The following is a 72,089-nucleotide window of genomic DNA, read 5'->3' as shown; positions in this document are numbered from 1 at the left end:
AGTGGTGAAATGGAGAAGGAATAACAGTGGTCGTCGTCTGGTCGTCGCGCTCAACTGCTCAGATCGAAGGTCGGTGCTCACTGCTGGTGCTTGTTCTTCTTTTTCTTTTATGCTCTGTTCAGGAGTGAGAACGAAGGGTTTAGGATTCTGCTACTGTTAGTGCTATTGTTGAATGATTAACTCTGCTGCTGCTGTGCTGTACTCTGTTTTGTTGTTTTTTTGTGCTGTGTTGAAAAAAATAATGCTGAAACTATGACAATTCTTGTTAATCTTTGAAAAAATTTGTTAATTTTTGTTAAAATTTTGTTGAAATTTTGTTAAAATTGTGATCAATCTGCTGTCTGCTGAAAATATTGCTAATCTTTGTTAAAATTAGGTTAAGGTGTGAGCTTTTATTTGTTCAATATAATCAGTCTAGTCTTTGTTAAAATGATGCTAAAACATGAGCTTTTATCCGAATGATTGAGTCTTCTCTGTTGCATTGAACTGGATTTATTTATTGAATTTTTTAGTTAGATTTTGCTAAGTTGTATCTTGTTTTGAACCGATTAAAATGAATGATGGAATTTTTATTGTTGTTGAATTTTTGTGGTTGAATCTTGTTTCCATTGAAAAAAAGAAATAAGAAACTAAAAGGAGAAGAAGCTTCCACAAACTATAGAATATTAAGTATTAATTCCCACAAAAAAAAACATAAGCTAATGTCATGAGTTATGCAAAATATATAGACTGTTAATAACCAGTAGCATAAACAAATTACATGAATTCCAAGTATTGAAGTTTATTAATGATCATGTTTCACAGCAATAGCATAAGCAAATGTCTATGCTTCCACAAATTATAAATGGTTAATATCTAGTTTTGTACAAATGTTTCCCTGTTTTAGATGTTGAGTATTGCTAATTCCCCAAATGTCAGTGCTCAACCCCTGCATATTTGGTCTATGTTCACTTATCTTTCCAATCATTTGGTTGCCAAAGAATCAAGGAGTTTTATTTGTTTTTTTAATGAGCTTCCAGTCAATAAAATTATTGAATGTGACCTCTATGATGTATTGCACATAAGATGCTTTTCCATTAAAATTTAGCCATATATAAAGGTTATATATATTTGGTAACAATTGTAATTGGAAACTTTCAACAGGTACCTTTTCATGTTTTAAGAGTTTTGCATATTCTAATAAGTTTACTTGCATAAAGCACCTTATAATTTATTTTTTATTTTATTCTAAAACTGTTTTTCTGGTTGAACCACAGTTAGACCAGTTGAACCAGTAAACTAATAAACCAGTAATTAGAGCAGTTTGATGACCGATTCGATTCTCAGAACCTTGTATATAAGGCTTTAGCCAAGTGTGATTTAAAGGAGTAACTTTCTAATAACAATTTAGGGTTTGTTTCCAAGAGTCATCATATTATTCCTCTGCACAATACTCATCTCTTCTATTTTTCTGCTGCATAACTTTCTTCTTTAGTGTTGCTGTCATTATCCTTTCAGGGATTACTAGTGCTATTGTGCTACTCAGATTGAAATTTGCCTCATGAAATGATTAACTATGCTCATGTGCTGTATTGTTAGGCTTTGGATTGAATCATTGATTTGAATGATTAATTGATTTTAGTTCACTTGGTTAATATTGGTTAAAATTGTGCTGAAATTTTTGTTAATTTTTATTAAAATTATGCTGAAAATTTGTTAAAAGTTTATTAGGGAAGAAGTAAATTATGCTAAAAATTTATTAAAATTATGATCAACCTTGACCAGCCTTAGTTCAATGAAGAAATATATGAATTGAATTAGCTCAATTCAATTAATGTCTTTTAATTTAATGAGTTTCTATTTAAATTGATGAGCTCAAAGATTTTTAATACATTTTATGATTTAAAACAATCAACTCGGTTATAATAATGCATATGTGGATAATAATTTGATTTACGCTTTTACATGTAATGTTTTAAATTTGGAAGATATTTTAAAGTTTATATTAGATTATAACTATGCTGTACGGTGTGTTTATTTATATTTTTTATTATTTTATTATAAAACAGTTTTTCCGGTTGAACCTCGGTTGAATCGGTTAGACCAATGAACCAGTGACTAGAACGGTTCAGTTTTCAGAACCTTGAGCACATCCCATCCTCTATCATTTACCGACCAAATGTCCAACAATACCCACTGCGCCAAAGTACCCATTCTGTCACTGTCACTCCTGCTTCTTTCTCCATCTCTTCACTGCGGCTGTTGCTCTGTGTTCTCTCTCCACCTTCGCTGTTACTGTGCTCTCTACTCACCCAGTCGCGGTAGCTGCCTCTCTCGAGAACTTTATTTCTGATTAATTGATTATTGATGACTTGATCTATTAAAAATATCGATTTCAATTCTTTAAATTTCTTTGTTCATCGATCTATTTCATTTGATTATTTCTGGTTTTGCCTATTTTTGAGATAAAAATACAGTGTGTGATTAACGAATTGAATTCAGCAGTAGCTCTTTTATCTTTGTGCTCTGTTCTTAGCAAATAGAACCTTAATTTGCTTATGTGTGATTAAACCTTGTTACTTCATGAAAGAATGAACTGATTAACATTCTGGAGCCTTAACTTGTTTCTGTTGTGCCTGTCATTTGAGTTTAATTAAAGACAAATGGAAGGACGCCTTAGTTTGCTTCTGTTTTGCTTGCCATTTAGGTTCATTAACCCATCTTCATTAAACACAATGTAATAAGTGCCTTGATTATGATTGCTTGCAGTTCTTGGTTTATCGTTTGATCTTTTTTGGATCTTGGACATACCACATTTCAAATGCCTAGCAACTTGGAATATGTTCTGTGTAAAAGGAATATGGATGGATCAGTTTGGTACTTGATTTGCTATTGTTATGTGAGAATGTTTTGGTGAATTCAATTGTTTATTTGTTATGTTTGCTTCTGAACCTTGATTTGCAATTGTTGCATCTTATTAGTACAAAATTTCTTACTTGATTTTCTAGCAATGAAACATAAGAAAAACTGTTTGGATTTCTCAGTTACTCTTCGAACAAAGGTTCCACAATATGCACTCTTAGGGGAAAAAAATCTCCTTTTTCAGCTTCAAGTACTCTCCTGTTATAGGAAAAAAAAAATTGCATATTTGAAAGAATGTTATATCCTTGTTACTCTTAGATGTGGTAAAGGCAAAAGCCTCTTGGAATATGCACTTGCTTAAGTAGCAACAATTGTATCTGCTTAACTTTCTTGGTTGAAAGTTTGTTCCAGTTCACAATTTGTGAAATGTAGAAAGTTGATGTGTGGCATAGCATTATAGCAACCTACATGTTCACAACTTTACGTATATTTTCCACCTCTTGTGTAAGACTTTTTATTATGATATATTATCTATTAAATGAATAATGGAGTTTCTGAAGTTTTATAGCAACTTAAAGTTAACATTTTGTGAATTAATAAATGAATATAAGAATACTCACAATGTCTAGAATATTTATTTTACAAACCTCAGCTTCCTATGGATGAGCTTGAGGTTTTCATGTGTTTCTCATTGCTGAAATATACGTTGGAGCTTATATCTTGATGAACCTGATGACTTTACATCTGTTTTGTGCAGAAAAACTAAAGATTGATACCTGCATGGGAAAATACTGGCCAAATGAAATAGTAAGGCATGTTCAAAGTTGATTCTGCGGACAGATTTTAAGGTAAATTATATAATTTCTGATAATGTGTTTGTGTGCACTGAATTTCTGTTGTTGGAATGATTGCTTCATATGGAGCTCCCTTCTCTGTCTTAGACACGTCAGTTCCCTAAGCTAATCCTTATCATTGCTTTAAGCCTTTAGATAGTAATTGTGTTGGCTTTCAATATTGTTATTACATTTTTCATGAGTCATCCTTGCTAAAGTTTCTAACATAATCTTTGAAGGTAGTTGGTTCCTTTCCATTCATGGTTTCTGAAAAATAAACATATAAATAAAGGAAAAAGGGAAAATGCTATGTTGTTGTTTTGGACTATTGTTATGGACTTGTTCTATTTTAGTTGTGCTTCCCCGACCCTAGTAAAAGAAAATATATCAAAGAGCCCGTGTGCTCTTGTTATCAATTTAAGTCACACATACATCATTAATGACCGGAGGAGAGAGAATTTGAGAATGAAAACGAACAAAGGGGCTTACACACAGAGAGGGAAAGGGAGAGGGAGAGAGAGGATGGTGGTGGCTACATGAAAACTTGCCAGATTTCTCCTATTCTCTTCTTCCACTGTTTTGTCAGATTTCTTCTTCCTACTTTTTCTTTCTCTTATGATGATGTGATATTGTGCAAGTCACACAGAATATGTTTTCAATTGTTTGATATTGTCTTTATTTTCTGTAATGTTTGTCAATTCAAGCTTGTACCAGAGACAACTTTTTTACGTATAACCAATATATGTTGTGACTGTGAATGACAATGAAGTGTTTGCTGTGCGATGATGGTGATGTTAGGTTAAATGAAAAATATTTGACGTAGAAAAAATAGGTAATAGGAAAGAAAGGATGAATTGGATTATTTTTCTCAAAAATTTTGCCCTTTTGTTGAGTGATCACTATTTTTAATGGGTAAAGTTTACATCAATGAAGCATATGTAGGGAGAAGATTTTCAACAATCGATTGTCCAAAGTCCAAACGCACTTTGATTCTTCGAATTTATATTTATTCCCTTTGAACTAACAGGTGCTTTAATTAACTTCTGAACTTTCCATCTGTTATCAGCAAGCGGTAGGACTTCGGGGACTTCCAGCTTTCACCACATTTGACTTTGGGGACTTCCAGCTTTTCACCACATTTGGTAACTTTTCAACGCCAATATTTAAAGCACATGCTAACGAATGAGGCCGATTCCTGTAGCTACAGGAGAGCAAACAAAAGCATTAGGAAGAAGGATATAGTGACACACAACAAAAAGAGAAACTCCCATACGGATTGTATAAGGATAGAAATAGAAATGGATTGTTGATCTTCTCCTCAGAATAGTCAATCAGTGTAATACCATAAATCTAGGTTTATTTTGTGTCATATACATTTTCGTCTTACTTCAATACAGAGATAAACAATTAAAATATAATGTTTTATTAATAACAGATAAAATTGTCAATATAAGGCATTCAATTCATTTTCAAAGTTGAAATACCATAGTTACTCAAAAAATACGAATGGAAGAATAAAAATCCAAAATTATCCATGAAAAATCATGTTGCAATGACGTTTGTTTGGTAGATTTGTCAAACAAATAAATTCTTTTGGGTGTAGCAGTTGAATTTTTTTATTTTTTCGTTGGTAATTTTGTTTGCTACATTCTTTTGAGTAATTTTCTAAGTGACATAATCATTCGTGAGTTATTTGTGTGCTGATGTTTAATCACAATTTATTGCAGGCAAATATTTTATAAAGACAACAGGAGCAGCGACATACAACCGCCAGGTTGGGCCAGGTTAGTTGGATTCCTGTATGGATGTTGGTGGTTCAATTCGGTCAGAGAAACTTTCCCCCGGCTCATCATTATCCTTACAAGTCAATAACAACAACGTCCTCTAAGTATTACAACAACAACACCGCCATTTTCTTCAATCCAAACACCCCGATTTCTCTCTTGATCCATGCCATGCTTTGCCAATGTCAAAGTACTCAAAACTTCTCTACGAACATACCTAAAGCTGGGTTTCCCTTCAATGCAGACACTTCCTTCTTGCTCTTACTCTTCCACATGGAAACCCCACCTTCCCGGTGCCACACATGAACCCCAACCACCCCCTTCACCTTCTCCTCCAGTTTCAGTTGATATCTTCACATCAGGTACTAATAGGGGTTCTCGTAAATGGGGTTCTTACAGTCCGGGTGATTTGACTTTCTATTCCCTTATTGAGAATTATGCCTCTTCCTTTGATTTTGTGTCCTTGGAGAAGGTCTTAGACCAAATGAAGCGTGAAAAGAGAGTTTTTATTGAAAAGAATTTCATTGTTATGTTCAAAGCTTATGGGAAAGCCCATTTGCCTGAGAAAGCTGTGGACTTGTTTCGTAGAATGGAGGTTGAGTTTCAGTGTAAGAAAACTGTGAAGTCTTTGAATTCAGTTCTCAATGTGATTATTCAGGACGGTTTATTCAATCGTGCATTGGAGTTTTATTCTGATGTTGACGCATCCACGAGTTTGAATATTCAACCTAATGTACTCACTTTTAACTTGATTATTAAGGCATTGTGTAAGCTTGGTTTGGTTGATAAAGCAATTGAAGCGTTCAGGGAAATGCCACCAAGGGGTTGTGCTCCTGATACTTATACATATTCTACATTGATGGATGGGTTGTGCAAGGAGGGTAGGATTGATGAGGCCATTTTGTTGTTAGATGAGATGCAGATTGAAGGTACCTTCCCTACCCCTGCAGTGTTTAATGTGTTAATCAATGCATTGTGTAAGAAAGGTGACTTGGAGCGCACCTCCAAGCTAGTCGATAATATGTTTCTTAAAGGTTGCGTCCCGAATGAGATGACATATAATGCCCTTGTTCATGGCCTCTGTCTCAAAGGTAAGTTGAATAAGGCAGTTGATCTATTGAATCAAATGGTGTCTAATAAATGTGTGCCTAATGATGTCACGTATGGAACACTCATTAATGGTTTTGTTAAGAATGGTAGAACTATTGATGGGGTTTGTGTGTTGTTATCTTTGGAAGAGAGAGGCCATCGTGGGAATGAGCATATTTACTCTTCCCTCATTAGCGGCTTGTTCAAGGAGGGAAAATCAGAAGAGGCAATGCGATTGTGGAAGGAAATGGTTGAGAAAGGATGTCAACCGAATACTATTGTCTATAGTGCTCTTATAGATGGTCTTTGTCGAGTAGGGAAGCCAGATGAAGCAAGGAAACTCCTAGTTGAAATGAAGAATAAAGGTTACCTGCCTAATTCTTTTACTTATAGCTCCTTAATGAAGGGTTTTTTTAACATAGGCGATAGCCATAACGCTATTCTTGTTTGGAAAGAGATGACTGCTAGTAATTCTAATCATAATGAGGTTTCTTACAGTATACTTATTAATGGCTTATGCAAGGATGGGAAGCTTATGGAGGCCTTAATGGCGTGGAAGCAAATGCTGAGTAGAGGAATCAAACTAGATGTTATAGCTTACAGTTCAATGATTCATGGATTTTGTAACGCTCAGTTAGTAGAACAGGGTCTAAAGCTTTTTCACCAGATGCTTTGTCAGCCTGAAACACAACCTGATGTGGTTACCTACAACATACTTTTCCATGCTTTGTGCATGCAGAATAGCATCTCTCGCGCCATTGATGTTCTAAATATCATGCTAGATCAAGGTTGTGACCCTGATTATATTACTTGCGATATTTTCTTGCGAGCTTTAAGAGAAAGAGTGAACCCGCCTCAAGATGGGGCAGAGTTTTTGGATGAACTTGTAGTCCGCCTAATTAAGAGACAGAAAGTAGTAGGTGCTTCCAAAACAATAGAGGTGATGCTACAGAAGTTTTTACTTCCAAAAGGTTCTACTTGGGCCACAGTTGTAAAACATCTTTGCAAACCTAAAAAAGTTCGAGAAACCATTCGGGAATGTTGGAGCAAGCTGTGTCACTGATTTCTTGCATATGTTATTGAACTACAGTTTACTTGAAACTTTTGGGATTTGGATAGCATCTGCAGTGTGATTTTGTTTGTTATCATTGTAGGGTTGTCCAAGCTAACATAATATTTGACAATTTTTCTACCTTATGGGGCTAAAGGGAGCTATATTAAGTTGCTGCAGTTGTTTTTGTTGTATATAGGTGGTTTGAAAACATTGCAAACATAGCTGGTGTAACAAAAGATCCATCAGGTGACATATTCACAGGCATGGTTTTGTAATTGTGAATGAGATCACATGATGTTTATACCATTGTATAAGGGGAATTCCCTTTATAACCATTTTTGGTCTCTTCTAGTTGTAATATAGAATTGGATCCTCAATTTTTTTCTCATTTGAGATTGAGAGTATAAAGTGTGATCTCTCATCATAGGATCAAGAGAAAACATGAGAGAAAATATTGAAGGATTAGATATTATATTTTACATTTTCAATTGAGAAAATATTTGAGAGGATTTATTTTCTTGTAATATAATGAGCAGCATTTACAAGTTTGAACACAACATATCTATACTAACATGTATGCTACTATATTATATAAAGGAGATCTGTCTTGTCTCTTCTGTCTTTTGTTAACAAGACTGAATTTGCTTATTTTATCCTCTTTATCCGTTTATTGTTCTTTTCAATTTGCCTTATCCATTAATCACCTTTGATACAAGGAAATGTAGAGTATAATAACCAAAAGAAAGATTATAGTGTATAAAAAATACAAAAAAGATAGTATAGTGTACAAGCATTTTACATTAATGTAGGGTCCAACTAGGGTTGGAAATGAGTGTTCGAGTTCGACTCGTTAATAGCTCGATAAGTTGAGCTCGTGAGCTGATGAGCCGAGTTTGAGCCTGAAAGTGAGCTCATAAATTAAATGAGTCGAGTTTGAGCTTAGATAAGCTCAGCTCATTAGCTCGTGAGCTGGATCAATTATATATATAATTATTAATACACAAATTCTATATACATGTAGTTTATACTTTAAATTTAATATTGTATATATACATATAAAATAGTAATATATAATTTTATATATATTAATGTTCTTATTTAAAATTTTATAATTATTTTTTATATGATTTTGATGTAGGACATAAATAAAAAAAATTTCATAATTAATAGATACACAATATATAAAATTAATATTTTTAACATATATAAATATAATTTATTAATATAGAATTATAGATTATATTCATATTATTTAAGCCAACTCGTGAGCTTGAGTCGGTTCATGAGTTTTCAGTGAGCCAAGCTTGTGCTTAAGAAATAGGCTCGATTGTTAATGAGTTGAGCCTTGAGTCAAGCTCAATTTTCATGAGCCGAGCTTGAGCTTGTTCTAGCTCGACTCAGCCCTAAGTCCAATGAAGAGTTGTACTTAAAAGGTATAATGTATATAGTTTAATCTAATAATTGTATTAGAAAACTAATTTCACGGCTTAAATTCATAATTTTGAATCAATATAAAAACAACCTAAACTGTTGTTCCATGGTTTCATGTCAAAAAGAAAAATAATAATAATAATAATAATCGGTGACACATACATAGCATAACTCCTTAATCTAATAAGCTACCTTTTCCGAGGGTTACCTGAAACTGTAGGTCGATCTCAGATAAGATCTACTGTTGTGACCGGAGCAGTCATGTCCGACTTGTTGGATCTGGTGGTGCTGCTGATCCTTAATCATCGGAGGGTGGTGGTACCTGCAAGAAACTCCGATGTTTAAGTTAGCACGTGCTTTTGGCAGGTTTTTGTGTAGAATTAGAATGTGAGTTATACCTGGGTGCTCCAGTGTATTTATAGTAGTATTGAGTAACCTTTCTTTGAGATAAGTTGGTTATCTTATCTTATCTTTGGGCGAGGTCATTTATCTTTTAGGCCCGCCACCTTTAGAGTGGGCTGCGTCCCTCTGTTTGGGCCTGCTTGGTCCTCTGTGGAGATGTTGGCCGAGCTCTTTAGGGAGAGGTCGGTGTCGACCAACCTTTATGCGAGGTCGGTCGTTCGTCTTCGATTAATCCGGATCATGTAGCTCGACCCAGGGTATGAACAGTGTCCCTGCTTGAGTTCAGACCTTTCCATGAGATCGTGTTTTCTGAACTTCGATCTCTTTGGGGAAGTCGTGCTCAAGCATCTTGGTCCACCCTGCTCCGCGAGTTTTGCGTTGTTTTTAAATGCGAAGCATTTTTTGCTTTTTGCCTCCTTTATTGTCGCGGTTGTTCCTCGAAGGGGTTACTTCCTTGGGAATACGCACACGCTTTTAATGCCCATTGATTAAGCTTTCATTTTGTTTTCGCCGTTTCTTTTTTCCTCTTTTTGTTTTGAAATTAAAGAAGAGATTTTGCTCTCATTTTCAGTTTTCTTCTCCCTTCTGTTCCGTTTCGTTCTTCGTCCTTGCTTCCAAACTTGCTTCTTTCGTGCATTTCTTTTGCTCAGCGAAGAGGAGCTTCTTTTCCTCAAGGTTGCTCTTTTCTTGGATTTTTGAAGCTTTGCTGGTGAAGATTGTTCGTGGCTTACTACTTGTTTTACCTTCTTCCTCAGGTTGGTTCCTTCATTTCGCGCCTCTTTATTTTACGCATTTTGATTGTCGTACTTTTCTGTGTTTTACTGTCGCGTGTTCCCTTTGCATAAAGCTTTGATCTTGCTGAGCTTTGATAAAGTAAAAAAGGTCGAATCTTTCTTGGTGATTATTGCATGCCCTTTTTTCCCCGTGGTTGTGCTCTTTGCTTTCTGTTTTGCTTCGGAAATGTAGGAGCTTAGGTTTTACTCTTGTTCAAGAGGTCTAGGGTTGTATGTTTTAGCTGGTTTTTTGCGATATTTTCCGTACTCCATTCTGCTGCCTTCCAAGGGTGTCCTTGGGTTTTTGCTGATAATTTCTTGTTTTCGTGGATCTTTGGGTGCCCTTTTTGTTGCCATACCTCTTGTTTGTTGGTTGTTCTTTCTCTTTCCGATTCTGTCCGAGTTGTTTGGTAGTGACCCCTTTTCTTTCTTTTTGCTGTAGGTGTAGTTGCTATATGTCTTCCCGTAAGAATATTGTTGAGATGTCCACAAAAATCCCTGCTGGCATGGCCGACTAGCTAGACTCTATAGTCCTGATGTGTGTTACTGTGGCCGATCCGGAATACTGTGAGAGGCTTAGGAGGTTCCATAAGATCTGTAGCAATAGGGATGATGAAAAGAATTACGAACTGTTATTGCCCGACCTTGAGGACAGGGTTAGTTTCCCTCCCTTAACTCAGAGTGAACACCCCTTCTTCTATGCTTATGACTATTTCTTTAGCCAGCTGAATATCACCATCCATTTTACTGCTTTTGAGACCGACCTCTTATGGACTTGTAATGTGGCCCCTTCCCAGCTTCATCTGAACTCTTGGGCCTTCATTAAGATTTTTCAACTGTTGTGTCAAGAACTAGGTGTCTGACCTACCGTATCCCTTTTTCTTTACCTTTTTGTGTTGACAAAATCTGGAGTGGCCAAGAAGAAAGCTTCTTGGATTTTCTTCCGAGCTACTCAGGGGAAGAAAGTATTTTCAATGTTTGATGAGTCCTTTCGAGATTTTAAGAACTACTAATTCAAGGTCTGAGCTGTTGAGGATGTTCGCCCTTTCTTTTTGGATGAGAATGATGAGCCCATCTTCCCTTTATGGTGGCAGAAAGATATAGTAGCTCCCAAGTATTCTTGGGAGAGTTTAGATGAAGTAGAACAAGCTTTTGTGGGTGTTCTAGAGGAGCACTTGGGGGGGGGGGGAGCCTCCTCATCTTGACACAAAGAGGTTTCTGGGAGATCCTTCCCTCCTCTGTGCTGAACTAGGTAATGTCCGACCTCTTTCTTCATAGAAGTGGTTACCTTTCGCTATTTGTGGTTTTAGCTTTTCAAATTCTACTGTGTAACTTTTTTCATGGCTTCTTTTTTAGAAATGGTGAAATCTTTGGACTCTATGAGGTCTTTTCGGAAGGCCAAGAAGGCAGTTGCAGCTCAGAACTTGTCACAGAAGAATTCGGGGAGGGTTCTTCTGCACAGTCGCCTCCTAAGAAGCCGACAACTGACTCTCAAAGTTTGAGGAAGATCATTCTGACCCCGCAAACATCTTCTGGTGCTGCCTCCTCTCCTACTGCTGCTGGTCCTCCTCCCAAAAAGCAAAAGACCGTTGGGGCTTATGATCTGAACAATAAAGATTTTGATGGCGTTGGTTTTGCTACAGAGTTGATAGCTCCTCATGGCAAAGTTTCTTTGGATGATGTTTCTATCCTCCATCATCTCAATTTTATTGCAAGTAACAGTATTCAGATGGCCAACCTTGGTGCGGCCTTGTCTCGGGTTGTTCGGGAATCCCCTGTCCATGCCACCAAGTCCTTTCTGGAGGAGGCCAAGGCCGAATTTGATAGGGTGAACGGTCTGAAGGATGAGCTGGACGCCAAGGTTGCTAAATTGGAGATTGATGTGGAGAAGGAGGAGAAGGAGCGTGCTACTGTGGCGGAGGCGGCTGCTAACCTGGCCGAGGAGACTGCCCAGAAGTATAAGGAGAGTTATACTCAGACCTACGGCGAGTTGTTGGAAACTAGAAAGAGGCTTCAATTTGCCCAAGATGATCACGCCGAGCTTCAGGGACATATGGTAAGTAGTATGACCGAGATGTATGAGATCTTGAAGGCTTAGGTCCGAGTTATTGCTCCCGAGGCTGATCTCTCCTTATTCAGTATAGATAATGTGGTGGAAGAAGGCAAGATCGTCCCTGCCCCTGATGATGAAGATGAAGGTCCTCCTCTTGTGCCGCCTCCTAAGGCCTCTGCAGCTTCAGCCTCTTCAGATCCTTCTGCTGAGGTGATGCCTCCTGGGCTCGAGCCTGACGTGGAGATTCTGAACGGGCGAGATGGAGTTGTCAATGCCACCCCAATCTCGACCATACCTCCTCCTCCTCCTGCTAAGGATGTTGCTACTGGGGAGAATTTAGATCCCTTATAACTTGTTGTTTATGCTTTCTTGTGTATTGGTACAATCCGACCTGTGGACTTTGAACTTGTTTAGTTTTTTGTAAGTCTCTGTGGTTGACCTTTGACATTTAGTTGCTTCTTAGCAGCTTTTATTTTAAAAAACAAACACTTTAAACTCTTGGGCTGCCTCTCAGGCAGTCTTTGAGTCTTTAATGCTGAAGGATGTGTTTTGCTGATATGTCAACCTTTGGCGAGTTATTTGATGTTTGGAGGTTGTTCCTTTATTGCTCTTTTATCCTTGCAATCCTTGCAGATTTTTTAGAGGTTTGGTACTTCCCGGTCTAACCTCTTTTTGAGTGGTAGTGTAGGTTTTTTACCCTTGTCCTTTTGGATCACACCTTGCTTTTGAGTTTGTGTTAACAACCTTTTGCTTTGGCAAAGTTATCCTTGCGGCTTGGGGTCCGGGCTTTTAGTCTCTGGTAACTTTTTAGTGTTCTTTACATAGAACCCTTTTAGTTTCGAACGACTTTTGTAGCCCTTTTTTGAGATCGTGCCTTCTTTGAGCGGAGTTGTTCCCTCTTAAGCACTTTGGAGCCTTAAGTTGTTGTCAACCTTTTTGGCGTTTGACTTATTCCTTTCTCGAGGTCGAGCTTGTCTCTTTGGGTCGCGCCTTCTTCTTAGCTGACGTTGGGTTGAGCTTTTTAGTCATATTCCAACAATTTTTTAGGTAGTGTTCCGATGAGGAACCTTTTCTTTATAGTTTGTTTAGATGACTTTTTAGCGCCGTTTTGACTTGTGCTTTTGCTTTTTAAGTAGTGTCATTTTTGCAAGACTTGTACCTTTCAGCGAAGCATTTCTGACCTTGGTTTTTTAACCTTTCTTCACCCTTTGCGAGGTGTTTTTGTCCCTTTTTAGTGATCCTTTCACTGGTCAGACTTCTCTCGGGCCTTCTCAAGTTATTTTTAGTAATCCCATTTTAGTTAGACCTCGTCAGGCCACTTTTTCTGGGTTACTTTTTATAACTTCTTGCGTTATCTCGCTTCTATCGCTTCACCTTGCTGACCTCTTTTAATTGGGCGATGAATTTTACGTTTTATAAGCTTAGAGTAATGCGTCTTGGTAGGAAACTTTTTAGGGAATTGAAGAATTTCATTCAAATAATAATGAGGTAAAAATATAAATAAGAATATACATGAGAGTGCTTACCCTTCTAGGTCGGGCAGCTTCTTAGATCTCGGCCTGACGCCTCATTATAAAACCTTTTTAGGAAAAAGAGTGCGCCTTGAGCTAAGATCTTTACTATTTTCTAGTTATAGTACCTTCTTAGGTTACAGGCATGCCATGACCTTGGTAGCTCTCGCCCTTCGAGGTCAGACACCTTGTAGTAACCTTTCCCCAGTACTTTCACAATTCGGTATGATCCTTTCTAGTTGGCTGCTAGCTTCCCTTCTCCTGATCGACCTGCTCCGATATCATTTCGGATTAAAATGAGGTTGTTGGTGGTGAAGCTTCGTTGGACTACTGGTGGACGAAATTGTGATCCTCAAAGTTAGTCTCTTTGTATTTGTATGAAATCAAAAATACCCCAAAGAGATCATGGTGTAATGAATTGGGATCTTAATAATCCCTGGTAATGGCATTTGAATTCACAACTCCGTTCAACTAACCAGCAAGTGTACTGGGTCGTCCAAGTAATAAACCTTACGTGAGTAAGGGTCGATCCCACAGAGATTGTTGGCTTGAAGCAAGCTATGGTCACCTTGCAAATCTCAGTCAGGCGGATTTAAACATGATACTTTATTAGATTAAAATAAACAATAAAAGGGATAGAGATACTTATGTAGATTCATTGGCAGGAATTTCAGATAAGCGAATGGAGATGCTTTTCGTTCCTCTGAACCTCTGCTTTCCTGTTATCTTCATCCAATCAGTCTTACTCCTTTCCATGGCTGGCTGTATGCAAGGGCATCAACGTTGTCAGTGGCTACATCCCCTCCTCTCAGTGAATCATATGCTCACGCACCCTGTCACGGCACGGCTATTCATCTGTCGGTTCTTGATCATGCTGGAATAGGATTCACCCTCCTTTTGCGTCTGTCACTAACGCCCAACAATCGCGAGTTTGAAGCTCGTCACAGTCATTCAATCATTGAATCCTACTCAGAATACCACAGACAAGGTTTAGACCTTCCGGATTCTCTTGAATGCCGCCATCATTCTAGCGTACACCACGAAGATTCTGGTTAGGAGATCTAAGAGATACTCATTCTAGCTTAATTCATGTAGAACGGAAGTGTTTGTCAGGCACGCGTTCATAAGGGGGAAGGATGATGAGCGTCACACATAATCATCACCTTCATCACGTTCTTGGGTGCGAATGGATATCTTAGAAGCGAAATAAGAAGAACTGAATAGAAAATAGTAGTACTTTGCATTAATCTTTGAGGAACAGCAGAGCTCCACACCTTAATCTATGGAGTGTAGAAACTCTACCGTTAAAAATACATAAGTGAAGGTCCAGGCATGGCCGAGAGGCCAACCCCTCTGATCTAAGAACCAGGCGTCCAAAGATGTCAAATACAATAGTAAGAGGTCCTATTTATAATAAACTAGCTACTAGGGTTTACATGAGTAAGTAATTGATGTACAAATCCACTTCCGGGGTCCACTTGGTGCGTGCTTGGGCTTGGGCTTGAGTGTTACACGTGTAGAGGCCATTTGTGGAGTTGAACGCCAGTTTCTGTGCCAGTTTGGGCGTTCAACTCTGGTTTTGGATCCTTTTCTGGCGCTGGACGCCAGATTTGGGCAGAAGGCTGGCGTTGAACGCCAGTTTACGTCATCAATTCTTGGCCAAAGTATGGACTATTATATATTGCTGGAAAGCCCTGGATGTCTACTTTCCAACGCAATTGGAAGCGCGCCATTTCGAGTTCTGTAGCTCCAGAAAATCCACTTTGAGTGCAGGGAGGTCAGAATCCAACAGCATCAGCAGTCCTTTTTCAACCTCTGAATCTGATTTCTGCTCAAGTCCCTCAATTTCAGCCAGAAAATACCTGAAATCACAGAAAAACACACAAACTCATAGTAAAGTCCAGAAATGTGAATTTAACACAAAATCTATTAAAAACATCCCTAAAAGTAACTAGATCCTACTAAAAACATACTAAAAACAATGCCAAAAAGCGTATAAATTATCCGCTCATCACAACACCAAACTTAAATTGTTGCTTGTCCCCAAGCAACTAAAAATCAAAATAGGACAAAAAGATTAGAATATACTATAAATTCCAAACTATCAATGAAACAGAGTTTCAATCATATGAGCGGGACTTATAGCTTTTTGCCTCTTGAATAGTTTTGGCATCTCACTTTATCCATTGAGGTTCAGAATGATTGGCATCTATAGGAACTCAGATTTCAGATAGTGTTATTGACTCTCCTAGTTCAGTATGATGATTCTTGAACACAGCTATTTTATGAGTCTTGGCCGTGGCCCTAAGCACTTTGTTTTCCAGTATTACCACTGGATACATAAATGCCACAGACACATAATTGGGTGAACCTTTTCAGATTGTGACTCAGCTTTGCTAAAGTCCCCAATTAGAGGTGTCCAGGGTTCTTAAGCACACTCTTTTTTTGCTTTGGACCTTGACTTTAACCGCTCAGTCTCAAGTTTTCACTTGACACCTACACGCCACAAGCACATGGTTAGGGACAGCTTGGTTTAGCCGCTTAGACCAGGATTTTATTCCTTTTAGGCCCTCCTAACCACTGATGCTCAAAGTCTTGGGATCCTTTTTATTGGCTTTTTGCTCTTGCCTCTTGGTTTTAAGAGCTTTTGGCTTTTTCTGCTTGCTTTTTCTTTTTCTTTATTTTTATTTATTTTTATTTTTTTTCGCCTATTTATTATTATTTTTTTTTCTGCAAGCTTTGTTCTTTGCTGCTTTTTCTTGCTTCAAGAATCATTTTTATGATTTTTCAGATTATCAAATAACATGTCTCCTAGTCATCATTCTTTCAAGAGCCAACATATTTAACATTCTTAAACAACAACTTCAAAAGACATATGCACTGTTCAAGCATACATTCAGAAAACAAGAAGCATTGTCACCACATCAATATAATTACGCTAAGCTCAAGGATAAATTCAAAACTCATGTACTTCTTGTTCTTTTAAATTAAAACAGTTTTTATTTAAGAGAGGTGATGGATTCATAGGACATTTATAACTTTAAGACATAGTTACTACTGCTAATGATCATGTAATGAAGACACAAACACAGATAAGTACATAACATAGAAAACGAAAAACAGAGAAAGTAAGAACAAGGAATGAGTCCACCTTAATGATGTCCTTGAGCTCTTCTATGTCTCTTCCTTGTCTTTGCTGCTCCTCCTTCATTGCTTTTAGATCTTCTCTGATTTCATGAAGGATGATGGAGTGCTCTTGATGTTCCACCCTTAGTTGCTTCCAATAATTGTGTGGAAGAAGATGTATCCCCTGAGGTATCTCAGGGATCTCTTGATTTGCAGTCAAATGTTCTACCACTGAGCTATAGACCCTTGATGGAAGCTTTTGTCTTCCCTTTTCTTCTTTCTAGAGGCTTCTCTGGCCTTAGGTGCCATCAATGGTTATGGAAAAAAAACAAAAAAGCTATGCTTTTTACCACACCAAATTTAGAATGTTGCTCGCCCTCGAGCAAAAGAAGAAAGAGTAGAAGAATAAGAACAAGATATGGAGGAGATGGAGGGAGATGTGTATGCGGCCACATGGGTGGGATTGGGTGGGAAAGAGATGTTGAATTTTGAAAGAAAGTGGGTGTTTGGATGTGAGTGGTAAAGGGTTAATTAGGGGAGAGTGTTTATTGGGAATGGAGGATGATTGAGAAGAGAGAAGAGAGTGAGTGGAAGTAGGTGGGAATCCTGTGGGGTCCACAGATCCTGAGGTGATCCTGTGAGGTCCACAGATCTTGAGGTGTCAAGGCAATTACATCCCTGCACCAATTTAGGCATGCAAAATGCCCTTGCACACAACTCTGGGCGTTCAGCGCCAGGTTGGTGCCCATTTTAGGCGTTCAACGCCCATTTGCTGCCATTTCTGGCGTTGAACGCCAGAACCATGCTTGTTCTGGGCGTTCAGCGCCAGGATGCTCCCATTCTGGGCGTTCAGCGCCAGAACTATGCTCTGTTCTGGCGTTTGAACGCCAGACAGCTGCTCCTCCAGGGTGTGATTTTTCTTCTGCTGTTTTTGATTTCGTTTTTGAATTTTTTGTTTATTTTGTGACTCCACATGATCATGAACCTAAGAAAACATGAAAAACAATAAAAATAAGAATTAGATAAACATTGGGTTGCCTCCCAACAAGCGCTTCTTTAATGTCAATAGCTTGACAGTGGGCTCTCATGGAGCCTCACAGATGTGCAGAGCTTTGTTGAGACTCTCCAACACCAAACTTAGAGTTTGGATATGGGAGTTCAACACCAAACTTAGAGTTTGGTTGTGGCCTCCCAACACCAAACTTAGAGTTTGACTGTGGGGGCTCTGGTTGACTCTGCTTGGAGAGAAGCTTTTCCTGCTTCCTCTCCATGGTTGCAGAGGGGGATCCTTGAGTTTTGAATACAAGGGAGTTCTCATTCCATTGAAGGAATATTTCACCTCTGTCAACATCAATCACAGCTCTTGCTGTGGCCAGGAAAGGTCTTCCTAGGATGATGGATTCATCCTCTTCCTTTCTAGTATCCAGGACTATGAAATCAGCAGGGATGTAAAGGCCTTCAACCTTTACTAACACGTCCTCTACTTGTCCATAAGCCTGTTTTCTTGAGCTGTCTGCCATCTCCAGTGAGATTTTAGCAGCTTGCACCCCATAGATTCCCAGTTTCTCTATTACAGAGAGGGGCATGAGGTTTATTCCTAAACCAAGGTCACACAGAGCCTTAAAGATCATGGTGCCTATGGTACAGGGTATTATGAACTTTCCAGGATCCTGTCTCTTCTGAGGCAATGTCAGTTGATCCAGATCACTTAGTTCATTGATGAACAAGGGAGGTTCAACTTCCCAAGCATCAATGCCAAATAATTTGGCATTCAGCTTCATGATTGCACCAAGAAACTTGGCAGTTTGCTCTTCAGTAACATCCTCATTCTCTTCAGAAGAGGAATACTCATCAGAGCTCATGAAGGGTATAAGGAGGTTCAATGGAATCTCTATGGTCTCTAGATGAGCCTCAGAGTCCTTTGGTTCCCCAGAGGGAAGCTCCTTATTGATCACTGAACGTCCCTGGAGGTCTTCCTCCTTGGGATTCACGTCCTCTCCTTTCCTTATAGGTTCGGCCATGGCGCTTATGTCAATGGCCTTGCACTCTCCTTTTGGATTCTGTTCTGTATTGCTTGGGAGAGTACTAGGAGGGATTTCAGTGATCCTTTTACTCAGCTGGCCCACTTGTGCTTCCAGATTTCTAATGGAAGATCTTGTTTCATTCATGAAACTTACAGTGGCCTTAGATAGATCAGAGACTAGATTTGCTAAATTAGAAGCATTTTGTTCAGAGTTCTCTGTCTGTTGCTGAGTTGATGATGGAAAAGGCTTGCTATTGCTAAACCTGTTTCTTCCACCATTATTAAAGCCTTGTTGGGGCTTTTGATCCTTCCATGAGAAATTTGGATGATTTCTCCATGTTGAGTTATAGGTGTTTCCATAAGGTTCACCTAAATAATTTACCTCTGCTATTGCAGGGTTCTCAGGATCATAAGCTTCTTCTTCAGAAGATGCTTCTTGAGTACTGTTGGATGCAGCTTGCATTCCATGCAGACTCTGAGAGATCATATTGACTTGCTGAGTCAATATTTTATTCTGAGCCAATATGGAATTCAGAGTATCAACTTCAAGAACTCCCTTCTTCATAGGCGTCCCATTATTCACAGGATTTCTTTCAGAAGTGTACATGAACTGGTTATTAGCAACCATGTCAATGAGTTCTTGAGCTTCTGCAGGCGTTTTCTTTAGGTGAATGGATCCACCTGCAGAGGTATCCAATGACATCTTAGATAACTCAGACAGACCATCATAGAATATATCCAGGATGGTCCATTCTGAGAGCATGTCAGAAGGACACTTTTTGGTCAACTGTTTGTATCTTTCCCAAGCTTCATAGAGGGATTCACCTTCTTTCTGTCTGAAGGTTTGAACATCAGCTCTAAGCTTGCTCAGCTTTTGAGGAGGAAAGTACTTGGCTAAGAAAGCCGTGACCAGCTTATCCCAAGAGTTCAGGCTGTCTTTGGGTTGAGAATCCAACCACAATCTAGCTCTGTCTCTTATAGCAAAAGGGAAAAGCATGAGCCTGTAGACTTCAGGATCTATTCCATTAGTCTTAACAGTATCACATATCTGCAAGAATTCAGTTAAGAACTGAAAAGGATCTTCGGATGGAAGTCCATGAAACTTGCAGTTCTGCTGCATCAGAGAAACTAACTGAGGTTTCAGCTCAAAGTTGTTTGCTCCAATGGCAGGAATGGAGATGCTTCTTCCATGTAAATTGGAATTAGGTGCAGTAAAGTCACCAAGCATCTTCCTTACATTATTATTATTTTCGGCTGCCATCTCCTCTGCCTGTTCGAAAATTTCTGAAAGATTTTCTCTGGATTGTTGTATTTTAGCTTCTCTTAATTTTCTTTTCAGAGTCCTTTCAGGTTCTGGATCTGCTTCCACAAGAATGTTCTTATCCTTGCTCCTGCTCATATGACAAAGAAGAAGGTGCAGAAAAATAATAATAATAATGGAGATCCTTCATACCACAGTATAGGGATCCCTGTGTGAGTGGAAAAAAAAGAGGGGGTGATAAGGAATGTAATATAATGGAAGAAACACAACTGTGAGGATTGGAATGTGAGATGAGATGTTAGGATATGAATGAATAAATAGAATAAGATGGGAGAGGAATAATTTTTGAAAATTATTTTGAAAAAGAGTTAGTAATTTTTGAAAATAGTTTTTGAAAAATGTTTAGTATTTTTTTCGAAATTTTTTTTTTTGAAATTAAAAATAAAAATAAAAATAATTAGTTAATTAAAAAGAAATTTTTGAAAAAGGGGAAAGATATTTTCGAAAATTAGAGAGAGAGAGTTAGTTAGGTAGTTTTGAAAAAGTTAAGAAACAAACAAAAAGTTAGTTAGTTAGTTGAAACAAATTTTGAAAAGATAAGAAGTTAGGAAGTTAGAAAAGATATTTTGGAAAGATATTTTTGAAAAAGATAAGATAAGAAGATATTTTTGAAAAAGATAAGATAAGAAGATATTTTTGAAAAAGATTTGATTTTTAAAATCTCAATTAATGACTTGATTCATAAGAAATCACAAGATATGATTCTAGAACTTAAAGTTTGAATCTTTCTTAACAAGCAAGTAACAAACTTCAAATTTTTGAATCAAAACATTAATTGATTAGTTATTTTCAAAAATTTTATATAAAAATAAGAAAAAGATTTTTTTGAAAAATATTTTTGAAATTTTCGAAAATAACTAAAAATTTTGAAAAAGATTTGATTTTTGAAAAAGATTTTGAAAAAGATAAGATTTTCAAATTGAAAATTTGATTTGACTCATGAGAAACAACTTGATTTTAAAATTTTTTGAAAAAGTCAACTCAAATTTTTGAATTTGATGAGAGAAAAAAGGGAAAGATAATATTTTTTTTTTTTGAAACTTTTATGAAAAACATGAAAAATATGCAATGCATGAAATTTTTAGATCAAAACAATGAATGCATGCAAGAATGCTATGAATGTCAAGATGAACACCAAGAACACTTTGAATGTCATGATGAACATCAAGAACATATTTTTGAAAAATTTTTAATGCAAAGAAAACATGCAGGACACCAAACTTAGAATTCTTTAATGCTTAGACACTAAGAATTCCAGAATGCATATGAAAAACATGAAAAGACACAAAACAAAAAATCATCAAGATCAAACAAGAAGACTTACCAAGAACAACTTGAAGATCATGAAGAACACTATGAATGCATGATATTTTCAAAAAAATGCAAGATGCATATGCAAGTGACACCAAACTTATAACATGACTCAAGACTCAAACAAGAAATACAAAATATTTTTGATTTTTATGATTTTCTAATTTTTTTTGGATTTTTATTTATATTTTTCGAAAATTTAAAAGAAAAAATAAGGATTCCAAAATTTTTAATATGAATTCCAGGAATCTTATGCTCTAAAGCTCCAATCAAAGGGTCAGGCATGGCTTAATAGCCAGCCAAGCTTTAGTATGTAACTCAGACATGACACGCCTGACATTCCTTACATTCAACAGCCAATTGGCTAAGAAAGATAAAGAAGCTCTTCTCTTGGGTATAAGGATTGAGACATGGCTTTACAGCCAACCAGGCTTCAACATGCTCCATGAAACACTAGAATTCATTCTTAAAAATTCTGAAAGGAAAATATATTTTTGAAAACATTTTTATTTTTAAAATTTTTTTTTTTTGAAAAAGTTTTTGAAAAATTTTTGAAAATAAAATAAAGAGAAAATTACCTAATCTGAGCAACAAGATGAACCGTCAGTTGTCCAAACTCGAACAATCCCCGGCAACGGCGCCAAAAACTTGGTGCTGTTGCCGGATCAAAAGGGAATCTGGCACTGATGTTACCGGACCAAAAGCTTGCCGAAAACTCAAACAATCCCCGGCAACGGTGCCAAAAACTTGGTGGACGAAATTGTGATCCTCAAAGTTAGTCTCTTTGTATTTGTATGAAATCAAAAATACCCCAAAGAGATCATGGTGTAATGAATTGGGATCTTAATAATCCCTGGTAATGGCATTTGAATTCACAACTCCGTTCAACTAACCAGCAAGTGTATTGGGTTGTCCAAGTAATAAACCTTACGTGAGTAAGGGTCGATCCCACAGAGATTGTTGGCTTGAAGCAAGCTATGGTCACCTTGCAAATCTTAGTCAGGCGGATTTAAACATGATACTTTATTAGATTAAAATAAACAATAAAAGGGATAGAGATACTTATGTAGATTCATTGGCAAGAATTTCAGATAAGCGAATGGAGATGCTTTTCGTTCCTCTGAACCTCTGCTTTCCTGCTATCTTCATCCAATCAGTCTTACTCCTTTCCATGGCTGGCTATATGCAAGGGCATCACCGTTGTCAGTGGCTACATCCCCTCCTCTCAGTGAATCATATGCTCACGCACCCTGTCACGGCACAGCTATTCATCTGTCGGTTCTCGATCATGCTGGAATAGGATTCACCCTCCTTTTGCGTCTGTCACTAACGCCCAACAATCGCGAGTTTGAAGCTCGTCACAGTCATTCAATCAATGAATCCTACTCAGAATACCACAGACAAGGTTTAGACCTTCCGGATTCTCTTGAATGCCGCCATCATTCTAGCGTACACCACGAAGATTCTGGTTAGGAGATCTAAGAGATACTCATTCTAGCTTAATTCATGTAGAACGGAAGTGTTTGTCAGGCACGCGTTCATAAGGGGGAAGGATGATGAGCGTCACACATAATCATCACCTTCATCACGTTCTTGGGTGCGAATGGATATCTTAGAAGCGAAATAAGAAGAACTGAATAGAAAATAGTAGTACTTTGCATTAATCTTTGAGGAACAGCAGAGCTCCACACCTTAATCTATGGAGTGTAGAAACTCTACCGTTAAAAATACATAAGTGAAGGTCCAGGCATGGCCGAGAGGCCAGCCCCTCTGATCTAAGAACCAGGCGTCCAAAGATGTCAAATACAATAGTAAGAGGTCCTATTTATAATAAACTAGCTACTAGGGTTTACATGAGTAAGTAATTGATGTACAAATCCACTTCCGGGGCCCACTTGGTGCGTGCTTGGGCTTGGGCTTGAGTGTTACACGTGCAGAGGCCATTTGTGGAGTTGAACGCCAGTTTCTGTGCCAGTTTGGGCGTTCAACTCTGGTTTTGGATCCTTTTCTGGCGCTGGACGCCAGATTTGGGCAGAAGGCTGGAGTTGAACGCCAGTTTACGTCGTCAATTCTTGGCCAAAGTATAGAATATTATATATTGCTGGAAAGCCCTGGATGTCTACTTTCTAACGCAATTGGAAGCGCGCCATTTCGAGTTCTGTAGCTCCAGAAAATCCACTTTGAGTGCAGGGAGGTCAGAATCCAACAGCATCAGCAGTCCTTTTTCAACCTCTGAATCTGATTTCTGCTCAAGTCCCTCAATTTCAGCCAGAAAATACCTGAAATCACAGAAAAACACACAAACTCATAGTAAAGTCCAGAAATGTGAATTTAACACAAAATCTATTAAAAACATCCCTAAAAGTAACTAGATCCTACTAAAAACATACTAAAAACAATGCCAAAAAGCGTATAAATTATCCGCTCATCAACTACCTTCTGATTATACCTTAAATCCATTTAATGCTTTAGTGCTTCCTCTCTAATCCGAGCTCTTTCTCGGACTTCTGGAAGTAAGTCGAGCTCTTCCCTTTGAGCTTGAGAGTTGGTATCTTTATTGTAGAGGATCATTCTGGGAGATCCCTCTTCTATTTTCACGGGAATTATTACCTCTATTCCATAAGCAAGTCGAAAGCGTGATTCTCTAGTGGTGGAATGTGGTGTTGTTCGATATGCCCATAGGACTTGTGGGAGCTCTTCAGCCCAAGCTCCCTTGGCGTCCTGTAACCTTCACTTTAACCCGGCCAATATGACTTTGTTGGCGACTTCTGCCTGTCTGTTGGCCTGTGGGTGTTCTACAGAGGTGAATTGATGCTTTATTTTCAGGTCAGCTACCAAGTTCCTGAAACCAGTGTCAGTAAACTGGGTTCCATTATCTGTGGTGATGGAGTGAGGAACTCCAAACCTTGCGATAATGTTTCTATATAGAAATTTCCGACTTCTTTGGGCGGTGGCAGTGGCCAATGGCTCTGCTTCAATCCATTTTGTGAAGTAGTCTATGCCTACAATGAGGAACTTAAATTGCCCTGATCTCTGGGGGAAGGGTCCGAGTAGGTCGAGTCCCCATTTTGCGAATGGCTAGGGTGTTGTAACACAAATGAGCTCTTCGGGTGGGGCTATATGGAAGTTGGCGTGCTTTTGACATGGTGGACATGTCTTGACAAACTCTGTCGCTTCCTTTTGCAAGGTCGGCCAGTAAAAATCAGCTCGGAGTACCTTTTTGGAAAGAGCTTGCGCCCCAAGGTGGTTGCCGCACATGCCGCTGTGAACTTCCTCGAGGACTTCTCTTGTAGCGGAAGTCGGGACACATTTTAGGAGGGGTGCCGAAATCCCTCTCCTATATAAGATGTCGTTCACTATGGTGTAGTACGGTACTTTTTGTACTAGCCTTTTCGTCTCTTTTTTGTTTGTGGGGAGCGTTTCAAACTTGAGGTAGTTGATTATGGGAGTCATACATCCCTGATCCTGTCCTGATATGGCTAGGATCTTCTCTTCCTCTGAAATCGATGGGCTTTGCAGTGTTTCTTGGATGAGACTTCTATTATTGTCCCCTGGTTTGGTGCTGGCTAATTTTGAAAGTACATCAACTCGAGTATTTTGTTCCCGGGGTATATGTCAGACCTCATATCCTTCGAATTGTCCGATCTGTTCTCTGGTTTTGTCCAAGTATTTCTTCATGGTGGGATTCTTAGCTTGATAGCTCCCTTCTATCTGCGAGGTGATTACCTGTGAGTCACTGAAGACAGTAAGTTTTTGAACTCTCACCTCCTTAGCCAGTGATGAGTCCATATTTGATGGTATACTTTGACTCAAATTGGATGGATTCTAGCACAGGAACTCTCACTTAAGCACCAAAATAGCATACTTTTGTGTTTTGTCCTTAATTTGAGCCTAAATGTGAAAACATGCAATTTTATGCTTGAAATGAGAAATTTAATTCCACTTTCATGTCATTCGATGCCGTGATACGGTTTGTGAGTGATTTCAGGCCTTAGAGGCAAGAATGGATGGCTAAAAATGGAAGGAAGCATGTACAAGGGAGAAAACAAGGAAAAGCACACACAGCGAAGTGTGCGTGCGCACAGCCCTGCATGCATGCGCACAAACGAGTATTTCTATGTGTGCGGGCGCACAAGCTAGCGTGCGTGCGTACTGGAAAGAATTTCCATGAGAGCGTGCGCACAAGTACCCGTGCGTACGCACAGGTCTCTGCACGTAGTTGCATTAATGAAACACGTGCTGCGCGTATTTTGGGGGCTTTTGGCCCATTTTGAAAGGCTGAAATGCTAAATTAGAGTGCTATATTAAAGACATATCAACACACATCAAAGGGGGAGCTCACTTAGATAGTTTTAGAGAGTAATTAGGAGTAGGAGTAGGAGTAGTGTAACATTGCTCTCTTAGGGTTTTAGTTAGAGTTTATCAATTTCAATTGTAGCATTTTATAGAAGCTTTGATATTTGATTTTGCTCATCCTTATTGTAAGTACTCTTAATTTTTTCTTTAATTATAGCATATTTACTTTCATTTTCTTTTGGTTCAAGTCACCTTGTTCATATTTGCAATTTTGTGTTTCTTGAAATTTTGATCAATGAATTTTATGTTTCATGCTTCCTTTATGTTTGATTGCTTGTTTATATTTGGTTTTGTTGATAGTTGGTTATAGTTTTCTATTTTACTTTGTAATTTTTCATGCTTTATGTTTATGCACACAAGGTGTTTGTGAAAATACCAACTTTAAGTTTTGAGTAGATTTTCACACCTTGGCTTGTGGTTTGAGTTCTTAGGATACTAGAGTCATAATGTCTGACATTTAGTGGTAATTCTTGGGTAGTTAGTTGAATCTTGTTTCCATTGATGCTAGCCTTTTATCAACTAGTTTGGTAAGTTGGTTAGGACCTATGGATTAAGGTCAATTATGCTTGCTTGACTTACTCCTCGATGGTTGGGGTTGACTAGGCGAGATTGACTCATTTGAATTACCATAGTTATGGTTATGGCGATGATAGGATTCCTTGGATCCTCATTCCCAAGTCAAGGCTCTTTATTGCATTTTCACTGTTTTGATCTTGTTTCCTTTTACTTGCATTAATTCCCAATTTTGATCATTCCTTAGTTCATTGATTTCTTAGTTTCTTTAATCTTTCGTTCTTTAATCCAACCCCCCCCCCTTTTCCTCACAATCGAAAGCGTAACATTCCAATTGCATCCTGGTGCGGTATTTTCTAACCACATACTAACCGGCAAGTGCACCGGATCGTACCAAGTAATACCTTACGTGAGTAAGGGTCGATCCCACGAGGATTGATGGATTAAACAATAATAGTGTTTGATAGGCTTAGTTAGACAAACATAAAATAGTGTTTGAATATTCAAAGAGCATTAATTAATAAATTTAGATGTTTGAAGACAGGCAGGTGAATAAGTTGGGTGTAAAATATTGAGAAAGCAGTTAAGGTTTCAGAGTTATCTATTTTTTCGGATTAACTTTTCTTACTAACTATTTTAATTATGTAGGATTTAATTTATGGCAAACTAGTGACTAGACCCTAATTTCTTAGACCTTTCTAGTCTCCTCTAAAATTCATTAACTGCCAATTCCTTGGTCAATTAATTCCAATTAGAAGCTACATGATCAAATTCCAATTTATATGCCACAAAAACTCTAATTACCCAAAAATAGAAGGACTATATGTCACGTATCCCGTTAAATCCAGATAATTAAAATTTAGGAGAATATGTTTTCAAGCTGTTGTTCAAGTAAAGAGCTTTTCCAAGTTATACAAGAACTCAAATAGAAAGAGGGTCATACTTCCGTTCCACACAAATTCATAAGATAAAGAGCGAAAATAATTCTTAAATTATAAATCCATACATGAATTAAAATAGATAAAGCAATAAAATCAATCCATACAAATAGACAGAGCTCCTAACCTTAACAATGGAGGATTAGTTGCTCATGATTCAGAGTAGAAAACTAGAATTACGGAATGTAAATTTGTAAAGAATTGGAAGTCTGGAATCGAATAATGTTGAGGTGGTATCCCCCTATTTATATCTAATCCTAATTAATTTAAAATATATCTTTAAAACTAAAATAATATCTTTTCCGATTTTTAAAATTTGAATTTAAATTAGAATTAATTATAGCAATCAGCAAATCTTCAATTGATGGATGGAGACTACTTGGCTTCACTAGGATCCACGCCAAACTTGGGCTTGGCAGCATGAATTGGAGTTTAGTTGAGTGAGGCTGCGCCTAACTTGGGTTTTAGTGCGCCTAACTTGGGCTTTAGTGCGCCTAACTTGAAGTGGGCAGGACCAATCTCGCGTATTGTTGTTGTGTCTTGCGCCTAACTTGAGAAATCTCAAGTTAGGCGCAGCCTTGGCAGCGAGTTCGGAGAAGAAGTATGGACTATTATATATCTTTGGAAAGCTATAGAAGTTATCTTTCCAACGCCACTGAAATCACATTCATTGGACCTCTGTAGCTCGAGTTATTCAGGTTTGAGTGCAGAGAGGTTAGGGTTGACAGCATCATTCGCCTTCATCTCTTCTTCTGCAGAAACTCCATCAAATCCAACTGAATACTACCTAAAATAAACAGAATTGCACAAGATTCAAAGTAGCATCCATATTGGCTAAAAGATAATTAATTCTTTATTAAACTCAACAATTTAGATGCAAATTCACTAGGAAAAGATAGGAAAGATGCTCACGCATCACGTCCTAGGAAGAACGACCCGAGGTTGATGTACTCTTGATCTCGGTTATTTGATTTGGATTTAAACATTTGATTTAGGAATTAATTGTTGGCCTACACTATACTTTCAACGACGAAATTCTATTTTGTGAAAATCTAGAATGACGATAAATTCTTAACTATCAGCCAGCCTCAGACCAGCCAGTAGTGCCTCATACTCAGCTTGGTTATTTGAGGCAGGGAACTCGAACTTTAATGAGAGCTCGATTTGGGTTGCCTGGTCACTCTCTATAATTACGCCTGTGCCACTCCCGATTTTATTCGATGAGCCGTCCATGTAGAGATTCCATTTTATGGGAATACCAGGGGTGTCAGTGTATTCTACGATGAAGTCGGCCAGAAACTGACTTAATAGTTGTCCGAGCTTCATATTTGAGGTCAAATTCTAATAACTCGATTGCCCATTGTAGGATTCTTCCAGCCAAATCTGTTTTCTATAAAATACCTTTTTATGGGCTGGTTAGTCCGTATTCTGATGGTGTGAGCTTGGAAGTATGGGTGAAGTCGTCGAGAAGTGAATATGAGGGCGTAGGCAAACTTTTCTATCTTTTGATAGTTTAGTTCAACCCCTTGTAGAGCCTTACTGATGAAGTAGATGGGTTGTTGCCTACTTTCGTCTTCTTTGACTAGTGCTGAAGCTATTGCCCGACTTCCTACGGCGAGGTATAGTATGAATTCTTCGCCTTCCCAAGGTCGAGTAAGGATGGGTGGTTGCCCCAGAAATTTCTTGAAATCTTGGAAGGCTTGTTTGCATTTTGGGTTCCACTCAAACCTCTTTCCCTTCCTTAATGTTGCATAGAAGGGGAGAGATTTTAAGGCTGATCCAGCTAGGAACCTAGACAGAGCTGCTAGTCTTCCATTGAGCTGCTGGACCTCTTTGACACAGGTCGGACTTTTCATGCTGAGTATGGCCTGGCATTTATCTGGGTTTGCTTCGATTCCTCTTTGGGTGAGCATAAAGCCCAAGAATTTGCCAGCTTCTACCGCAAAAGTGTATTTTGCGGGATTAAGTCTCATCCCATGCTTTCTTATGGTATCGAACACTTCAGTGAGGTCGGATAGCAACGTTAACTCTCTTTGTGTCTTTACCAACATGTCAACGACATAAACTTTCATCAGCTTCCCAATGTGATTGGCGAAGACTTTGTTCATCAGTCTTTGGTATGTAGCCCCTGCGTTCTTGAGTCCGAAGGGCATGACTATATAGCAGTAGTTTGCTTTTGGGGTTAAGAATGATGTTTTCTCCTGGCCGGGTTGATACATTGGAATTTGATTGTGTCCCGAGTAAGCGTCCATGAAGGAGAGGTACTGATAGCCTGACGAAGCGTCAACTAGTGTGTCTATGTTCGGGAGTGGGTAGGGATCTTTTGGGCAAGCTTTGTTGAGGTCGGTGTAATCAGTGCACATCCGCCACTTCCCATTTGACTTCTTGACCAATACCACATTGGCTAGCCATAATGGGTACTTTACCTCCCTTATGAACCCTGCCTCCAACAGGGCTTTTACTTGCTCCTCCACGGCTTGCGACCTCTCCGGGACAAGTTTCCTACGCTTCTGTTGCACTGGCCGAGATCCAGGATATATGGCTAACTTATGGCACATTAGTCCGGAATCAATACCGGGCACGTCGACGGCCTTCCATGCAAAGAGGTCGAAATTATCCTTTAGGAGCTTTGTTAGCAGCTCTTTTAGGTCTCCTCGTAGATTTGCCCCTATGTTTGTTGTTTTGTCTTGAATGTCTCCGATTTGAACTTCGGTCTCACCTTCTGGTTGAGGGCGGAGTTCCTCCTGAGCTCGGATTGTCCCGAGTTCTATAGTATTAGTTTCCTTTCCTCTGGGGTCGCCTTTAAGGTTTAGACTTTCGTTGTAGCAGTGTCGCGCGAGTTTTTGGTCCCCCTTTATGGTAGCGATCCCTTCTGTAGTTGGGAACTTCATACATAAGTGTGGAGTGGAGACCACCGCGACGAGCTGATTTAACGTTGTCTGACCTATAAGGGCGTTGTATGCTGAGTTTACATCGACTATGATGTAGTCTATGCTCAACGTTCTAGACCGTGTTCCTTTTCCAAATGTTGTATGCATTGGGATGTACCCAAGTGGCTGGATTGGAGCATCTCCGAGCCCGAACAAACTATTTGGATATGCTCTGTGCTCTTTCTCTTGTAAGCCGAGCTTGTCGAAGGCGGATTTGAACAGGATATCTGCGGAGCTTCCTTGGTCTACCAATGTTCGGTGGAGATTGGCATTGGCTAGTATGATGGTAATGACCACGGGGTCATCATGTCCCAGGATGATGCCTGTGGCGTCTTCTTGAGTGAAGGTAATAGTGGGGAGGTCGGGTGACCTGTCCCCTTCTCCGACATAGTACACTTCTTTAAGGTGTCTTTTGCGGGATGACTTAGAGATCCCTCCTCCTATGAATCCACCATTTATCATGTGGATATGTCTCTCAAGGTGTGAGGGGGACGTTCAGCTCATCCGACCTCTTCATCCCTTCTTCTCTTTTTTGGTTTATTTGCTCTGTTGGCTAAGAATCGATCTAATCGCCCTTCTCGTGCCAATTTTCTATAACATTTTTTAGGTCGAAGAACGCATTGGTAGGATGCCCGTAGATTCGGTGGTATTCGCAATACTCTGTCCGACTTTCTCTTCTTTTGTGTTTAATCGGGCGAGGCGGTGTGATCTTTTCAGTGTTGCATATCTCTTGGTAAACGTCTACAAGGGACACACGAAAAGGGGTGTAGTTGTGGTACTTTCTAGGTTTTTCAGTAGGTTGGTCTTCTTTTTTTCTGGACTCTTTATCCTTATCCCGAGGTGGGTAGGAGAATCCGGATTTTGAAGTTTCTCCTAATCGAGAGTTCTCCTCCATATTGATGTATTTTTCCACCCGTTCTTGTACCTCATTCAGAGATGTTGGGTATTTTTTGGATATGGAGTGGCTAAAGGGTCCTTCTCGCATACCATTGATAAGTCCCATAATTGCTACTTCTGTGGGGAGATTCTGTATGTCAAGACATGCTTTATTGAATCTTTCCATATAACTGCGGAGGCTCTCCCGATCTCTTTGTTTGATCCCCAGCAGGCTTGGAGCATGCTTGGTTTTATCCTTCTGGATGGAGAACCTAACCAGGAACTTCTTGGCAAGGTCATCGAAGCTTGCAATCGACCTTGGCGGTAAGCTGTCGAACCACTTTATTGTTATTTTAGTCAAGGTAGTCGGGAAGGCTTTACAACGAATTGCATCTGAGGCATCCGTAAGATACATCCGACTTCTAAAGTTACTGAGATGATGACTGGGGTTGGACGTACCATTGTAGGGAGTCATTTCAGGAGCTTTGAAGTCTTTTGGAACTTTAGCTTTCATGATTTCCTTTGTGAATGGGTCTTGGTCCTTGCGGGGGCTATCTTCGCGATTGGACCAAGTAGCCTTTGTTTTGAAGTCGGCCTCGAGTTTGAGGAGCTTATCTTCCAGCTCTCGACGCCTTCTGGTTTCTCATCTCGCTCAGCCTCCCGCTGCCGGTCGGCTTCTTGTTCTAGCTGTTTAAGGAGATTCTGTTGTTCACGGTGTTAGTGTAGTGTGCACCTCCAGAACCTTCCAGTAACTGTAAAGTAGTTACACCTCAGGCAGTTGTGCCAGCTCATCCCAAATCAGTTACAAACCTCCCTAACCAACTTGAGCTGAAACACCACACACACACACACCTTCACTCCCTGTATATATATGCACTTCAGCTCAACAACCAGATACCTTTTGTAATTCTGTTTCTTCTTCTTCTAAATCAATAATGCACTCTTCAACATTCTCTCTATTCTTCTCTCTTTTAACACAGCTCATTGTCTTTATTGCACTGTGATTCTCTCTTTCTCAACATGCTACTGATACCTTACATGGTATCAGAGCTTTACGGTTCAGATCCATGGAAAACTCAACGTCTTCTGCTTCACAGAATCAAGAAACTGGAGCTTCAGAGTTGCAACCAACAGCTTCAATGGCGTCTATAGCAAATTTTCCAGCAACGATCAAGTTGGACGAAGAAAACTTCAAAGCCTAGAAGAGACAAGCACTAGCGTGTGTTAAGACCAACAAACTTCAAAATCACATTACTGCTCTATCAATCCCAAGAAGGTTCAATTCAGATCAAGACAAGATTGCCAGAAAAGTGTCACCTGAGTTTGAAGATTGGGAACAGCGTGATGAATGTTTGGTAGCCTGGATGCTCTCTGCCATGAACGAACCCTTCGTCAACAAGGTTGTAGAATTTAGATACGCACACGAGATCTGGGAAGCGTTGGAGGAGTACTTTGCTGCTAGGCAAAAATCAAAGATTCGAATGTTAAAAGCGCAGTTAAAGATGATCAAGAAACAAGGTGCCTCTGCGGTTGAATACATCTCCAAGATCAACAAGGTTGCAAACTCTCTATTTGCTCTTGGAGCACCATTGTTGAATGAGGAACACATTGAAGCAGCGCTGCAAGGTTTGGATGAGGACTTCAGCGCCTTCATAACTATGGTGAACTCCAAAATTGATCACATGACGGTTAGCAAGTTTGAATCTCAGCTTCTCTCCCAAGAAGAGGTAAATGAGAGGTTTCGAAAGACAGATCTAACATTAGTGCACGCGAATCTGGCTCATAAGGAGTCAAGCACAAGCAGAGCTGGAAACGAGTCTTCACCGGGGGAATCCTATCAGATCTACAACAATTATAGCAGAGAGAAACCTGACAGAAGGAGCAGAGGAAGAGGCTTTCGAGGAGGAAGGTCATGGTGGCAAGGAAACAGACCTCAATGCCAGCTGTGCGGCAGAGTCGGCCACACTGTCTAGGAGTGCTTTCACCGGTTCAACCAGAACTTCAACAATCCACAGCTGTAGACCTTCAACACTGGTCCTCCACCACCAAATCTTGGCTTTCACCAGCAAGCTCAACAATCAACTAACACCAATCAGAACCCTCCTCAAGCCTTACTAGCCACCAACACCTCTGTTGACCAAGGATGGTACCCAGACTCGGGAGCTTCCCATCACATCACATTCGATCAGATGAATATGATCAACAGCTCTGAATACACAGGTCCTGAGCAAGTGTTTGGAGGTAATGGCAAAGATATGAGTATTGCTAACATTGGGAGATCAATCATGCATGCCTTTATGTCAAAAACCTTCTTTAAACTTCAGAATTTGCTTCATATACCCACTATTTCTAAGAACATAATTAGTGTTTCAAATTTTGCATTAGACAACAAAGTGTTCTTTGAATTTTGGCCCCATTTATGTGCTGTGAAATGTCAGGAAACCAGAAAAACTCTGCTCCAGGGCAGGCTTAGCAATGGTCTGTATAAGTTTGATGATATACAAATACCAAGACCACTGTGGAACTGTAATAAAGCTCAACTACTTGATGCTGAGCAAAAAAAAAAAGCATGTGCAAATATTGCAAGAACAGAAAACAAAGCCAAAAATAAAAGAGCCATAGGCAGCAATAATAAAGAACAAAAAAATAGCAATGAGAGCAATAGCTTATGCAGATCCCTTGGCCAATCTGCATCTATTGACTCCAAAGCTGGTAGCATTGATTCTACAGCCAGTGATTCTTGTGTAATTTCGCAAACCAAAACTGTTAGCAATAAGCATAGTGCAATTGACAATGTCTATAAAGTTGATAATTTTGCAACTACTAATTCTTGTTGTGCAATTAGTAATTCCTGCAGTACACTTTATGATCCTTGTTGTACAACTGATGATTCCTGTAATAATTTTCAAACTACTGCGGCTAATCATGAGCATTCCTTTTTTGATAATCCTTACAAAATTCTGCACTTGTACAGTTCCAACACCTCTACTACCACTTTACCTCTCCTTTCTCATTCAGCCACTCAAAACAAACCTCCAGCCTTCCTTGTAAATGCCACAACCAATTTTGCCACCAAAGAGCACACTAATTTTGACATGAAACACTCTCATAGTCAACCAGCCACACCAAAACCAGATCACACTAATTATGATTCACAACACCCTCTTACCAAACAACTACCCACAACAAGACCTTCCAAAATTAGTAACACCTCACCAACAGATTTAGCCCCAAAATCTAACTCCACGGTATCCCTTGACCTTTAGCACCAAAGGCTTGGCCACCCCTCTCACCATATCACCAAAGCCATCCTCAAAAGCCTAAACGTTCCCTTCACCCAAACCACCAACAACTCCTGTAACCCCTGCCTCAACAGCAAACTACACCAGCTACCCTTTCCTCCCTCTCAAACCAAATACTCCCAGCCACTAGAATTAGTCTTTACTGACCTCTGGAGTCCCTCTCCTCATCCCAGCAGATCTAGCTTCAGATACTATGCATGCTTCATTGATGCATACAACAGGTATACCTGTACTTACCTTCTCAAAACCAAGAGCCAAACCTTTCAAGCCTTTCTTCAGTACAAAGCAATGATTGAAACCAAGACCGGCCAAAAATTGAAAGCTCTGTAAACAGATAATGGAGGCGAATACCTATCCAACTCCTTCAAAAAATACCTCACCAACCAAGGAATAACTCACAGACTTACCTGTCCTCACACTCATCAGCAAAACGGGTAAGTTGAGAAAAAATACAGGCACCTAGTAGAAACCTCTCTCACCCTTCTTTCCCAAACTTCCCTACCCCTTTCCTTTTGGGATGAGGCAGTCCTCACCTCAACCTATCTAATCAACAGACTCCCCACACCAGTCCTAAACCTCAAAACACCACTGGAAGTGTTCTTCAACATCACACCCAACTATACTGTCCTAAAACCTTTTGGCTGCCTGTGTTACCCTTGGATCAAACCTTACAACAAGCATAAATTCAATTACCACTCTATAAAATGCATTTTTCTAGGGTATTCCTGTGACCATAAGGGCTACAAATGCTTGTCTCCCTCAGGCAAAGTATACATCACAAGGAATGTTGTCTTCTGCGAACATGAATTTCCCTATCCAACACTTTTCAACCATAAAAACCAATCAAACCAACCTCACCAGCCCACCACCATCCCTTCAACCACATACATCTTTAACCCTTACTGCATAGACACCCATGATTCATCTCCCACTAATAGCAATGCTGTATCTATGTCATTAAATTCTTCACTTGTTCCTGACACTGTTGTACATGCAGATTCTGTTGAAAGAATTTCCCTGCAGGTTGCATTTGGTTCAAGTGTCCAGCCTTCAAGCGATGCCTTACCCACTGCTGCACCTCAGCTCCCCAATGCAGCATCTGCTGAGCGTGCTCAACATCTACACTCTGTTGAAACTACTGTCATTAGTCCCATCATTCAACCTTCCAATGCTGCTATGCCTGTAGCTCCCCAAAATAGGCATCCCATGATGACTAGAAGCAAGTGTGGAATATTCAAGCCAAAAGCCTTCAGTGCCGAAGTAAATACTGATCCAGGCTCTACCTGCAGCACACCATCGTCAGTTGCTGAGGCTCTAGCAACCCCTGACTGGAAGAAGGCCATGGAGGAGGAATACTCGGCCCTAATGAAAAATTGCACATGGCAGCTAGTTGACCCGCCTCTGCAATCAAAGCTTATTGGCTGCAGATGGGTCTTCAGAGTGAAGAAGAACCCTGATGGGACAGTCCAGAAGTACAAGGCATACCTTGTAGCCAAGGGCTTCCATCAAAAACAAGGTGTTGATTACGATCAGATCTTCAGTCCTGTGGTCAGACCGGCCTTAATTCGGGTTATGCTCAGTGTGGCTCTTACCAAAGGCTGGAAAATTCTCCAGCTTGACGTCAACAATGCCTTCCTCAATGGAGATCTCCATGAAACCGTGTACATGCAGCAACCAGAAGGCTTCACATCCTCAAACCCTCATCAAGTCTGCAAGCTTCAAAGGTCCCTCTATGGCCTCAAGGTATGTTGACGATATCTCCTCTTCGTCTTCACAAGCACTCAGTCCGATGTCTCCTTGTTCACAAGATTCACCTCCTCTTCCTCCACTTACATCCTGGTGTATGTTGACGATATCTTGGTCACTGGAAATTCGGAGCAGGAAATCAAGGAACTTGTTCATCAACTTCACAGCACCTTCTCCCTAAAAGAGCTGGGTGAGATACACTACTTCCTTGGCATTGAAGTAGCCAAGACCCTAAATGGCTCAATCACCCTGAAGCAGACAAAGTACATCAGAGATCTCCTGAGACGAGCTGAAATGGGTAATGCAAAACCTGTGCCCACCCCATGACTTCATCACTGAAGCTATCTGCCTTTGGAGATGGTGCATTCAGCAATCCATCTTTATACAGGTCCATTGTAAGTGGCTTGCAGTATGCCACAATCACAAGACCTAAGATCTTCTTTTCAGTGAATAAGGTGGCACAATTTCTCCATAACCCTCTTGAATCTCATTGGAAGACAGTCAAAAGAATTCTTCGATACCTAGCAGGCACAACGCAGTATGGTCTGAGATTCAGCGGATCTACAAGTCTCAGAATCTATGGATTCTGTGACTCCAATTGGGCCAGTGACATTAACGACCGCAAATCAACTAATGGCTATGGTATCTACTTTTGGGTCAAATCTAGTTTCCTGGGCCAGCAGGAAGCAAACAGCAGTCTCTAAAAGCAGCACAGATGCCGAGTTCAGAGGAATAGCAGATGATGTAACTGAAATTGTCTGGCTGCAAAACCTGCTTACTGAGATCAAAATTCCTTGCTCTGCCAAGCCTGTGGTGTACTGTGACAACCAGAGCGCAGTTCTCCTATCTGCCAATCCAATTCTGCACAACAAGTCGAAACACTTTGCACTTAACTAGTCTTTTGTTCGGGACTATGTCTCGAGGAAGGAAATTTTTATCAAACACATTCCAGCTCATGATCAACTGGCCGACACCTTGACCAAACCTCTGTCAGCAGCAGCCTTCCTTAAGTTCAGAAGCCTGTTAAGAGTTTTTTATGCAGGATCCTAGAAGGCCCTTGTTTTGAAGGGGCATGTTAGTATAGTGTGCACCTCCAGAACCTTCCAGTAACTATAAAGTAGTTACACCTCAGGCAGTTGTGCCAGCTCATCCCAAATCAGTTACAAACCTCCCTAACCAACTTGAGCTGAAACACCACACACACACACACACACACCTTCACTCCCTGTATATATATGCACTTCAGCTCAACAACCAGATACCTTTTGTAATTCTGTTTCTTCTTCTTCTAAATCAACAATGCACTCTTCACCATTCTCTCTATTCTTCTCTCTCTTAACACAGCTCATTGTCTTTACTGCACTGTGATTCTCTCTTTCTCAACACGCTACTGATACCTTACACACGGATGGCCTCCAAAATTTCTGTATTCAGGAGTTGTTTGTCACCCTTGTTTTGAGGTGTATCCTTCGGTGTGGTATCCGTATTCTTATGCGGCGTTCTGTCTTCCAGACCAGAGTTGTGATCGTTGTCAAGGTTGTCCTCCATGACGATAGGATGACTTCCAGGTTTTCCGACAACGGCGCCAATGTTCCGAGGGTTACCTGAAACTGTAGGTCGATCTCGGATGAGATATGCTGTTGTGACCGGAGCAGTCGTGTCCGACTTGTTGGATTTGGTGGTGCTGCTGATCCTTGATCACCGGAGGGTGGTGGTACCTGCAAGAGACTCTAATGCTTAAGTTAGCACGTGCTTTAGGCAGGATTTTGTGTAGAATCAGAATGTAAGTTATACTTGGGTGCTCCAGTATATTTATAGTAGTATTGAGTGACCTTTCTTTGAGATAAGTTGGTTATCTTATCTCATATTTGGGCGAGGTCACTTATCTTTTTGGCCCGCCGCCTTTAGAGTGGGATGCGTCCCTCTATTTGGGCCTGCTTGGGCCTCTGTGGAGATGTTGGCCGAGTTCTTTAGGGAGAGGTCGATGTCGACCAACCTTTATGCGAGGTCGATCGTTCTTGTCTTCGATTAATCCGGATCATGTAGCTCGACCCAGGGTATGATCACTACCCTTATCATAATCGAACCATATACTGATATACAAACCAGATTATTCAGTCATTAGTTTAGTTATCTGTTGTACATTGACTTTCTATGGGTTAATTGTTTTAAGATCTCGTTTTCGAAACCTCTATTGTAACAATGTCTTTGACCATAATGTTAAGCTCTGAACTTCTTTGAAACCTGCAAATGGACAAATATTTGTGGCAAAATGGTGAAAAGTGTTGTCTCAACCTTTTGAACTGTGAGAAATGTTGCTTCTTTGTGATGACAGATTATGACGTACTAGATATGTGAGCTTCGTATTTTATTATGTGTTTAGTTAGTAACTTATGGTTAGGGGTTAGTGATCCACAGGAATGTTAGTATTTGTGAGTTCATATGTGAGATCATACAGCATAGTGCCTAATAAACTGTGGTGAATATAATTGAAAATTGAATATAGTTAATAGCAAAGATATTGATTCTGCTCAAGGTCTCCCATCTTTGTTTTTTTTCTACCAATAAAGAGGGCATAACATAGCGAAAGATATGGAGAAGATTAATAGCATTTGACCCATTGGAATAATATGCAAACTCACACCACATACAGTAAATCCTCCACTCATTTTCCTTTGATAAGCACAGATTTAGATCCTGTAGCTTTTGTACCAAATTGGAAGGAACCTGTTCTTGAGAAGTTCATGTTCCAATTGAATTGTTTTTCCCCTTTTTGTCCAAGTCACCAGCAACAGGTTTGAGGTAATTATATTCACTTGAGGCAGTTGACAAATGTTCTCTTCCATTATAAACAGAATTGATGTTTCAAGTGCACTGATATCAATCACAAAGAAAGAGTCTATAACCATAAAATCACAAGAAAATGTAAGGATTATGCAATTCCATGTATAATAATAACGCCCAATCGACCAAGGGTCTTCATCCGGCATGTAAGAGGTACATAACTAGAATTTATTTTCCAAAACCTACATCATCCAGTACCACTTTTCTAACACCCAAGTGTGGGTTATTTTTCATATTTAATCCCATGGACCATTCATTAGTCATTACAGTGTAACACAAGGGACTTCCATACATATTCTAACTTATAATCAACATTTTCAAATATTTTCAGTCTCCTAGTTCTCCACACTACCCATTTCACAATCAATCCATGCCTCAAAAAACGATTTTGTATCCTTAGGACTCGCCCAATAGAACTCCTACCGAGCTAGTATTCCGTTCTAAAGAGATCTTACAGGTGATTTCGACATGTTGGGAGAAGAGAAAAAGAAACCCGTCAAGTGAGTAGATCATATGAGAGATAACTTAGTGGCTAGGAAGATTCAACCGATTGGAAAAAAATTAAGCATGAATGAGGCTGGGTTTAGACAGGATTCATGGCAACATGCAGTGGCTCATTTAACTCATGCGGCCAACCCCATCTATTGACATAAGGCTTTGTTGTTCAACTCTGGGGTTTCAATGTTCTAGGAAAGGGGAGCTGAGAGGAAAGAGAAAGTAAGGAAACCAGATATTTCACTTTACACATCTCACCAATAATCACCGCAAGAGCAAGTTCCATTTTTGAAATGATGGAACCTTCTTACATCTCTTAGAATGATCTCCCTGTCCACAAGCTTTGATATGAATTTAGTAGCAGCATGGCAGTCATTGCAAACTCTAAGGTTTTTAGCAACTCTAACGGTAGTTCCATGGGGGGTGTTTAGAAGGCCAAAAGCTATTGCAAGTCTCTCACTGTGCCCACAGAGCATGGTTTCTTTCTCTTCGTCATCAACATTGTGAAGCACACATGAAGTGTCAGGTACATATCCCTCCTTCTTCATTCTTTCCGACAGTGTTTCAAGATATTCATGGAGTTCCCTACTCTGTGGGTGTGAAGAATCACCAGCCAAAAAGTTATGAACCTCATCACCATGCTCAATCCAACTACAACCAGGTTCTTTTCTCACTCCCATTTCCTTCATTTTCTTCCTAACATCTATTGCTTGATCCCAAAGTCCAGCTGAAGAGTAGATGTTAGACAACAGAACATAATGACTAGCTACATATGGCTCTAAGTCAAGTAGATGCTTGGCAGCAATTTCACCAATTTCTACATTCTGGTGGATTCGACATGCACCGAGCAAGCTACTCCAGGCATCAACTTTACTCATGTTGGATGGCATTCTGTTGATCAGTTTATATGCCTCTTCCACCTGACCAGAACGACCAAGCAAGTCTACAAGACAAGCATAATGGTCAGCCGTAGGTTCAATTCCATGGTTAACTTTCATTGTATGGTATAAACTAAGGCCTTCATCCACCATCCCTGAGTGACTACATGCTGCGAAAATGGAGATATAGGTCACCTCATTTGGGCTTACTCCTCCATTGTTGTCTTCCTCTGCCTCCATTCTTCTGAAAAGCTCCAAAGCTTCTTTCCCTTTACCATGCATTCCATAGGCCATGATAAGAGCATTCCAAGTAATAACATTCCTCATAGGCATTTGATCAAAGACTATTCTAGAGAGCTTCAAGCAACCACATTTTGCATACATGTCAACTAGCGCACTTCCCACTGCAACATCTGTTGCCAACAATTGTTTGATAGCATAAGCATGAATCTCCTTGCCTTTACCTAGAGAAGCCAAAGCTGCGCAACCGGGAAGCACTGTCATCAGTGTCACCGAGTTTGGCCTGAGAGGGAGGCTTCCATTATCCTCATAATCACCCAATATGTAACTCCTATTTTCTCCTTGACCACTTTGCATTTCGTGCAGAAGATTAAGCGCATCATCATGGAAACCACAGACAACGCAGCCAGTGATTATTGTGTTCCAAGACACTATATCTCTTTTATCCATGCTGCTAAATATCCTCTTCGAAATTTCTAATTTTCCCATCCTGGAATACATGTCCATAAGTGCATTCTGCACATACTTATCCTTCTCATGTCCCCTTTTCACTATGTAGCCATGGATCCCTTCTTTATCCAAAAATCCTTTACAAGGCACACAAGCAGGCAAAACACTAGACAATGTGGTAGTATTTGGACAAAGTTCTGATACACTAAGCATCTCAATGAAGAGTTCTAACGCCTCTTCGTAGAACTCATTCCTCACATAACCAGAAATCATAGCATTCCACACAGCCAAAGTCCTCCTCAACACCCCATCAAAAACTCTCCTACCCATTTCAGCTTGCTTGCAGTTGCAATACATGTCAACCAAGGCACAAGCAACGAATGAATTCCCAATCAAATCCGCGCTCCTCACTGCATAACAATGCAACTCCTTCCCAACCCACAACATCTCCAATTGAGAGCAAGCAGGGAGAATACTAGACAAGGTAACCGCATCAGGCCTAACACCATTACATACCATAAGCCTTAAATATGACAAAGCTTTTAAAAATCTATCATTCTGAGACAGTGCACTTATAATTGTGTTCCAAGAAACCACGTCCTTATTATCAAACACATCAAACAAAGCTTTAGCATCATCAACCCTTCCCAATTTGGCATACATTGTCACCAAAGCATTATTAGTGAACGGTCCCAAACCATGATTCCTCAAACCATAAGCATGCACTTGCTTTCCAAACCACAAACCATCATCAATGTTGGAGCACGCATGAGCAATGCTTACGAGCGTGAATGACGTGGGATCCACGAAATCTGACAGCATTGAGCGGAAGAGCTGTAGGGACAGTTCCCAGAGCTCAAACCGGCACGCCGCGGCAATCATCGAGTTCCACGAGATATCGTCCCTGTCAGAGATTTTGTCGAACACCTGGCGGGAATCGTGGATGTCGCCGCATTTTCCGTACATGTTGACGAGGGAGTTGGCCACGGGCACGGCGCCGGCGTAACCGAACTTAACTACATGGGCGTGAACCTGTTTTCCAAGATCCAGGTCGCCGACGGCGGCGACGGACTTGAGGACGGAAGGGAAGGCGAAGTTGTCGGGAGAAGCGCCGGCAGCGATCATGGCTGTGTAGGTGGAGATGGCTTCGTGGAACGATGAGGCTTGAGCCTGGGAGCGGAGGAGATCCGTCCATGATGGAGAAGAATGGGGTTCAGAGACAGTGGCGGCTGTAGTGGTGGTTGTTGGGGTGGCGGATGGCGGAGGAGGGTGGATGGTTGGGATGGCAGGGGAGTTAGGGAGAGATGGATAAGAGAGGGAATGGGTCAGAGTAAGACAAGTAGACATCTGGACTGGATTTGGTGGTAAAATTATTCAATTCAAACACAGCCCAATTTATTTTTTATTTATATTATTTTTGGAGTCTGAATTATCACTTTAGTATTAATCTCTATTAAAGGCCGTCAATTTTATTAATTTGGATTGGTTGAGTAAGTTAGATTTTTAAAAAGAGTTTATATTTATAACGATAGATTACAGGATACTGTAAGCTAAAAAAAGTAGTCAATTTATTTAAGAGTAAAGTGATAATTAGATTTTTAAAGATGTTGATCATAGATTAATTAGTCTTTAAAAAAAAGTTTTAATTAGATCATTTAAAATAATAAATAGTGGATATGTATATCATTTTATTAATGAATAGTGTGAAATGAAACGGAATTGTTCATATATTTTGTTATTTACAGTGGTATATGTCTTGTTACTGTCACATGAGCAAGAAAACGATGCAATTTTGGACAGTGAAATATTTATTATCTTTTGTATTTTCATATATTCTTTATTAACGGCTCTCTATTTATCACAAATTCTATTAAAATAAGTGAAGTTTCACTCCAAAAGTTGTTATCTATATGACTATCTTTCATAGATAGACACGTTAGAATAATTAACAGTACATATAAACATCACTGTTAAGTTTTAGTTGATGAATTAATAGAAGGACATTATGTCTCCACCGTTTGCTATCTTGGAGAACCAAATTAGTATTTTTTTTTCTGTACGGACTATTTAGTCCGAAGTCGAAATCTTCAAGAACCTAATTGTCACTTTACTTTTTATTTAATTTTAATTAGGAAGAAGGAAAAAAAATACACCTGAAAATTCACACGCTGGACACGACTACACTTGAATCATTTAATAAGTCACGCGTTCACAATATTTATACACTCTGGCGGACATATTCACCCTTACAGCCATCGGCGTGTGCCCTCGTTAGTTTGAGTGGACACGTGGGTGTCTTTACTCTTTGTTGGCAACGTTAATTTGGGTGAGGTATCTCCTTGCTTCTAACTCAGAATAAACAATTTATTTTAATAATTAAATTATTAAACAAAATTAATTAGAAACCCTCCATCTCTTTTATCTTTTTAGAAAGAAGATGCTTTATGTTAAAACTCTAATGGATAATTAAAAACATGGGTTCATTCTAGGAAAAATCGAGCTCGTTATCCCTAAATTGTGGCAGCGCTGTTGGTGGCAGATCTTTGTTATTGAGGAACAAGAAGAATAAGAAGAAATTTGACTACAACAATAGTAAGTGTTTGCATAGAATTGAAGCTGTGGTACTAAAGTTTGGAACAGACTGAAATCCAGACAGATTGTTTCTGTAATGTTCTCTGTGGGAGGTAGGTTTTAAAATTGCATTGCTTTTTCTTACTAGTGTTAGGGTTTCATCCATTTCTTTCCTTCTTCACCCCTTCTGATTATTGTGTCAAATTTTCAGAGTGCTGAACATCAGTGTGAATATTTTGTTTGGCTAGACGAAATTGAAGGAAAAATAAAAAAATGTGGGGATAGAGGTTGTATTTGAAGAAAGGCCATGAAAATAATTATACCAGAAGATGATTGAACTTACAGAGGGTGCAACAAAGGTAAAAGAAGATGTACAAAAATTGCAGAAGACAGCTAATTAGATTAGTGATAAAATAAAGTGTATTAAGAATATAGTTATAGGCCTTTGTTTGGGGTTGGAATTTTGTGCATTATGAATTTTTATGATATATGCTCAGAAATGAGGATCATGTGTAATCATTTTAAAACTTGTATTGAATAAATGAAAAAAAAAAGCTCTATTTTCTTGTAAATTTCGTATTGTAATTTGTGTAACATCAACCATTAACAACCCAAAGTGTAAACCTGTGTAATGCAAATTAGGGACAAAATAAGCAATTGTCAACTTTAATCATACACTTTTTTCTTTTTTGGTGTCTGGTACTATGTATAAAGTGTGACTTTGCCTCTTAATTAGGTATTTCTGTCGTGTTCAGAAAATTAGTGATTAATGTCACTACTATGACTATTCATAAACAAAACAGCCTTTACCTCTTTGCACAAAGATCTGTCCACTAGGAGCTGGCCTCTTGTAAGAAGCTCTTCTGTTCTTTTGCTTTCCTCTTGATTCCTAAGTAGGGATCTCATTTTGTGCAACTTTAGATTGTGGTTGAGTGCCATCCTCAAACAGTGTTGGTGGTTCAATTTGTCTGTTTTGGGCTTGGGCCACAAGTGGTGGATCGGTTTGTGTGTGTTGGACTTGGGTCACAGGTGCTAGATTAACTTGTTTGGGTTGGACTTGGGCTGTGGGTGGGATTGGTTTGGGCTGGGATTGAGCTCCAGTGGCTCTATCAGATTGTGTGGTTTTTGGTTGTCTTTCCCTTTGGTTGGTTCTTCTAGTTGAAGTTAAGGATGTCTAGGATGAATGCTGGCCTACTGCATTTGTTAGTTTTTTTGGTCTCAGAATCCTGGCTGGTGTTAGAGTCCTTTGTGTCCTCTTCTTCATCCTCCACTAGGTGATTTGTTTACAGTATTTGCATTCACATTAGATGGTTTTGTTTCGGAGGTAAACACCTCTTCTGCATCTATGTCAACCACCTCAACCTCAGTTGGAATGTCTACAGTATGCTCCCAATACACATATATCACCCTATCATCATTTTTAATTGCATCCTCATACATGTTCACCACATCCCTATCAAGCCTAAGTAACTAGCTTAAGAGCAACACCACACCCGGTATTGGACTTTCCCCAGTAAAAATTCTTCCAAAGAATATATTCCAAATCCTTGAATAACCCCTCCATGAAAAAAAGGTTCAGCGTATCCACATTGACTCTCGGTATTAAGGACACTTGACCACCACTGTATACTGTAAACTCCTTTTGAATTTCTCTCTAACCTCCCCTTATGGGAATATACGAGCGTGATGTGACTTGACATCTACAACAAAAACAAAACTCTCATAATCACTACTAAACCCAGAAAATCCTCATTTTTTGGGACAATCACTAACTAGTAACTAAACAAAAATCTAATAGCATGTTCGATCATAATCGGTATAGTCGAAAATAGAAAAGTTAGTACCTTTTGATCGTCGCTGACTTCAGTGCGTGATCATTGCTATGGTGGTATGGGTTGCCTTCTTCAAGTAAGTTAACAAAGAACTCCTCCAATGGTCAAGCGAGCGAGAATTTCAGAGCAATGGCATTGCCTCTCTACTAGGGCTCTCTAACTCTCTCAACGTGCAAACTCTCTTACGTTGAACAACAAACGACATTGACGCTTCATAATTCAATTAATGGAGGGTTTCTAATTAATTTTGTTTAATAATTTAATCATTAAATTAAATGGGTTATTCTGAGTTGGCACCAAGGGGACACTTCACTCAAACTAACATTGCCAGCAAGGAGTAAAGACACCCACGTGTTCACTCAAACTAATGAGGCCACACGCCGATGGCCGGAAGAGTGAATGTGTTTGTCGGAATGTATAAATACTGTACACACGTGACTCATTAAATGATTCAAGTGTAGTCGTGTTCAGCGTGTAAACTTGCAGGTGTATTTTTGTCCCTTCTTCCTTTTAATTATAAATAATAGCATGTGAATTTATATGGACCAATTAATAAGGCTTTTTCTTTCTATAATAATTATTTTATTGCAATTTTTTTCTAAATAATTTAATAAACTATTTAAAATATTAAATTTTTTTTAGATATTTAATTTATATAATTATTAATGATAACACTCTCAATTAGTTAGTGCAGTTAGTTAGTTAGAGTTCTAGTGAGTTTTGGTGTTTAGATCAGAATCTGTTATTTTCTATTAGTGGATTTTGCTTTTTTTTTTTTTGTCTCTATAGTGTAGCTATATATATATATATATATAAATTAGATTACCTTTACTCTTCAATAACACAGAATTATCATTCATTTTTTAAGCCTTTTTTTTGTTATTCACTATTCTATTTTTTTTTGTTACTTACCTTCAAGAAATTAATGCTTCAGTAATTTCTTTATGGTATCAAGAGCCTCATTTTTGTACATAATCCATGGCTTCTAGTGCTGCAAATTCACATTTCTCACTTACCTCATCTTCATCTTCTAATTCAGCATTCACTCTACGATCCTTTAATCATCCCATAGGTGACAAACTCAATAAAAATAATCATAAGACTTTGCAACAACAGGCTTTGGCTACAATTTTTGGGCAAGCTCTTGAAGATCATCTACATCTTGATAGAATACCTTCACAGTGTGCTTCTGAAGATGATCGTGCTGCTGAAATTCTTTCACTGGATTACAAAAGATGGAGGCAAGAAAATTACAATATTATTTCTTAGCTTCTTGCTTCCATGGATGAAACCTTCAAGAATAAAATGATAGGTTGTGTTTTTACTTCTGATATCTGGATTAGAATTGAGGATTATTTCTCTAAATCTATTCAATACAAAGTCAAGCAATTGAAATCCCAACTGAAGCTTACAAAGAAGCAAGGTCTTACTGCCACGGATTATGTCTTACGAATCAAGAGAATTGTTGATTCTTTACCTTTTCTGGATTTTTTCTTAACTAGTGATGAACATATTGATTCCTCTCTTAGAAGGTCTCAATGAAGATTACCAAAACCTCATTACTGCTATTTCTACTAAATCAGAGTTGTATTCTCTCTAAGAGGTTGAGACCTTCATTCTGTCTCATGATGATATGCTTGAAAAATTCGTAAATTGGAGTCTTTTCTTCCTCAAGTACATCTCACCCAATCTGCATTTCCTTCATCATCCTCGGCTGGTAGAGGTGTTGGGGGTAGAAGGGGGCGTGGTGGAAGATTCTTCAGAGGTAGTCCTTCCTCCTTTCATAATAATAATTGCCCCCAATGTTAAGTTTGTGGCCATTTAGGTCATATCGCTTGATATTGTTTCCAGAGATTTAATCAAGAACAACTTCCACCTTTTCAGATCTCACATTTTCACAATCCAGTGCCTCCTTCTTTTCTGCTTCATGTTCATCAAATTCAGCAACTCCACCCCCACCACCATAATCTTTTCATAATTCCTCTGCCTATATGGCCGTGCCATCCTCCATTTCTGATCCAGCGTGGTTTTCTAATGATGAGGCCTCCTATCACATCACTCCTCATTAGTCTAACTTGCTCTCGTGTTTTGAGTATTCGGGTTCTGGACAGATTCATATAGATAATGGAGTAGGTATGCATATTAAGCATATTAGTTATTCTTATTTGCATGCCCTTAATTCTAGGAGGTGGTTTAAATTGCAATTGCACCTGATATTACTAAGAATCTTGTGAATGTATCTAAATTTGTAAAAGATAATGCAATATTTTTTGAATTTCATAATGATTTTTGATTTGTGAAGTGCAAGCACACCAAAAAAATTCTTCTACAAGGTCTTAACATTAGAGGTCTCTGCCAATTTCACAATATTGTTATTCCAAGACTTACATCATCTTTTTCACCTGCTTTATTTTCTGTTTCTTCTTCCAATTTTCAATTATGGCATAAGTGACTTGGACATGCCATAACCAACACTGTTAAATCTATTTTTCACCAGTGTAATTCTTTATAATTGTCTAATAATAATGATTCTATACATGTGCTGTGCAATGACTGTGCCTATGTTAAAATGCACAAATTACTTTTTCCTGATTCACTTACTTCATATGATTCTCCTTTACAACTCGTTTATTCTGATGTTTGGGGACCTAGCCCCATGATTTCTCATTTAGGATATCGACATTATGTGATTTTTATTGATGCATTCTCAAGATATACATGTCTTTATCTGTTAGTAAATAAATCTCAAGTTTTTAATGCTTTTCTTCAATATAAAGCTTACATTGAAAAATTAACTGGTCACAATATTAAGTGTTTACAATTTGATAATGGCAAGGAGTATATCTCCAATTTTTTTTCTTCTTTTTTACAACAGTGTGGGATTGTTCATAGATTCTCTTGTCCTTATATTCATGAGCAGAATGGAAGGACAGAGAAAAAATATCGCCATCTCACTGAGATGACTTTGGCCATGCTTTCCATTGCTCATATGCCTTTAATATTTTGGGATGAAGTAGTTTTGACAGCTACTTTCCTCATTAACAGACTGGCAACCTTGTCTTAGATAGTAAGTCACCTTTTGAAGTCCTTCTTGGTCATTAACCTAATTATACTCTCTTAAAAGTCTTTGGCAGTTCATGCTATTCTAACCTGAGGCCCTATAATAAAAATAAATTTAGCTATAGGTCTCATCAATGTGTGTTTTTAGGCTATGCTCAGAACTATAGAGGATATAAGTGCTTATTCCTAATTGGTGAAGTGTATATTTCAATAAATGTGCTATTTGATGAGAATATGTTTCCATAGCCTTTGTTATTCTTTGGGGATTCTGAGTCTCTATTGCATCCTGTTACTACTTCAACTAATGACTTTGTTCCTAGACCAGTAGCTTTAAGGCCTCCTGATCCTGTTTTGCAATATGACTCCACTCATTCCTTGTAATCTGAAGATGCTGTCACCAATGTCTCCCCAGCTGTTCCCAATCAGATCCTACCAATACTGCTATGTTCACTACACCAACTATACAACCTGACTCTACCCCCCAAAAATACTCATCACATGGTCACCAGGTCCAAGGTAGGTATTCGTCAACTTAAAGCAACATTTTCTTGCTTGAACTCTCAAGTCATAGATGCTGCATTGCCTCAGAATATTAAATCTGCCTTGAGTATTCCTCATTGGTTTCAAGCAATTCAAGATGAATATCAAGCATTTATTCGAACCAATACATAGACACTTGTGTCTCCACCAAGGGATGCTAAAGTTATAGGCTGTCATTGGGTGTTTACTATCAAAAGGATGCCAAATGGACAGATTCAGAAGTATAAAGCACGTTTGGTGGCCCAAAGATTTTATCAAAATGAAGGTTTTGATTTTGAACAGGTATTTAGTCCAGTGATTAGGCTAGCCACTATTCGGTTAGTTCTTAACATTGTGTTATCTAGAGATTGGGTTATACGACAATTTGATTTCAATAATGCTTTTCTCAATTTAGACTTGCATCAAGAAATCTATATGACACAGCCCTTGGATTTTGAAATAGATGTTGAATACAAGGTTTGTAGATTTAATAAATCTCTTTATGGTCTTAAACAGGCTCCAAGGGAGTGGTTTTTAAAATTAAGTACCACTCTACAAGCTTTTGGTTTTTCTAATTCAAAGTCTGATATGTCATTATTTATTTGCACCACTTTTAATTCTGTTATTTATATTCTTTATTATGTTGATGATATCATTATCACTGGAAATAATGCTATTGAAATTGATTATATGATTAAGAGACTGCACAACATATTTTCTTTGAAGGATTTAGGGAATTTAAACTATTTTTTAGGCATAGAAGTGGTGAGGACTACAGATAAATTGTACTTGTTTCAAACTAAGTATGTTATTGATCTTCTTTCAAAAGTGGGAATGCAGTTTGCTAGTCCTATGCCAACCTCCATATTGTCCTCTTTGCAGCTCACAAGCAAGGGTTTTGAGGATCCCAAGCTGTATAGATCTGTGGTTGGATCTCTTCACGATGCCACTATTACTAGACCTGATTTGTCCTTTGCTGTTTGTAAAGTGAGCCAATATATGCGTGCTCCTAAACTGGTTCATTGGAAAGCAGTGAAAAGGATCTTCGGTATTTGCAGGGTACAAAGGATCAAGGCCTCGTTTTTCATAAATGCCAAGATTTCGAGCTCTATGATTTTTCTAATGCTTACTGGGCATCAGATCTTGAGGATCAGAGATCTGTCTCTGACTTCTGTGTGTTTTTGGGTACTAATATTCTATCATGGTCTTACAGAAAATAAAGTACAATTAGTAGATTTTCTACTAAAGCAGAGTTCAAGAGTCTAGCTGATTGTGGAGTTGAGATTGTTTGGTTCAAAAATTTGTTGGTTGAGTTGCGGATTGGCAACATCTCCTGTAGTGTTCTGTGATAATCTCAGTACGGTTCTTCTGACTGTAAATCCTCTTCTTCATGAAAAGATCAAGCACTTTCAAATTGATATACAATTTGTCCAAGACTTAATTAGGCAGACGCAAGTGCATGTTGTTCATATTCCAAGAAATGACTACGTTGCAAATGTCTTGACAAAGCCTCTGTCATCAAATTCAAGTACAAACTGAGAATTATTCAGAAACCTACTCTTAATTTAAGGGACGCTATTAATGATAACACTCAATTAATTAGTGCAGTTGGTTAGTTTGTTAGAATTTTGGTCAATTTTAGTGTTTAGATTACAATATGTTATTTTTTATTAGTGGATCTTGCTTTTTTTTTTTGTATATATATAAAATATGTGTAAGGTTAGATTACCTTTACACTTCAGTAATATAGAATTATCATTCATTTTTTAAGTCCTTTTTCTGTTATTCACTATTCTATTTTTTTGTTACTTACTTTTAAGAAATTAATGCTTCAGTAATTTCCTTAATTATAAATTGGCTATTTGAGATATTTAAATTAAGGGTAAAAAACCTTAATAAGCCAAGTCAAGAATCATGTAACGTAAATACGCCAAAGCGAAAATCGTTTCAGCAATAAGCCAAATCATATTTTTATATAAATTCCATTTCTACATAATTCGAACCAGCTTGGTTCGAATTATACACAAACACATGCATACACGTAATTCGAACCAGCTTGGTTCGAATTACACACGCACACACATAATTCGAACCAGCTTGGTTCGAATTACACACAAACACACGCACACACTAATTCGAACCAGCTTGGTTCGAATTACACACAGTAATTCATGGTATAATTCGAATTATGCTGTTAAAAAATTAATAATTTATTTAAAAAAATTTATTAAAAAAATTAATAATTTAAAAATTAAAAAAATATATATTTTTATTTCATACGTTAAAAAAAGCTAACAAAATATTTAATTACGAGACTTCTTTAAAATATTAATGATCTATCAATTCGAATTCCATACAATACTTTTCTGTCTATTTTTAATAGTTCATGAATATTTTTTAATAAATTTTTTTAATAATTTTTTTTAAATTATAGTACAAAAAATATTTTATCCTATGCAAAACAATTTTAAAAAAATGGCTTAAAAAATGTTAGGAGTACTATAAAAATTTGTAATGTTATAATAACTTAGGTAAATACATGCATGTACTCAAATTTTAAATAAAATACTCTACATAGTCAATAATAATTTAGAAATGAAAGAAAATATTTTATTCCATACAAAATAATTAAAAAATATATTTTATTCTATACAAAATAATTTTAAAAAATGGCTTAAAAGATGTTATGAGTACTATAAAAGTTTGTAATATTCTAGTGATTTAGGTAAATACATGATAAAAATATTTTTTTTTTAATTTCTAAATTATTAGTGACTATGTGGAGTATTTCTTTAATGTCCTAAGTCATTAGGACATTACAAATTTTTATAGTACTTCTAACATCTTTTAAGCCATTTTTTAAATTATTTTGCATAGAATAAAATATTTTTTGTATGATAATTTAAAAAAATTTATTAAAAAAATTTATTAAAAAATATTCATGAACTATTAAAAATGGACAGAAAAGTATTGTATGGAATTCGAATTGATAGCTCATTAATATTTTAAAGAAGTCTCGTAATTAAATATTTTGTTAGCTTTTTTTAACGTATGAAATAAAAATATATATTTTTTAATTTTTAGATTATTAATTTTTTTAATAAATTTTTTTAAATAAATTATTAATTTTTTAACAGCATAATTCGAATTATACCATGAATTACTGTGTGTAATTCGAACCAAGTTGGTTCGAATTAGTGTGTGCGTGTGTTTGTGTGTAATTCGAACCAAACTGGTTCGAATTATGTGTGTGCGTGTGTTTGTGTGTAATTCGAACCAAGCTGGTTCGAATTACGTGTATGCATGTGTTTGTGTATAATTCGAACCAAGCTGGTTCGAATTATGTAGAAATGGAATTCGAACCAGCATGGTTCGAATTATATAAAAATATGATTTGGCTTATTGCTAAAACAATTTTCGCTTTGGCGTATTTACGTTACATGATTCTTGACTTGGCTTATTAAGGTTTTTTACCCTTAAATTAATGTTTTAAATATTATGTTCATTTATTTTTTCTATAATTTCTTTTGTATTAAATCAAGCAAGATTTTAATACATATGAATACTAAGTTACTTGGCTCGTAAATTAGTTTAAGTTCGACTCATTTATAGTTTAATAAATTTAAACTCATGAATCAAACTTAAATTTGGATAATCTTAACTCATATATTATTTATTATAATTATTTATATTAATAATATAGTATAAATTTCATACTTTTAATTTAAAATAATGATATATGGTTTTACACACACATTTTTTACATATAATTATGATAGAGAATACAAAATTATAGTTGATAAATAGAAAATAATTAATAATTTTTTTATATATAAGTTATAAATTATTTTATATTATTTGAGTTCACTCATAAATTTTTAGTGAGTTGAATTTAAGATTCTCAAATAAACTCTACTATTTGTTAATGGAGTTTAAATTTAGTCTATCTCAACTCAGCTTGATTCACTCTAATTATATATAACCTTATTTTGCATAAATAATAGTATCATATTTGTTTTCCCTATCAGTAAATTACTCATTGTTAAACCTAACAAGTAAATTTTTGTAATGATCCCTAAGATTCACACATCGAGATCTAAATTCTCCTACCATATTCTCTTAGATATCTAAATTTTCTTACTATATTCTCTCAGATAAAACTCTAGCCACTATAGTAATTTCCGTGTCATTTTCAATGCTCAACCAGCTATTTAAATGTTAATGTAGCCATTTTTTATTACGTACAATTCTAATGACTAAATAAAGTGAATTCATTTCAATTTTGGATCCAATTTAGAACAGGTTCCGATTCGCGACGACAAGGAATTGGAGCTCAATATCGTTAAGAATTTGCAAAAGCGGTGCGTAGAGAATGAGAAGCGTTTGTCTTTGGTTCCTGAAGCTTTCCCTTCGAATCTCCAGGAACCGCTCAATCAGTTCATGGATAACAAGTATGCATTTCAAATTTTGTTGAATGAATATAACTTTTGGGTTCATATCAGATAACTGTTGAATTGAGAATGTAGTGTAGAACTGTAGATGAATGTTTGTTAACGATTATGAACTTGTAAATTGAAGGAAAAACACAGGAATGGTTGTTAACGATTATGAACTGTAGAAGAAGATGTAGAAGAAGCGCTCTGCACAATGGATTAGGGTTATAAATTGGGGGAGAGACCAAATTGGAATGAATACACATCACTCAGCCATTGGAACTATCCAACGTGATAAAAAATGGCGACACTAGTACTCTGACAGCTGAATCAGCACCATAAATGACCACTATGGTGTCCGGAATTCTATCTGAAAGACCACTCTAAAAAAAATTTGGATTTCGATGACCATTCCTGGTAATTGCGTAAATCTCAAGAACCATGATGTGAATTTACCCCAACCCCAATACATGGGAGGTAAGTGTACTTCATGCAAATGAGGAATATCTTATCTGTGCATAGAACAATATCAGAAGTTCACAACAAGTGGTACAAAAAGTAGACAGCCTCCTTGGACTAAAATGTCAAGAGTAACCAGAAAGGGAGTATGTATACAACAAGTCTTTGAGGTGAGGCTTGATTAATCATTAATCATTATATTTGAGTAGTCCTTTAACAATAATATGATAATTATAATCTATCTTCATTAGTTTCAAGCACCAATAAACAATGTACTGGCGCTTTAAATCAGCTCTATTTTTTCAGAAAAATTGTATAAAGATAGACACACTTAATATGCATAAGTTCACCTCTGAAGATCCTTGTATAATATAATCAATTAATATCGAACTACAGTTTTATGTAATGAGTAGCCTGTAGTGCAAAGACACAACAGAAGAATAATGCGAGACAAATAAAAGAACAATCTAAAAGTTGATACTCATAAGACAAACTTTCTCGTTAGAAACATATAATGTACAATATAGCATGATATTGCTCATATTAAAATCAATGGAATCACAGCAATACAACACTCGAACAAATAAACACCTATTTTTTGTACACTAATTCCCCAAACCTGAGTCTTAATCCACCATAAGAACAAAATGAATCATGCAATTGCAACGCATTCCTATGATCCCATCCATGGTTTTAAATTGCAGATAACTAGAACAAGTTCTAACATCAGCCCCATTTTCGAACAATTATCAAGCAATTGCTCTCACATTAAAAAGTCGGAATCACATTGCAATTGCAGCCGCAATTTAAAACCATTGGCTTCCTGTACCCAAAACTCGAGAAGAATGTCGATCGAAGAAACTAGAATGAATCAAACTGCGAACCTCCACCCGAACTCAAAACGCTGTTGCTACTGTTATCATCGTTAACATCATCATCACCAAACAAAACCTTCAACAACTTTGCTTTGTTCTTCCCCTTGGCGCTTCCATTATCCTCGACATCATCGATCCCATTGGCCGCAATATCCGTAAGCGCCTCCCTGACCTCTGCCACAACGCTCTCGCCACCGCACCGCGCCAAATTCAGCAACGCCGAGACGGCATTCTCCTTGCTTCGCATACTGGCGCCGGTAGACAGGTCGAGGAGATCAGCGAGAACCCCAACCCCGGCGACCTTCCGGAAGGCCTCACCGCTCTCCTCGCACCCGGCTACTTGCGCGATCACCGCGGTGGTGTCCTCGACGATCCCCACGCGCCCGTCCTTCACCACAAGGGCGAAAAGCGCGGGGATCACTCCAAGATGCACCATCGTGGCGCGGTTCGGAGGGTACAGCGCAATGCCGAACAGCGCCTTCAGCGCGTCTTTGATGGTTCTCGGAGGGGACGACACGTGGCACCGGAGGACGTCCACAAGCGCGTAGACGATGTCGCGCTTGGCGCCGACAGAGGGGCGGTAGTCGTCGGTGGCGGCGAGGAGGCTGTGGATTGTGGCTGCGGCGGATTGGACGGCGGAGGCGGAGGAGGAGGAGCTGTGGTGGGAGATCACGTGCGCTATGGCGTCGAGGACACCGCGCGTGGAAACCAACGGTTCCTTTGCGGAGATGGAAAGGTTTAAGAGCGTGGCGGCGGCGTTTTCTTGGGAAGGATGAGAGGAAGAGTAGAGTGTTTCAGCGAGGAAAGGGATGGCGCCAGCTTCGGCAATTATGGGGCGGGTTTCCGGGTCGAGCTTCGACATCTGACGGAGCTCGATGAGCGCGTCGATTCGGGTTCGTTCGGATACGGAGCTTAGCTTCGATACAAGGGACGCGACGGTTCGGCGCTTTTCATCCATTTTGTTTTCTTGTGGGTAGTGTTAGTTAGGTTTGGTGGTAGGTTTGGTTAAAGGAATTGTGATCAGCTTTTTTAAGGTGGAAATGAAGTTGGAGTTGAGGATTGACATTAGTTTGTGCAGGTTTTTCCTTTTTCCATCCCTGCGGAGATTGAATTCGTCCTTTTTGTGTGTGTAGAAGGAAAGAGGAAAGAAAGAGAGGAAAAACGGTGGGCTATTCGGTTGGGTGTGGGAGTTGGTAGGAAAAAGGATTGAGTGAGTGCGAAGAGGAAGATAGCGTGGCCGTCTTTTCGGAAGAGATAAAACAGCGGGAGCAGGCAGGAACCTATTATCTTTACTACCCGTAAATTGAAATTAATTATCCCTTCACAATTTTCGACCGCCAAAATTTATTATTTTGACTAATAATTAGTGTTTGTTTTAGTTTCATTAAGTTTATAATTTTTTTTATGAATAAATGACTATTTATACTCATAAAAGATGAAAACGTTGACATATGTATTTACATTAGATGGAAATTAAACTTGTATCCACGTAAAATATCTTTTGTGTGACAAAAGTACCCTACGTGCCACTCTAATCTTCCAAAGATAGGATACTCTTGTTACACAAAGAGCATCTTGTATGGGTACAAGTTTAGTTTCGATTTAGTATGGATACATATGTTAGTGTTTTCATCTTTTATGGATACAAATGGTCATTTATTCTTTTTTTATTTTAACGAATCTGATAAATTTTTAATAATAAAAATAAAAATATTAAAAAGATAAAAATAATTATTTTAAAAATTATAATTTATATTTTTAAAACGATTTTTTTAAATTATATTTTTTATATAATAAATAAATAAATAAATTTTTATATTATTATATTTAAATATAATTAATAAAAAATTGTATAAAATATTTAAAAAATTTTATTTTTATTTTTTATAATTTTTTTTAGTTTATCCAAATAAATTTTTAATTGATAATATTTAATAGTATAAATTAAAAATATATTATTAAATTATTATATTAAAAGAAATAAATTAATAACTAAAAATAATAATAAAAAACAATAAATTATATTAATATATAGATTTTTTCATAATTTTCGAATAGCATTGTCATAAGCTATAATATCTACTTATCTATCTACTTAATATACTAAAATTAGATTTTCTTTTTAATTGATAAAAGTGAAGTGTCAATTTTTCGTGAACTTTTTTTTCCTCCCAAACAAAAAGTACTACTCTCTCTTCTAAATTTATTTTAGAAAAATATCTTTATTATAATTATATTATAATTATATTATAATTAGCATTTTTAATATAATAATGTCTGATTATTGTAACACCCTAACTACCAAAACTCACGCTTCCGGCTGCGCGACTCTGATAGCTCGGACATTACGACGATACTTATATTATTTAATACTAAAATATGAGCCTGTTTAAAACATTAAACCGCAATATCATTCCCAAAAATATTTTCGCTATACAACGTACATCCATACATACCATACAACTTACAGAAACTCATAAAGAGTACATTCATATATATACATACATATATATAAATAATATTACAGACATTAACCAATACAATCCCTATCCCTCTGACAAAATATATCAAGTTGAAGGCGAGGGTACAATAAATAATAATCTAAAGCAACACAGAGCATTTCCACAACAATTAAATAAACTTTTCGTGACTTCTGCATCCATATCCTGAAAGGGGAAAAATGTAGGGGGGTGAGAACATCATCTTCGAAAGGGTTCTCAGTAGAGGGTTTTTGGGAATTACTGTAATAGGATTGATGGTGTTTTTTTTTTGTGGAAACGAATTCCAAACACACAAATCTCACCGGCAAGTGTACCAGGTCGCATCAAGTAGTAAAACTCACTTAGAGTGAGGTCGATCCCACAGGGATTGATGGATCAAGCAACTTTAGTGGGTGATTAGTTTAGTCAAGCTAACATTGAAGTGAATTGTGTGAAATTGTAGCCAACAGAAAGTAAATGACAATAAATTTAAAATTGCAGAAAGTAAATTGGACAGAAACTTAAAGAGCAAGAAATATAAATTGACAAAATCTTAAATGACAAGAAATGTAAATAGCATGAAATGTAAATGGGAGTGGGTGCTGGAAATTAAATAAAGCAATAGATCAAGACTTAGAGCAACTGCAGAAAGCTTAAATTGCTAGAAAGTAAACTGAGAGCAATGTAAATAGAGAAGCAAAATTTCGGTGAATCAAAATTCAGAGCAATTACAGAGGAATTTAAAGTTTTGCAGGAAATGTAAATGAGATTTGCAGCAAGCTTTAATGTAAATTGAATTGAGGAACCAAACAGAAAGTGAAATGCAGCTCAATTGCAATAACTAAAGGAAAGTTGAAGATCTCAGGGGTTGGATGAGACTAGAGACCAAGTCTAGATCTCAATTCCTTCCTTGATCCAACAGAGAATAATTGTAGAAGAAAATAGAGATGAAAGCAGTATAGACAATTTAGATCCAAATCACAATTTCTTGAAATTATGCAGACGAGTAAACAGAGAGAATTCTCAAGGTGAGATTGAAACAGAATTTCTTCAATTCTCAACCCAAGATTCAAAACAAAAATGAAAACTAAGAAAGGGAACTCTCAAATCCTAATGCTCCCTAGTGCTCTCTGATGGAGCTCACCCCTCAATAGCGCCCCCTTCTAAAATGAAAATGATGCCTTTTATAGGCTTTTACAAACATGACAAATGAAAGTGAAATTGAAAGCAAATTACAAAGAAAATAAAATTCCTAATCAAATTGTTTCTTGTGCCTTTAAGTGATGTCAACTTTGTTTGCTTTGGAGTGGAATTGGGTTGAAGATGGATCCGGATGGTTGCTCTTGGACTTGGGAAGAAATCCGCTTGTGAACCGGGTCATGAACCATTTAAGCTTGAGTCAAAGTTTGAGGCAAACTTTGACTCAAGCTTTTTTTAGCAGCTAGCCTCCCGTGCTGTCATCCACGTTTGAGCCAAAGTTTGAGGTCAAACTTTGAGCCAAACGTGGATCCTCCCTTGCATGCTTCTTGGCCAACGTGGCTCCATTTAACCTTCAATCAGGAACTCCTCTTCATACTCAAATGGCGCCAACGTTTGACTCAAAGTTTGAGGCAAATGTTGGCGCAAGCTTTTTCTCCCTGGGTGTGCTTGTTGTGGCGCCAACGTTTGACTCAAAGCTTGAGGCAAACACTGGCGTAAACTTTTTGGCTTCTCTGAGTGAGATTTTTGCAACCTTACATGCATGCTTATATTTACCTTAATAAAGCTTAATGCATTAACATTAAAGCACTTATTTGCAATGTATGGCTTTAATAATGTTTTAGTGCATTAACGTTAATTGCATTAGAAATTAAAGTTTGCATGCTTTCATTGCTTTATTAATTACTAATGCCAATGCTTTCATTTAATGAATATGGCATAATACTAACGTGAATAAGCCCAGGTAGCATTCATTCATTTTCATTGGCATTAGTAATTAAGTTTCATGCATGTATAAGCATTAATAATCATATGCATGCATGCTTTGGCTATTGATTCATGATAATGCATGCATGAACATTAATGCATGATAATAAGGCCCAGGCTTCATGGTCATGGGCCACGCTTTTAAAAGCGTGGCCTAGGGCTTCAAAGTGTGCTCCAACTTCAAAGTGTGCCCCAAAATTCCTCTTTTCTTCTTTTAAGCTTATTTTGTGCTATTTTGCTTCTTTTTCAACTTATTTCCTACAAAATTTATAAAATCAAAAGATCAAGGAAATATACCATTTAAGCACAAAAGAATGCAATAATTAAGCACTAATTATCAATTTCTTACATGAAAAAGCATAGAAAAACATGACATGGTGACATGTCATCACAACACCAAACTTAAACATTGCTTGTCCCCAAGCAAGAAAAGAATCATGCACTAAAAATTGACAATCCAAGGTAAGAAGAATAGCAACTCAATGTTCATGGTAAGCTAGTTTTCAATGTAAGCTACAATCACAAAAGAAATGTACATGATTGATGCTTCTATCTAGCTCACTTTATGAAATCTTTTTCTTATAATTTTTCCTTGAAACAAGCTTTTGATTTTCTTATTAGCTTCTCCTTTTAGGTGCTTTGCCCCTTGAGTTGATAACAAAGCTACGATTCTAAATGCTTTGTTTTCAAGTATTACCACTTGATACATAAGCACCACAAGCATTTAATTAGAGGACTTCATTAAGCTCATTTTTCTTTTCTTTTCTTGACTTTCTAATCATTGATGCTCAGAGCCTTGAGCTTTGAGGGAGTGCTTTTGCACTTTGAGCCTAACCTTGACTTCTAAGTGTTTTGTTTTCAAGCATTTGGCTTGATACATAAACACCACAAGTACTTAACAAATAAATTGTCATTGGTACTCAGAGCCTTCAGCTTTCTCATTCTTTCCCTTTTTCTTTTCTTGCTTTAATTGTATTCGCTTCTTCAAGGTTTTCATGATTTTCAAAAGATTTCACAAAATGTCCTAGATGAAAACTTCAATTAAATAAAATCCAATGCAATTGAGCAACAATTAATCATACTAGCTTTCCAATACTTGTATGCACATGCTAAAATCTTCTTTAATGCCTTGTTTGTTTATGATCATGATACTTTACTGCTTTAAGCCTTACAAAACTCAAGTTGGTAGTCATAATGCATGGCAACATGTTACAAATCAACATTCAAGCTATGCTTGTTCATACCACACATGCATACAAAGAATATAAAGACAATCATGCAAAATAAAGTGCTGGAAACAACGGAGAGGAAAAGGAACTTTACAACCTTGTAGTTCATCTTCATTATTGTTGTCCTTTTTCCTCTATTCTTCCTCCTTCCCTTGCCAAACTCAGAATGCTTGCTCATCCTCAAGCAACAATTAGAACAATGGCTATGGGGCTAAGATGGATCATGAATGTCTTACACAATGAAAAGTTAGTAATACTGTTCTAAGCAAGCAAAATTAAAGATAATAAACAAGGCATAAGAGACAGAGACATTTTGATTGCATAGATAAGAAGGTGTGTACAATACATTACATAAAAGATAAGTGGCACACCAAACTTAGTGTGACACTTTCACTTGGAATTGATGTAAGTATCTTGTAAGGATTAGAACCAAATTTTGTTGCATAGCAACACCAAACTTAGAATGCAACCACATGTCAATTTATTTGAAATAAAACTAAACGAAAGAAACTGTTATATGTTAAATACAATCACCAAGAATCTGTCATGAATAAAGCTAAAGCTCTCTTGGTAGTGTATTAACAAACACAGTAAATAAAAGAAAGCATTTAAAACTAAAAACAAAGAGAAAACTAAAATTGTCTAACTAAAAGAAAGATAACAATGCAAAGAACATTATGATTATGCAAACAAGTGGTGTTGCTGAATGATTTGCATAGAAAAATAAGTGGCACACCAAACTTAGAATCTTGGTGTGTCACTTTCATTTTTTTGATTTGATGCAATCATCCAAAAAGATTGAAAATAATTTGTTGCAAGGCAACACCAAACTTAGAATGTAACCATATGCCAATTTATTGAATTTAAACAAAGCAAAGAAAAAGAAAACAAAGCGGATAAGAAATGTTACCTACGGTTGGGTTACCTCCCAACAAGTGCTCTTTTAGTGTCATTAGCTTGACATGTTGTTCTTCACTTTCTTCCTCTTCTTCCAGTTTGTTAAGAGGAATGACCTCAAGGGAGGAGAAGATTCAGCTATTACCCCCTGTCTTGGTCTCTCCTCAGCAGGCTTTCTTTTGTTAATGGCTTGATTGAGCTTGCTTGCTGGATCAGGGGGAGGATTGCTTGTAGTTGACCTTCTTTTCTTCATGAATATTGTCCTTTGTAGCTTGGTCACAATCTTCTTCTCGGTGCTTTTGTTAATTGCCTTCACTTTCTTGAATCTAAGTCTTGGTGGTTGTGTGATTGTTGGAGTTTTATTTTCATCCAGAGCCTCTTGAATTAGTGGTTCCATGAGCCCTTCCTCTATGCACTTCTCTGCTTCAATTGAGTGTGACTTCTCTTGATTGTCCTCCTCCATTCCTTCTTCACAACTTTCCATCAAGTCCTTCGGGAGGGAATCTTCGTGTTCTATTGTCACTTCAATTAGTTCTTGTGAATGTAAAATCCTTGGCTCATGTTCCTCATTCTTCAGTACAATTTCACTTGACACAGGGACCTTTGGTTCTTGTTTTCCACTTTCTCACCCACAAATTGGTCTTCATCCTCACTGTTTGATGGTTCTAAGTTCCCCCTTGTTTGCTCTAAGGGCCCATTCATCTTCTTGAGGATGGTTTCTTTCCAGGATTGGGGTTGTGTGTATCTTTCCACGAGTTTTCTGTGTATTTCAATGGCTTGGCATTGGCTTTCTAAGGGTTCTTTGGACCATTGAAGGTAATCCTCAACTGCTAATTCAAGAGATGAAGGTTGAGAGTAATTTTGGTGACATGGATGTGTTGTGGTGAAGTTGTGTTGAGGGGTATGGAATGAGTTGTATGATTGATGGGATGACTTGTATGGATTTTGGAGGAAACTTTGTGTTGAGGCATAATCAAGTGATGAAGAACTTTCAAATGAGAAACTGGGACGTGAGGGTGGATGCTCTTCCATTCTTTGGTGATGCTTCCATACACCATGAGGATAATGATATGAATCATTTTGTGGTGGTGGTTGGTATTCTATATGATTTTCTTGCTCATCTTGTGTCTCTGAAGCAAATCTCCATGAATTTGAGTGCTCAGAATGTGTATTCTCTTGGTGATATTCCCAGCCACCATTAGAGATTGGTGATGGTGGGTAATATCCCATAAAATTTGTTTGATCAAAAGATGAGTTGAACTCCATTTGAATTTTGTAAAACACAACACCAAGGAAAATTGAAATTCATATCTGAGAGATGAATTTCTTAGTGAGGCAATAACTCAAACACCTTGGTTTCAACTTGGAACAGAGAACAAAAATAAAGAAAATGCTTGATCTAGACTTCTCACCCACTTAATCATTGTTGATCTAAATCAATCCCCGGCAACGGCGCCAAAAACTTGATGGTGTTTTTTTTGTGGAAGCGAATTCTAAACACACAAATCTCACCGGCAAGTGTACCGGGTCACATCAAGTAGTAAAACTCACTTAGAGTGAGGTCGATCCCACAGGGATTGATGGATCAAGCAACTTTAGTGGGTGATTAGTTTAGTCAAGCTAACATTGAAGTGAATTGTGTGAAATTGTAGCCAACAGAAAGTAAATGACAATAAATTTAAAATTGCAGAAAGTAAATTGAACAGAAACTTAAAGAGCAAGAAATGTAAATTGGCAAAATCTTAAATGACAAGAAATATAAATAGCATGAAATGTAAATGGGAGTAGGTGCTGGAAATTAAATAAAGCAATAGATCAAGGCTTAGAGCAACTGCAGAAAGCTTAAATTGCTAGAAAGTAAACTGAGAGCAATGTAAATAGAGAAGCAAAATTTTGGTGAATCAGAATTCAGAGCAATTGCAGAGGAATTTAAAGTTTTGCAGGAAATGTAAATGAGATTTGCAGCAAGCTTTAATGTAAATTGAATTGAGGAACCAAACAGAAAGTGAAATGCAGCTCAATTGCAATAACTAAAGGAAAGTTGAAGATCTCAAGGGTTGGATGAGACTAGAGACCAAGTCTAGATCTCAATTCCTTCCTTGATCCAACAGAGAATAATTGTAGAAGAAAATAGAGATGAAAGCAGTACAGACAATTTAGATCCAAATCACAATTCCTTGAAATTATGCAGACGAGTAAACAGAGAGAATTCTCAAGGTGAGATTGAAACAGAATTTCTTCAATTCTCAACCCAAGATTCAAAACAAAAATGAAAACTAAGAAAGGGAACTCTCAAATCCTAATGCTCCCTAGTGCTCTTTGATGGAGCTCACCCCTCAATAGCACCCCCTTCTAAAATGAAAATGATGCCTTTTATAGGCTTTTACAAACATGACAAATGAAAGTGAAATTGAAAGCAAATTACAAAGAAAATGAAATTCCTAATCAAATTGTTTCTTGTGCCTTTGAGTGATGTCAACTTTGTTTGCTTTGGAGTGAAATTGGGTTGAAGATGGATCCGGATGGTTGCTCTTGGAATTGGGAAGAAATCCGCTTGTGAACCGGGCCATGAACCATTTAAGCTTGAGGCAAACTTTGACTCATGCTTTTTTTAGCAGCTAGCCTCCCGTGTTGTCATCCACGTTTGAGCCAAAGTTTGAGGTCAAACTTTGAGCCAAACGTGGATCCTCCCTTGCATGCTTCTTGGCCAACGTTTGGCTCAACGTTTGAGGCAAACGTTGGTGCAAACGTGGCTCCATTTAACCTTCAATCAAGAACTCCTCTTCATACTCAAATGGCGCCAACGTTTGACTCAAAGTTTGAGGCAAACGTTGGCGCAAGCTTTTTCTCCCTGGGTGTGCTTGTTGTGGCGCCAACGTTTGACTCAAAACTTGAGGCAAACGTTGGCGCAAGCTTTTTGGCTTCCCTGGGTGAGATTTTTGCAACCTTACATGCATGCTTGTATTTACCTTAATAAAGCTTAATGCATTAACATTAGAGCACTTATTTGCAATGTATGGCTTTAATAATGTTTTAGTGCATTAACGTTAATTGCATTAGAAATTAAAGTTTGCATGCTTTCATTGCTTTATTAATTACTAATGCCAATGCTTTCATTTAATGAATATGGCATAATACTAACGTGAATAAGCCCAGGTAGCATGCATTCATTTTCATTGGCATTAGTAATTAAGTTTCATGCATGTATAAGCATTAATAACCATATGCATGATAATAAGGCCCAGGCTTCATGTTCATGGGCCACGCTTTTAAAAGCGTGGCCTAGGGCTTCAAAGTGTGCTCCAACTTCAAAGTGTGTCCCAAAATTCCTCTTTTCTTCTTTTAAGCTTATTTTGTGCTATTTTGCTTCTTTTTCAACTTATTTCCTGCAAAATTTATAAAATCAAAAGATCAAGGAAATATACCATTTAAGCACAAAAGAATGCAATAATTAAGCACTAATTATCAATTTCTTGCATGAAAAAGCATAGAAAAACATGACATGGTGACATGTCATCAAGGATACGTGAAGATAGACCGTACCAGTGATTAATAACTGACTTATGCCTCTTTTACAAAATAACGGTTTACAGTAAAAGAGAAAATCTGAAATCTTTTTCTGAAAGAGAAAATTGTTCATTTAAAACAATATTTCGAAAGCCTTTCAAAAGGTTTATCTATGCTAAACCAAAAATAGCCTTTCATACTATTCCAAATCAGAAACACAAAACCAAAACCAACCATCGGTCCATCTCATTTCAACCACGGCCCTAGGCCCAAACAATCCAACAACAACCAATCACCACAATCCAACAGAGTCCCAGTTGCAAACACAGATAGGAGGTTCAAGTACAAACAAACAGTTACAGCAAGTAGCGCAAGTAGCAGAAAATCTCAAATAGTCACAAAGGCAAACCAAGTACAATATTTACACCCAAACAATGTCACATAAATGCATATGATGCATGCCTGTTCCTAGTGGCTGATGATATTATCTGTTGGTTATAGAGCCAACCCGACAAGTCCTGGTAGCTAACCATTGGACTGTCTCTCTGTCGTGTCTCCCCAACTCGAGTTATACTCAATATAAACTTGATCATAATCATGATCCATATCCATCACCCTCACTGGTGAATATTTATGGGGGTGAGCTCATCCGGGGCTTTCACAGTGCCCGGCCACCCTGACGACATAGGGTCAAAAGAGCTTTGAGTCTCAACCTGGAGCACGTGGTGGCTAGCCACTGCTTTCTCCTAGGGAAACTCTTATCTCCGATAGTGGAAGTGCAACATTCACATTTATCAATGATTCAACATATACATGCATTCAATCTCATCCATAGATCAACATCCATCTCAGTCATCCGGCTCACGGTTCAGTCTAGAACCAGCCAATATTTATAATCATACACAGCCATTCCGGCTCACAACAAAACAACACTTCCACATTCAACATCATCAATTCATAAAATCGGCATTTAAGCCATAAATCACTTTTTCCCAAATCATTTCACTTTGAAATCAAGTTTCAACTCTTTTCAGTCTTGGCTTTAAAGATCTCATTTCTCAAATCATCTCAGGCTCATAAGCCACTTTTACTCAAGGTAAATTCCTCTTTTAAAACCATGCCACTCTCGGCATCCTCTTTTCAAAACTTCCATAACCATGGAAAGTTAAAGATTCATTTTGAAACATTCAAAATCATCCATCCAACAATGGGATTTTATAACAAAGTTTCTCGGCAGAGTCCCAAGTCTTTAGGGGAAATTAATATAACTCATTTCGCCAAATTCATTTAAAATCATTAAAACCTTGGCTTTCCGATTTGAGTAATAAAATATGGTCTAAGCCAAACCGAGTCACGTAATCATTTACTTCTTTCAAAGCCGTTTCCTTTACTTAGGCAAAACCAACTTTAACCCCATGATAAATTCTAAGGCGTTTCAACTGTTCAAAATTATTTTAGTCTTGCAAAAATTCAGAATTCAAAGAGTACTTAAAACCTTTCTCAAAACATTTCAAAATGAAACTTGTCAATAGACAGTCAGGTTCTTTCAAAGTCATTGAAACTTCTTTAATTGAAACCCCCAAGTCAAATTCAAAGGCATAAACCATTTTCACATTCAAACAGCTTTAAAACACAAGTTTCATCCAAATAACTTTCTCCTGAAAGAGATACAATGCCTTTCTTAAGAAGCAAGACAATCACAATTTCCTCTTTACTAATTCATTTCGAAGGCATGAATCATCATTTTCTCGATAATTCAAATAAAATAGTAGAAGTATTTAACTCATCATTTTCTAGACAACATTTCGATAAAGACTCAGATTTTATAGAAATTTCGACAGCACCTCCCCTAAAACTTGGACTTTGCCACCCGGTTTGGGTCCCAACTAAACCGTTCCAAAATCCTTTTCAACAGTCCAAAATCCAAAATCAGTTCAAGGCAAGCCAAATCCAACAGTTATCTCAATTCCATATTTCAAGGAAACCTTTTCAATAATCAAATCATTATCAGCTGAATAAACTCATTTTTAAAGTTTCAAAGAAACGGTTCAGCAACTGTCATTTATCAAAAACCAGATCATTTAAAGCAGGCCAGGCTGAATTCAAGAGTGTATTCTATTTTTCACATTCTTAAGAAAATCCATTCAACTCAAATCAATTTCCAACGGATTAAACTCGATCTCAAAGCTTTAAAAGAATCATCTTCAAAAGCATTTCGTTTCACAAAACCACACAACAATTCAACCAACAGACATTCATAATCAACCGAGGCAAATCAAACCATACATAAGGCCGATACAATCACCAAATATACCTTCTCTCACATCAGTATCCATATGTAATAATTCCAATATATAAAAATATAGTTTTTGGAAAGCGCCCCTATCTCAAAACGCAATTTCATAACCCAAACGTCTCACAGAGTCCTTTCTGCCTCAACCCGAACTGACAGCAACCAAAACCTTAGGTCCCAGTCACGTTCGCAATAACCATAGCAACACTAATCGCAACATACAATAATCAGGACTTGACCCCACGTTATCAAAACTCATATTCATTAACCAAACATAACGGAATACTAACGCGAGGTTTTTTTAAATATAATTTCTTACCGAATAACACAATGGGGCAGCTGCGATTTCGAACCGGCCCGGCAACTGCTCCGGCGGCGGCCAGAAGCTCCGGTGGATCAACTATAAAAATCACGCAGCATTAAAACCTTCTTGAAACCCAAAGAGGCAGAAACCTCGATTAAAACCCTTACCAAAAGAGTTCTCCGACAGCAGAGGCTCGGCTCGAGGCTTCGGCAGTGGTCCTGGAAGTCAAGGAACCTTCCTTGGCGATCCAAATCACAGTGACTCAGCCTGCTCCTCTTCCTGTCGCGATTCCCGCAACAACATCACAAGCCCAAAGGGCAGGGAGTGGTAGAGCTCAACCACGGTGAAGCAGGGCGGTACAACGGTGGCCAAGCTCAGCCCCCCAAACGACAGTGACGCGGACACAGCTACTCTTCTCCGTGCTCGTCGGCGACGCGTGAAGCACAAAGGCAGCATCTTCCCTTTCTCAGGGGACCAGAATAACGGAGACAGAAGGACTCATCTTGCTCCTCCAGCTCGCGTCTTCCTCTCTCCCAGCGTCGCTCAGTCTTGGCCTTCCTCCTCGACGCGAAGCGGCGGCGACCAGCGCAGCTCGTGGCTCCATGGGTGACGGCGGTGAGGCATGAGCTCCCTCTCTCCTCCGGCGTAAACTCTCTCTCTCTCTCCCCCTCTGTCCTTCGCACGGTTCTGGCGGCAGCGTCACGGGTCGATAGCAACGCGGTTAGGCCGCGACAACAAGGCGCAGCGGCAGCGGTGCAGCCCAGCGCGCCGACGCGATCTCCTTCCTCGCCTCTTCCCTTCTTTTGCGGCCCAGTCTCCCTTTCCATTTCTTGCTTCTGTTTCTTTCGTTCATGGAAGGAGGGAAAACCATGTGTGTGATGGCTGCGCATCAAGACAGTGAAATACTGAATTTGAAATTAGTTCATGATGGCCTTTTTTCAAAAGTTTTGGGTCTTACAATTATACTAATTTAAAAAAATATTTTTATTATAATTATATAAAATTAATATTTAATGCATTATCAACTAATAAAAATAAAGTGTCAATTTTCATGAATTTATTTTTTCTCTAAAATGAAAGTATTATTCTCTCTATTAAATTTATTAGAAAAGTATATTTATTATAATTATATTATAATATTATAATTATATTACAATTAGTATTTAATAAATAATATATAATTATACTAATTTAAAAAATATCTTTATTATAATTATATAAAATCAATATTTAATGCATTATTAAACTAATTATCTATCGAAAATATTTTTAATCATTTTAATTATATTGATACAATTTAAATTCTCATTTATTATGCAATAATTTTATTAGTGACAAATTATTACGTTAATGATAACCTATTTATAATAATAATAATAATAATAATAATAATAATAATAATAATAATAATAATAATAATAATAATAATAATAATAATTAAATTCTAAGATAATTGTCAAACATTGTCTACCTAACTTCAATTAATTAACCAATTTAAATTTGATTTTAGTTGCTATGTTTATTTTCTACATAATTATATAAATTGTCAATCATTATACGTCAAATTAGCGTTTAATAACTAATACATAATAATGTTAATTGTTAATAATTTTTTTATAATTATACATCACATCAGTATTCAATAGATATATAATTATGTTAATTATCAATCATTTTAATTTTCAATTATTGTAATATAATTTTAAATTAATTGTAATTTTCGACAAATTAATTTTGATATCTACCTTAAAAAATTAAAATAAAAATCTATGATTCTAATCATGATAAAAATATATATGATATAATAATAACTTATTCAATTACGGCAAATATATGATGTATAACGTAATAATAACTAATTTATATAATTATTTTTGTTCTAATAAAGGGTATATAGTATTTTTTTTTTTAGTTCGTGAGTCTAGATCTGAGAGTCAACTTATTTTTTTTAATTTATTATTCTTTCTTGACTAATTCAGAAAATAAGAATGTATTTTCGTTTTTTATCGAAATTGATCCTTTTAAGGTACAATTTATAATTTTTTTTATATACTCATTCTATTATATTATTCTTTTGATAATTTAATAATTGTTCTTACTCCAACTTATTCTTTTCGTCTAGTGTTCTAGTGTGATTATCTTTTGCCACAATCGTTTATAATGCATCACATTCAAATACCATCTCAAATTGTATTTACTGATTCGGATTCTAATTACATGGATGTAAGCGTCCAACGAAAGGGTAGTAAACTCTATTTTATCGAAGAATGGTTGGATCTACTAACATATTATGACCAACCTAATGGAATATGGATAAAGTTAGTTTTCTTGGGAGGAGCTTGATTTTTTTATTGAGGAATTGTTTTTACGGAACTTTGTAGACCAAGTTTAAGTTCCTTCCCCTTCATGCTTTCTACGTCTACCCGGAAATTTTTGAAGTGGAGCACATAATGAGATTGAATTTTCTCAATTGAAATTCAGTTTTGGTAAATTCGTGTCAAACTCGAAGATACAATTTCAACGATTGGTAATATATTCAAATTTTCTTATTTTAAGCTTGTCGTAATTAAAATAATTTTATAACATATTGTGATTTTTTTCAAAAATTATCGGCCTTCTTTTGCAGCAATGCCATTGAAGAGAATAAAGGTCAATTTAATTTCTCGGTGTGGTAATTCTATACCTTGTCGCATTGCATGAATAGCGAATGATGAAACTTATTTAACAAGGGGATGATATGAACTTGCACGAAATCTAAATGTTTAAACTTATGATATTGTTTTAATTGATTGTCGTCACGAGAATGGCTCTAATCTAACGTGTCTAAAGACTAGAATAGATTAAATATTATTTAAGTAATTTAGTTCTAATGTTAGTATTTAATTAAATTAATTTTAGATTAAGTTAAATTTAAATTGTTGGCTCAATTTATATATTATGACTATTTTTTTAATATGTTATTTTTTAATTTTTAAATATGAAATTTCTTTCTTTTTACAGTTTTTAAGTTATTTTTATTTTTATTTTTATTTGCTCTCGGTATAATTAAGAAAAAAATAATTAAGTTAAAAAAACTGTAAATAATAAATATTATTTTGATATGACAATTATTTTAATTAACTATGTAAAATTATTGTAAACAAATAATAAAATAATTAATGATTGAGTACGAATAAATCAACAATAATATTTATTAAAAGTTTTACAGGTCCAATAATATTTTTAGTTGTGTTTAAATTTTGATAATAAGTTTAACTAGTTACTATTCTATTAATAGTTTTACCTAAGATAAATTATGTGATAAAAAAATTTGAAAAATAAGGACAAGAATTATAAGATTATGCAAAATCTCATCCAAATTTGACAAAAGCAAGATGACTTACATAGAAATAGTTCTAATAGATGGTAAAGTTAGTTGATTATTTTTCATGATTCTTTCAAGTGATACTAGGTCTAATTTATAAATATTTTTAATAGTTTTATAAGTGTTAATATCTTTTATATTTAATTTATTTTACATTGTGATAAAATTCATTATTCAATCAAGAGTTATTTAACAAAGATGTTTGAAAATGAACTAATCAAGAGAAGGGTCTATATCTTCTCAAATTTTGTGATTGAGGAATCAAGCGTAATTTATCTTCTAACTATACACGTGTATAAAATAACTTTTAAGAATGAGTCACGTATAATAAATATAGTCAATGATCGTAAAATTTCTGACAATAATTTCAATTTTCTTATTTGTAAGGCCCACATCGGTTGGAGAGGGGAACGAAGCATGCCTTATAAGGGTGTGGACACCTCTCCCTAGCATGACGCGTTTTGACGAGTGAGTGTGGGGGGCTTCGGCTAGCATCCCTATCGTCAAAGACAAAACCGTGAGGCTTTGTATGCCAAAGCGGACAATATCGTGCTAGCGGGTGGTCTGGGCTGTTACAGATGGTATCAGAGCCAGAGCCCGGATCGATGTGCCAGCGAGGGCGCTGGGCTCCCTTAGGGGGTGGATTGTAAGGCCCACATCGGTTGGAGAGAGGAACGAAGCATGCCTTATAAGGGTGTGGACACCTCTCCCTAGCATGACGCGTTTTGACGAGTGAGTGTGGGGGGCTTCGGCTAGCATCCCTATCGTCAAAGACAAAACCGTGAGGCCTTGTGTGCCAAAGCGGACAATATCGTGCTAGCGGGTGGTCTGGGCTGTTACATTATTCATGCTGATTAACTTGCACAAAATTATTTTTTTATTTTAATTTTTGCCAAAAAATTATATAATAGCATCATTTCTTCGATAACATAAGTTTTAACATTTAATTTATGTAAATATTTGAAAATTTATTGTAATTTTTTTAAAAGTATATCCTTTTATTAATATATTGTTATTTTTATCGTTTAGTATAAAATAAATTGATAAAATCTCTTTAATTTATAAGTAATTTACTATATTATTAATTTATTTGTCTTTAATTTGATACTTTTAATTTAGTTATTTTTTTAATTAGATGTTATTGGACTCTTGACTAGAAAAGGAGAGCTTATATCATAGTC

At 37.4% G+C, this 72,089-nt stretch overlaps 3 protein-coding genes and 1 non-coding gene across 8 annotated transcripts in view; 2 read left to right on the top strand and 2 right to left on the bottom strand.

The window, feature by feature from the left end:
• The window catches only part of EMB1025 (Pentatricopeptide repeat (PPR) superfamily protein), an 8,523-nt gene extending 289 nt beyond the window's left edge, over positions 1 to 8,234 (top strand). Inside the window, exons 1-5 of one of the 5 annotated variants that reach the window (XM_088497427.1) lie at positions 1 to 69; positions 2,049 to 2,300; positions 3,599 to 3,689; positions 4,741 to 5,008; positions 5,402 to 8,234. The exon at positions 1 to 69 is cut by the window's left edge and continues 283 nt beyond it. In XM_088497427.1, coding sequence (XP_088353553.1) covers positions 5,625 to 7,610 — 1,986 coding nt within the window. In that variant the 5' untranslated portion in view covers positions 1 to 69; positions 2,049 to 2,300; positions 3,599 to 3,689; positions 4,741 to 5,008; positions 5,402 to 5,624 and the 3' untranslated portion in view covers positions 7,611 to 8,234. Of the gene's footprint in view, positions 70 to 2,048; positions 2,301 to 3,598; positions 3,690 to 4,740; positions 5,011 to 5,401 lie in introns of all 5 variants that reach the window. The other 4 variants (XM_016315697.3, XM_016315696.3, XM_088497426.1 and 1 more) reach the window with 4 other exon arrangements.
• Positions 8,235 to 19,681: 11,447 nt separating this feature from the next.
• On the top strand, positions 19,682 to 19,785 carry LOC148549827 (small nucleolar RNA R71). Its single transcript, XR_015897804.1, has one exon. It is a non-coding gene; the product is annotated as a small nucleolar RNA R71 (small nucleolar RNA).
• A 19,341-nt stretch (positions 19,786 to 39,126) lies between these two features.
• Positions 39,127 to 42,505, bottom strand: OTP84 (Tetratricopeptide repeat (TPR)-like superfamily protein). Its single transcript, XM_016316598.3, has one exon. The coding sequence runs from the start codon at positions 42,465 to 42,467 to the stop codon at positions 39,807 to 39,809; it is 2,661 nt and encodes an 886-aa protein (XP_016172084.2). The 5' UTR covers positions 42,468 to 42,505; the 3' UTR covers positions 39,127 to 39,806.
• Positions 42,506 to 54,455: 11,950 nt separating this feature from the next.
• Positions 54,456 to 56,155, bottom strand: LOC107613881 (ARM repeat superfamily protein). The gene has a single exon (XM_016316070.3). The coding sequence runs from the start codon at positions 55,825 to 55,827 to the stop codon at positions 54,856 to 54,858; it is 972 nt and encodes a 323-aa protein (XP_016171556.1). The 5' UTR covers positions 55,828 to 56,155; the 3' UTR covers positions 54,456 to 54,855.
• Positions 56,156 to 72,089: the final 15,934 nt, after the last annotated feature.

This window comes from Arachis ipaensis, chromosome B8, assembly GCF_059453495.1.
Source record: "Arachis ipaensis isolate K30076 ecotype BB chromosome B8, ASM5945349v1, whole genome shotgun sequence".
NCBI lineage: Eukaryota > Viridiplantae > Streptophyta > Magnoliopsida > Fabales > Fabaceae > Arachis > Arachis ipaensis.
This window is presented reverse-complemented; position numbering and strand designations above follow the sequence as displayed.

Bases quoted from the DNA above. Each gene is read 5' to 3' on its own strand.
- LOC107613881 (XM_016316070.3), bottom strand. From the start codon at position 55,827: ATGGATGAAAAGCGCCGAACCGTCGCGTCCCTTGTATCGAAGCTAAGC.
- OTP84 (XM_016316598.3), bottom strand. From the start codon at position 42,467: ATGTCTACTTGTCTTACTCTGACCCATTCCCTCTCTTATCCATCTCTC.